Source organism: Quercus suber, unplaced genomic scaffold (genome assembly GCF_002906115.3).
Source record: "Quercus suber isolate HL8 unplaced genomic scaffold, Cork oak 2.0 scaffold_17, whole genome shotgun sequence".
NCBI lineage: Eukaryota > Viridiplantae > Streptophyta > Magnoliopsida > Fagales > Fagaceae > Quercus > Quercus suber.
In genome coordinates, this window is record NW_027069482.1 from 205,672 (window position 1) to 277,760 (window position 72,089).

Genomic DNA, 72,089 nt, shown 5'->3' on the forward strand with positions numbered 1-72,089 from the left:
CTACATCAGTATAAGATTGTCTCTTCCTTTGTAGAATGCCTTAGAACATTTATTTAATTGTTTTCTTTGTTGTAAATCCAATGGCAGAACTGGATTTAAATTTTAAACTACTAATGAAGCAGTTTTATGTCTCTTCATTCTTTTTGCTTGGTTCTGATTCTCATTTTATAATTGTCCGTCCGTGTTACTTCAACACAAATGCTTGAATATTATTATTATTTTTTTTGCTCAACTGAAAATTATGATTTTGAATGCTATTTTAACTGCTGGATTTTTTTAGCTTGTGGAGATTGTCCATGCCTCCTTAGTCTGTATTTAAATCACAATGCACTTGTACAATGAACTTAAAATCAGTTTAATCTATGAGTTCTAGTTAGTTTAGCTCAATTGTTAAAGACTTAAAGTCTAATCAGTTTAATCTATGAGTTCTAGTTAGTTTAGCTCAATTGTTAAAGGCTTAAAGTCTGTTGATGTTGAATAAGAAATTTAGGGTTTGATCTCCATTTACATTAAAAATCAAATAGTGGTTTCGGCTTGATGATAAAAAGCAAGTATTATGAAATGGATGCTATAGACTAAAATTCTAAAATATCTATTAAAAAATCATTTTAATCTAATTGTACGCATAAAATAGTAAAAGAGAAGGCCATGGTTAAAAAAAAAAAAAATTTCCTTACTAATAGACGGTTAAGAATTACAAGTCAATTTTGTCAAAAAAAGAAAAAGAAAAGAATTACAAGTCAACTCATTTTAGTAGTTGAAAAACAAGACGGAGTCGTGGGCCTTGCAGCTTTATTTCTGATTTTCACAGTAAACTAGCTAGGGAGTCCCAATTTACATGGGCTTTGTTGTGGCTAGAAATACATAGCATTTTAGGCTTGAGGATACTGTGGTAGTCTGCTAGCTGCATTGTCCTTTTCTAGGGTGAAACTGGGTTTAATAGACCATAGAATGAAGCACCTTACAATTAATGGGAGTCACCTCTAATTAATCAGGTGACAGGGCACCCTCCAAATTGATATGAGTAGTGATAGCGCATCCACCTGTCGTTGCCTTTTAAAGTCCAGTTGACCCAATGACTAGATCAAATATCATGTATGGAGCCAGGGGACTTTAATGTGCCATAAATAACCCAGGTGAGGGGAACCATATGAAAGCAATATGCTTAAAGGGTTAATCTTTCTTTTGAGAGTCTGCAAGAACATGGAAACCAATTATGATTCTAGTTATTATACTATTATGGATGGCAAAATGTCTCTATCTTGCCTTGATTTGACCAATACTACCACACCTTGTGTGGGTTCAATCTCTACTATCTTATTTAAAATTCAACTGTTGTCCCTCCTCCCTTTGTCTTATTTAGTTTACTTTTATCAACGCTAGTGTCACCTCATTAGGGATGTCAAAATAACTTTGCCTTATTTTACTTCAGCTTGTCTTGGTCCTACTTCGTACAGGTTTTCCCCATTTTAAATAAGGGTTGTAACAGGAATAAGGTATCCATGATCCGGATTTACTCTGGCATGTTTATCAGAGATTATAGGCTCTTAATGGCATAGATGTAAATGGGGTTGAGGACTCTAGCTTCGACATGGTGGAATTACAAGGCTTCATTACTTTGTAACTTAAGATTTCTAGATTAGGTTCAAGTTCAACAAGTTGTTATTGACTATTGAGTATACAATCTACAAGAGTGGACCACCCTATATTAATAATTGTCTTATATTGACAAATTCTTTATCTTAACAATTGTCTTATAATTACAAATTCTTCTACCTATTTTTTTGGCATTTATAAAAAAGATCATATTTGATTTGATTTAAAAAATATAGATCATAAACATATAGAAAGGGTAAATTTTAGGTATAGATATACAGTATATTAGGTGCCCCAATTAAATTCAAATACATATTTTATATCGATCAATGAAGCACAAACATTATTATTTTTTCAAAGGATAATTTAATTTAATACAACCATGTGTTTGACAGTTAAAGTTGGTAGGTTAATTTAGGAATGTTGTAAAACTAATCATTCCGTCATCTTATTGTATTCGATTATATTCGAAATCATACTCTTTGTTACCTCCTTAGTAACATGTCTTTTTTTAACTATTTCGATTAATGTTATTTTAGGTCTTTCTCTGTCTTTGTTTGTTTTCTTGACTTATATGAATTTACTCTCTCTCTCTCTCTCTCTCTCTCTCTCTCTCTCTCTCTCTCTCTCTCTTAGAGAGAGAGAGAGAGAGAGAGAGAGAGAGAGAGTACAATTAACCTTTTTAAATCGATGTTGTCCTATTTTGTCCTATTTAAAATAAAACCGTGCCTCAATTTGAACCTGAAAGGCCTAAGCTAACAAAACATTTTATTATAATGACAATTATAATTATTAAAATTTCATCTGTGTTTCTTCCTCCGATGAACTAGGTACAAATATATATATATATATATATATATTATAATAACAATTATAATTATTAAAATTTCATCTGTGTTTCTTCCCCCGATGAACTAGGCACATATATATATATATACACAAGTGATGACATCTCGCTAGCTTCTTGGCTCATGTCATATGTTTTAGGTACATAAGTTGAAATGAACAACAATCATATCCTTAAAATAATCCCAAAAATCCTCTCCATGCTGTTTGGTGAAGAAGTTCTGATCACAAAGTTAAATGCCAAAGTAATGACAAGGGGTCCTACAAATGTTGCACCCACCCAACTCAATTCAATTCATGAGTCATGACAAGAAGGAGGAGCTCAATGCTACCCACTAGTTTAATACTCAAATCGAACAAAAATAATTGTTGGACTTCGGATATAAAATATATGGTTCTGCAGATTCTGTACGAAAGAAGTTAAGATCTCTCTTGAAATATTTAATGGTTATAGACTTATAGTCCACTTCCTTATGCAACATTTTGAGCAAGAAAAAAAGTGCATTATTTAAGGTTGGAACTTGGAAGCCTTAATACCTAAGATTTCACAACTTTCATATCAAGAAATGCTTTCTGGGATTTTGTCTAATCAAACTTGGGTACAATTAGTGGCAAAAGTTTTTCCTTTCGTAAATTGTTATTAACGTTCTTATTAAAGTTTCACTACTAGGATTTTCATGGTTTCACTGAAACTTCTGTTGGGGTTTTGTGAAAGCCATAGTCCATAGACTCTTATATTGTATATTACTAGCCTAGGTTACCATTGCCACACAAAATAAAAAATTATCAAAGGTTCCCGAGGAATAGATTATGAGATTGAAAGATCTACAGGAGTCAAAAGTTTGCATGTTCTTAAATAATTACTGTTGTGTTCTCTTTCCGTTGAAGCAAAGATCATGTCTCTATTTCCTAGGTAGATATTGAAGCTCCCAATGCTTTCTGGATATGGTTGCCTCCAACTCTTGCTTTATGCTTGTTAACCCAATTTAAAAGAATTCTTGTAGCAAAGAGGGGAAAGTCTTGTAGTTATAAACAGGTGTTTCAAGATATGGAAAAGTACATTTTAGCATGTGGTTGGATTGATTTCACATGGAGCAAGGATGTGCTAGTTATTCTTTTCTTAATTACACGAGGTACTTTTATTTCAGAAGATAAAGTAAAAAAATGTAGGAGTATCAAAATAATAATACAATATACTAAAAAAAAAAGTAAAATTGGAAAAGATTAGAAGATGAGATATCATATTATTTTAATTTTAGGTACGGTTGCTTTATTCGAGATGAAATTCTTAAATTAAGGGTTGAAACTTCATTGATGTATGCGATATAATGAACATCTTGTAAAAATTTGACAACTTTTTTTTGTACTGGATGAGTTAGTAAGTTTTCACTAGTTATTATCTTGGCTCATTATTATCATCACTTTTTAACTTATCACTAACAATCTGTTGCATCAACAAATTTCAAAATTTTTTGTGTCTCTAAACTTTCTCTTCTTTTACATGTCACTGTGCATGAATATCGAGAAAATTAGCCATATAATCATTTTTATCAATATTTCTGAGGCTACCATTTATTTTCTCATTGTCCTCACTAGATGCAAATACCTGAAAAAGCTAATTTGAGAGATCAAAGCGCTATAAATAAAAAGAGGAAGGATTTATATGAGAAATTTATGTGTATTCTTTGTAATTCATTTATTTTCTAGCACCACATTCCATCTTAATTTTTTGTAATAAGACTGTGGTTTTACCCAGAAAAAAAGTTGGATCAAATTAATTTTCAGTCACCAAAATATCCATAGACCTTGCCAAAACACAGCTTTCAAAGACAAAAGGCCTGACAGGATGGTGGCTCCACCACTTGATCTGTATCAATTAATTTGTTCTCAGTTTGAACGACCCGGCATGGAACCTTATTATGGTCCCCACATTGAACACTGATATAGCTCAAGGCATGGAGCCATGGAGGAATCATTTTGGGGGGTGTATACTATTTCTTCCAAGGGGACAAAATTTCTATCTAAATCAGTTGAAGGAACCATGACTTGGCTGTTTAAATGATTGTTTTGGTTTACCTTTAATTTACATGATTTAGTTTGTAGTCAATTCAACTTGTTTGAATTACTTAATGAATATAAAATATATGTGGATAGTCATATAATTAACAGGTAATGATTTGAGGAACTTACTCTAAAATCTAAATTAATATGGAAGAAAACTTGTCTATTGACTGTGTATTCAAAGCATACTCTAAATAATAAAAGACTAAAAGTTTAGTAATTTAATGGTGTAGGGTCTGTTTTTGTTGCCCAAGCCTAAAAGATATGGGTCAAAGGCCCAACGAACTCAGAACAATGAATTTGTAGAGAGTGGATCGAAGGTTTAGGCGCTGGCCGGCGTTTACGAAGCATGAACTCCTTTCTCTTTTATTGAAAAAAAATACTTAGAACAGTTTACAACTGGGGGATGCTCCTCGGCCCATGGCCGAGGAGGCTTTTCTCCCTCTCACCTCCCAAAAACCCCCACTCTTACATTTTGCTCACATTTCTTATATATGCCCATCTTCTTCCTCCTGTTGATCATCTATTGGCCTTCCCCCTGACCGCTTATCCCATCAAAGGTCGTATCCGTGCTTGAGTGGTTCGCCCTGATCGATGTCGCCCTGGCAAGGGGTTACATCTCCATTAATGCGGCCAGAGGGGTTAGGTGAACGTATTCAATGTCGAGGTGACGGTTCTTCCAGAGCTTGCCCTTCTCCGTACCGAGGTCTCGGACGACCGAGGATAGGGTCACCCTCGGACCCATCGTGCGTCCTCGGCGTGGGCCATTTGGGCCTGGGTTGAAGTGGGCCTTGGCTACTCGATTTTCTGGCCCCACAAATGGTATTGTCTAATATGGAGAACCAAATTTTGAATTCCCCATCCCCCACTTATTGTAATGAAAAAAAAAAATCCCTCTAAATCGTAAGTCAGGAAATTTGTTTAGGAATAGCATGATCAACATGACCTCCAATAAGTCAAGAGCTTAAAAGTTTAATTGGTTGACATTTTGTGATGTTCTCCAACAAAAATATTTAGAGTTCAAATCCTCTCCCCATTTTGTGATGTTTTGCAAAATTAATTCTTAAAACGATGTTCTTTAGAAATTATTCTTGAGATTAAGATGGTTGTGCCGATTCATGTTAATTCTATTATCACCTACTCATGGCTCCTATATATTTTTTTAAGCAATAACCCCCAAAAATCTTCTTCCCCAATGAAATCACTGTCTTCAAATTTTTATTTTTATTTTTGTTACCTAGTGATAGAATAAATATGATTCAAATGATACCCCCAGTGATAATAACATCATTTGTGATATTCCATATTTGTGATTCGTACCCTATCTCTCCTTCTCCATGAAAAATATTAATAGAAATCCTATGGGGTAATTCGAAATGTCTTAAAACCTAGTATAAATTTCTCTACATAAAAACTTAAAAAATGAAAGGCAGGTATGTTTAGGGATGGGTGACCTGTTCTTGCCCAATCCTCTCTTTAGGACAAAGAAAACACGTGCATGGTGAAATGGGCCGGGGTAGGTCTAGGTTGAGGAAGGTTTGAGACATTTTTCCATCCTTAATGAGATGACTTTAATATTAATGAGATAGAGATAAGGAGATATGGAGGGCCAGTTGTGAGAGGCCTAAGAGAGAAAGAAAGTACTAAAAAAATATTACTCTTGGTTTATAATTCAATCGTTACAATAATGAAACTTAAAAGAACAGGGAGAAAAGGATTTGAATTCTAAATTTCTTCCTTAAAAACACACAAAAAAAAAAGTTGAGTAAAACAAATCTCTTGGTTAAATATTATGGTAAATTTGGAACAGAGGTTGAGTTCTCTCTTCCCCCTCCATCTCCGGGTTATATTTTATGTCAGGAGTGTCATAAGTTATGACTCAAGTCAGATTTTCATTTTCACCCCAAAAGAAAAAACTTGAGTTCGAATTTTTTGTAGTTTAAAAACAAAAGAACACAACAAGAATCTTTTATAATAGATGACTGGAAAAAACCACACACAAAAGTTTGACACATTTCTTTCAGAATAGAACCTCTGGATTTGTCATCAAGACAAACACATCAAATTACAAGAAGAGGAACCCACTTTGCAGCCTTGTTCCCAAATCCTTTTTTTCCTTCTAGCACTTTGGTGTTTGTTTGCTTTTACTTGGTCCAAGCAGAAGAAAGAACCTTAGCAAAATGGGGATCCCCCTTTTTTGTAGGGCTTTTTGGAATAGAATTTCGAGTGTAATGTCAAGAACACATAAAAATGCACAATTTTATGCTACAACTCATCACGAAGTAAGTTGTGAGTGGTTGAAGTGTATACCTACCTAGCCCACCATCACATCTACATCACTCACAACTCTTTACGTGTCGACTTATGACACAAAATTATCCATCATTATGTGTTCATTTTGGCTAGGCATGTTGTAACGGACAAAGATAACTAGGTACAAATATATATATATATATATATATATTATAATAACAATTATAATTATTAAAATTTCATCTGTGTTTCTTCCCCCGATGAACTAGGCACATATATATATATATACACAAGTGATGACATCTCGCTAGCTTCTTGGCTCATGTCATATGTTTTAGGTACATAAGTTGAAATGAACAACAATCATATCCTTAAAATAATCCCAAAAATCCTCTCCATGCTGTTTGGTGAAGAAGTTCTGATCACAAAGTTAAATGCCAAAGTAATGACAAGGGGTCCTACAAATGTTGCACCCACCCAACTCAATTCAATTCATGAGTCATGACAAGAAGGAGGAGCTCAATGCTACCCACTAGTTTAATACTCAAATCGAACAAAAATAATTGTTGGACTTCGGATATAAAATATATGGTTCTGCAGATTCTGTACGAAAGAAGTTAAGATCTCTCTTGAAATATTTAATGGTTATAGACTTATAGTCCACTTCCTTATGCAACATTTTGAGCAAGAAAAAAAGTGCATTATTTAAGGTTGGAACTTGGAAGCCTTAATACCTAAGATTTCACAACTTTCATATCAAGAAATGCTTTCTGGGATTTTGTCTAATCAAACTTGGGTACAATTAGTGGCAAAAGTTTTTCCTTTCGTAAATTGTTATTAACGTTCTTATTAAAGTTTCACTACTAGGATTTTCATGGTTTCACTGAAACTTCTGTTGGGGTTTTGTGAAAGCCATAGTCCATAGACTCTTATATTGTATATTACTAGCCTAGGTTACCATTGCCACACAAAATAAAAAATTATCAAAGGTTCCCGAGGAATAGATTATGAGATTGAAAGATCTACAGGAGTCAAAAGTTTGCATGTTCTTAAATAATTACTGTTGTGTTCTCTTTCCGTTGAAGCAAAGATCATGTCTCTATTTCCTAGGTAGATATTGAAGCTCCCAATGCTTTCTGGATATGGTTGCCTCCAACTCTTGCTTTATGCTTGTTAACCCAATTTAAAAGAATTCTTGTAGCAAAGAGGGGAAAGTCTTGTAGTTATAAACAGGTGTTTCAAGATATGGAAAAGTACATTTTAGCATGTGGTTGGATTGATTTCACATGGAGCAAGGATGTGCTAGTTATTCTTTTCTTAATTACACGAGGTACTTTTATTTCAGAAGATAAAGTAAAAAAATGTAGGAGTATCAAAATAATAATACAATATACTAAAAAAAAAAGTAAAATTGGAAAAGATTAGAAGATGAGATATCATATTATTTTAATTTTAGGTACGGTTGCTTTATTCGAGATGAAATTCTTAAATTAAGGGTTGAAACTTCATTGATGTATGCGATATAATGAACATCTTGTAAAAATTTGACAACTTTTTTTTGTACTGGATGAGTTAGTAAGTTTTCACTAGTTATTATCTTGGCTCATTATTATCATCACTTTTTAACTTATCACTAACAATCTGTTGCATCAACAAATTTCAAAATTTTTTGTGTCTCTAAACTTTCTCTTCTTTTACATGTCACTGTGCATGAATATCGAGAAAATTAGCCATATAATCATTTTTATCAATATTTCTGAGGCTACCATTTATTTTCTCATTGTCCTCACTAGATGCAAATACCTGAAAAAGCTAATTTGAGAGATCAAAGCGCTATAAATAAAAAGAGGAAGGATTTATATGAGAAATTTATGTGTATTCTTTGTAATTCATTTATTTTCTAGCACCACATTCCATCTTAATTTTTTGTAATAAGACTGTGGTTTTACCCAGAAAAAAAGTTGGATCAAATTAATTTTCAGTCACCAAAATATCCATAGACCTTGCCAAAACACAGCTTTCAAAGACAAAAGGCCTGACAGGATGGTGGCTCCACCACTTGATCTGTATCAATTAATTTGTTCTCAGTTTGAACGACCCGGCATGGAACCTTATTATGGTCCCCACATTGAACACTGATATAGCTCAAGGCATGGAGCCATGGAGGAATCATTTTGGGGGGTGTATACTATTTCTTCCAAGGGGACAAAATTTCTATCTAAATCAGTTGAAGGAACCATGACTTGGCTGTTTAAATGATTGTTTTGGTTTACCTTTAATTTACATGATTTAGTTTGTAGTCAATTCAACTTGTTTGAATTACTTAATGAATATAAAATATATGTGGATAGTCATATAATTAACAGGTAATGATTTGAGGAACTTACTCTAAAATCTAAATTAATATGGAAGAAAACTTGTCTATTGACTGTGTATTCAAAGCATACTCTAAATAATAAAAGACTAAAAGTTTAGTAATTTAATGGTGTAGGGTCTGTTTTTGTTGCCCAAGCCTAAAAGATATGGGTCAAAGGCCCAACGAACTCAGAACAATGAATTTGTAGAGAGTGGATCGAAGGTTTAGGCGCTGGCCGGCGTTTACGAAGCATGAACTCCTTTCTCTTTTATTGAAAAAAAATACTTAGAACAGTTTACAACTGGGGGATGCTCCTCGGCCCATGGCCGAGGAGGCTTTTCTCCCTCTCACCTCCCAAAAACCCCCACTCTTACATTTTGCTCACATTTCTTATATATGCCCATCTTCTTCCTCCTGTTGATCATCTATTGGCCTTCCCCCTGACCGCTTATCCCATCAAAGGTCGTATCCGTGCTTGAGTGGTTCGCCCTGATCGATGTCGCCCTGGCAAGGGGTTACATCTCCATTAATGCGGCCAGAGGGGTTAGGTGAACGTATTCAATGTCGAGGTGACGGTTCTTCCAGAGCTTGCCCTTCTCCGTACCGAGGTCTTGGACGACCGAGGATAGGGTCACCCTCGGACCCATCGTGCGTCCTCGGCGTGGGCCATTTGGGCCTGGGTTGAAGTGGGCCTTGGCTACTCGATTTTCTGGCCCCACAAATGGTATTGTCTAATATGGAGAACCAAATTTTGAATTCCCCATCCCCCACTTATTGTAATGAAAAAAAAAAATCCCTCTAAATCGTAAGTCAGGAAATTTGTTTAGGAATAGCATGATCAACATGACCTCCAATAAGTCAAGAGCTTAAAAGTTTAATTGGTTGACATTTTGTGATGTTCTCCAACAAAAATATTTAGAGTTCAAATCCTCTCCCCATTTTGTGATGTTTTGCAAAATTAATTCTTAAAACGATGTTCTTTAGAAATTATTCTTGAGATTAAGATGGTTGTGCCGATTCATGTTAATTCTATTATCACCTACTCATGGCTCCTATATATTTTTTTAAGCAATAACCCCCAAAAATCTTCTTCCCCAATGAAATCACTGTCTTCAAATTTTTATTTTTATTTTTGTTACCTAGTGATAGAATAAATATGATTCAAATGATACCCCCAGTGATAATAACATCATTTGTGATATTCCATATTTGTGATTCGTACCCTATCTCTCCTTCTCCATGAAAAATATTAATAGAAATCCTATGGGGTAATTCGAAATGTCTTAAAACCTAGTATAAATTTCTCTACATAAAAACTTAAAAAATGAAAGGCAGGTATGTTTAGGGATGGGTGACCTGTTCTTGCCCAATCCTCTCTTTAGGACAAAGAAAACACGTGCATGGTGAAATGGGCCGGGGTAGGTCTAGGTTGAGGAAGGTTTGAGACATTTTTCCATCCTTAATGAGATGACTTTAATATTAATGAGATAGAGATAAGGAGATATGGAGGGCCAGTTGTGAGAGGCCTAAGAGAGAAAGAAAGTACTAAAAAAATATTACTCTTGGTTTATAATTCAATCGTTACAATAATGAAACTTAAAAGAACAGGGAGAAAAGGATTTGAATTCTAAATTTCTTCCTTAAAAACACACAAAAAAAAAAGTTGAGTAAAACAAATCTCTTGGTTAAATATTATGGTAAATTTGGAACAGAGGTTGAGTTCTCTCTTCCCCCTCCATCTCCGGGTTATATTTTATGTCAGGAGTGTCATAAGTTATGACTCAAGTCAGATTTTCATTTTCACCCCAAAAGAAAAAACTTGAGTTCGAATTTTTTGTAGTTTAAAAACAAAAGAACACAACAAGAATCTTTTATAATAGATGACTGGAAAAAACCACACACAAAAGTTTGACACATTTCTTTCAGAATAGAACCTCTGGATTTGTCATCAAGACAAACACATCAAATTACAAGAAGAGGAACCCACTTTGCAGCCTTGTTCCCAAATCCTTTTTTTCCTTCTAGCACTTTGGTGTTTGTTTGCTTTTACTTGGTCCAAGCAGAAGAAAGAACCTTAGCAAAATGGGGATCCCCCTTTTTTGTAGGGCTTTTTGGAATAGAATTTCGAGTGTAATGTCAAGAACACATAAAAATGCACAATTTTATGCTACAACTCATCACGAAGTAAGTTGTGAGTGGTTGAAGTGTATACCTACCTAGCCCACCATCACATCTACATCACTCACAACTCTTTACGTGTCGACTTATGACACAAAATTATCCATCATTATGTGTTCATTTTGGCTAGGCATGTTGTAACGGACAAAGAAGAAAGCTGGAAGGAACTCATAAAGAAAGAGAAAAAAGAGTGTCACAAAACTCTCTCTCACACATCACGCGACACACACTCATTACGTGTCGAGTGAAAGTGTGTGAGAAATGAGAATAGTTTTGGGGCCCATAGTGAAAAAAGTCTATTTATTTTCACGTTTTGTTTCAGTGTCAGTGACAGGGAAGTCTCTCTCTCGGTTCTCACTACAGCACAAAATTTCACGCTTATGGTCCCGCTCTGTTTTGGTAAGCAACACAAAACGTATTTTTTTTTCCTCTCCCACTTGTCTTTGCTACAGTAAAAATACTGTACCACGCGCTCTCAAAAAACTGTAGTATGTAGTATAAGAATTAAAGATAGGTTTTCTATTCCTTCCCTCCATACACGTCTCTATCCTCTCTCTGTGGTCCTCTGTGTGACCTTTGAACTACAACACTATACGCCATAAATTTTGAGACCGACAAGTCTCCGGGTTAGTCGTAAAATGTTTTCACGATTCAAACCAAAAAAAAGAAAAAAAAAAATTGCAAATTTAAGGACTATATAATCTTGTTGATTAAAAATAAAATTAATAACTAATGTAGCATGTCTTTGGATTAATTTTATTTATTTATTTGAAGTTGGCAAAAGTATAGTTGTACATAAAGAAAAGTGGGGCGTTGAAAATTTGTACATAAATAAATAAGTTAATAAGTCAACCAAAAAAAGGTAATCAAAATGCTAGATTACATCTTTATAAGGTTCAATATAAAATGTACACTATATGACAAATTTTGAGACAAAAAGTCTCCGTTTTCGTCTTAAAATGTTTTTAGTTAAAAGTTTATGTCTTTATAAGGTTTAGATTAAACAAAAAACTTTGCAAGTTTAAGAATCTGATCTTGGAACTATATAGTTTTGGACAAGACTAGCTCTTTTATCCTTAAAATAGTAGCTAGAATTTGGGAAATATTATTGATTAAAATTAAAATTAATAACTAATGTAGTTTAGCGTGCGTTTGAATTAATTTTATTTATTTGTTTATTTGAAGTTGGCAAAAGTACAGTTGTACATAAAGAAAAGTGAGGTGTTGAAAATTTGAACATAAATAATTAAGTTAATAAGTCAACAAAAAAAGGCTAATCAAAATGATAGATTACATCTTTATAAGGTTTAAAGTAAAATGTACACTATATGCCATAAATTTTGTGACCAACAAGTTTCCAGTTTTGTCGTAAAATGTTTTTAGTTAGAAGTTTACATCTTTATAAATAAGGTTCAAAGTAAACAAAAAAAATTTGCAAATTTAAGAATCAGATCTTGGAACTAAATAGTCTATTGGACTAGACTAGGTCTTTTGAACTTAAAATTGTACCTAGAATTCATGAAATATGGTTGATTAAAATTAAAATTAATAACTAATGTAGCATGCATTTGGATTAATTTTATTTATTTGAAGTTGGCAAAAGTGCAACACAAACCAAGAATTAAACATGTTTGATTTGAGTTTCTTCTTCTAAACTTATAAAGAAAAAAAAAAAGAAAAATGATCATCTTGTCTTGAGAACTAATGACACAAAGTCTAATTCCAGATTATCATAATTTACCAACTTTGTTTTTTAAAATGAAAATTTAAAAGATTGTAAATGCCACACGACAAAGTAGCTGTAACAATTTTATATATTAGTCAAAATTATACCATATATAATTATGCCTTTTGATTGATGAACATACCTCTTTCTTTTCTATTTTATCCTTTTTTTTTTTTTTTTAAAGATGAATAAGTCATTTCATAATATCAGTATGATCAATGATGCAAATGAACAATGAAAACTATAAAATTATTCAGCAAAAAAAATAAAAACAATGAAAATTTCCAATTGGGGCGTGTGATTCACTTGGCAGATAAGGCAAGTAGTACTGGCATTTTAACGCCAGAACTACTTGTAACCGTTCAAGAACAGCTTTATACGCAATCTGGTGACGTGGCAGTCACGCAGCCTCTCTCTCTCTCTCTCTCTCTCTCTCTCTATGTAACAGTGTTACAAAATTAAAGTGGTGGACTTGACTTGGTATAGACCAAAAGAATGTAACGTACACGAGAAATTGTAACAATCACCTCAGTCCCTACTTGGTCTTTGTCTCTTGAGCCAACCAATCCCAGCTCGCCATGTCATAATGTGTCATAATTATGTCACTTTATATTAAGGTTAATTCTCCAAATTGTCCTTGATCATCATAATGTGGCTCACAATGATTAGTACAAAGCATTTTTGACCAAATTGGTTTTTTCATTTTGAAATAGACTTTCATTTTTTTATTTTTTTTTTTTTTTTTTTAAGATGAATAAGTCATTTCATAATATCAGTATGATCAACGATGGAAATGAACAATGAAAACTATAAAATTATTCAGCAAAAAAAAAAAAAAATGAAAATTTCCAATTGGGGCGTGTAATTCACTTGGCAGATAAGGCAAGTAGTACTGGCATTTTAACGCCAGAACTACTTGTAACCGTTCAAGAACAGCTTTATACGCAATCTGGTGACGTGGCAGTCACGCAGCCTCTCTCTCTCTCTCTCTCTATATGTAACAGTGTTACAAAATTAAAGTGGTGGACTTGACTTGGTATAGACCAAAAGAATGTAACGTACATGAGAAATTGTAACAATCACCTCAGTCCCTACTTGGTCTTTGTCTCTTGAGCCAACCAATCCCAGCTCGCCATGTCATAATGTGTCATAATTATGTCACTTTATATTAAGGTTAATTCTCCAAATTGTCCTTGATCATCATAATGTGTCTCACAATGATTAGTACAAAGCATTTTTGACCAAATTGGTTTTTTCATTTTGAAATAGACTTTCATTTTTTTATTTTTTGGCATTTCAAATTCTAACAAGCTACTAGTATTTAAGGATTGCATTAGAGTTAGGGAGTCATTTGGGAATTTACTAGCACTATAGCAAGGTGGCCTATAAAGAGGGTGGTGCATATTTCAGTTTTCTTGCTTCTTCTTCATTATCATCTTCTTAGTGTGAGAAAGAGAGATGGGAAATTGTCAAGCCATTGATGCAGCAACTCTAGTGGTTCAACACCCAAGTGGGAAAGTAGACACTTTTTATTGGCCTGTGAGTGCTAATGAGATCATGAAGATGAACCCTGGTCACTATGTTGCTCTTCTCATCTCCACCACTTTGTGTCAAACCAGTGACAAAGAAAACTGCCCAGTTAAGAATGAACACAACAATAACAACAACAACAACAACAACAACAGCAACAATCAGGTTCGTTTAACTAGGATAAAGCTGCTCCGTCCCACCGACACTCTTGTTCTTGGCCAAGTTTATAGACTCATCACTACTCAAGGTTTGTGATTTGTTTTAGTCTTTTTTCCTTTTACTTGTGACAAAAAGACTTTGTTTTGAGGTACTTTGTGCCTTAATCTGATATGGAAGTGCAATTTTCTTTGTGGGTTTTAGAGGTTATGAAAGGCTTGTGGGCAAAGAAGCAAGCAAAGATGAGGAAAAGCCACTCAGAATCAGCAGAGAAGCCAGGTTCTGATCAGCCAGAGACAGCAGCCAGAAGATCTGATGCAGAGAATGACAAACATGTAAAACTTCAAAAACAGTAATTTTTTTTGTTACAATATGTTGTCTTTACAATTTTGGTTGAGTTTAAGGTAGATTTTCCTTTCCTTAGCTAAGTTGAATAGAAGATAACTCAGATCCTCTAGTCAGCTTTGGTTCTAATTGAAGTTTTTCTAGTACATGCAACATAATTCAGACAAAATCACATTTAAAGGTAATAACTTTATTACTGGTTAATTTAGAACATTAGGGAATCTTAGAAGTTAGAACTAGATCAGTGAAAAATAGTAGGAAAGTCTTGAGCTTCCTTAACTCAAGCTAAATGATTCCATGAAGAATAATATGTGCTGTTGTATAAATCATGTGCTAATAATAATAATAATAATCCATTATTTCATTCTTGAATTATGTTGACTAATTATATCATTGGATTTCAGGTAACCAAACATGAGAGACACCGACCAAGGACAACCTCATCATCATCATCATCAACTAACTCTGCCACCACAGCCAGGTCAAGAACATGGCAACCATCGTTAAAAAGCATCTCAGAGGCTACGAGTTGACCATGTTTCCAACAATTTTAACAGGGTGTGTAAGAGACAGAGGAGCAGTGGATCAAAACTCATGTTCAATAGATCAAAACCTGTGAAGATCTTTTTGGATCATCTAGGAGGCCTATTGTAAGCTGAGTGATACAAAGTTTCTTTTTTTCAATTTCTGATCTGGGTAATGACTGCATAGTGGTGTATAGCAAAGGGGCACATATCCAACATCATTTGTAATTTAGTGTTGTTCTGAAAGAAATTAGACTTTCATGTTAGACAACTGCTCTAGTGTAATACTTGACTTGTTTCATTAACTTCACAATTTCCTAACTACTTAATTTTTTGAGACAATTCCTAATTTATTAGGTTCAAACCCTATTTCCACTTCACCTTCTACAAAAAAAGAAAAAGAAATTCCATCCGTTAAAAAAATAATGTATAAATCTTTGATAGAGTTATGTTCCTTTATTTATTTAATTAAATTCAATAGGTACAATAGTGGTGGAGGGACTAGTGGCAAATAAATTACAAGGTGCTTGGCAAAAAGAGTGTCAAATTAAATTTGTCAAATTTTTTTTCTTCTTCTATACAAAACAAAAATTCTACTCTAACCCAATTTAAGTATACATGTATGTGAAACTCCTATTTGGAGACTTGAGCCTCAGCTTTTGCTCCTCATACTTACAAATACTTAAGGTACGTTTGGTACACTGAATGAGGATTATGATGAGAATTGTAATCTTTATTACTATGAATAAAATATGTTGTAATGTAATAACTAAACCTATTCATTAGTTTGGTTGTGAGTTATAATATTAGAATGAAACTTAACATTTATTTTAGGAAATTTCTTACTCATACAATTATATCTCCTTAAAAATTGTTATTTTTAAATTTAAGAGAGATATGTGTTATTTTTTATGATTTTTTATTTTTATAATTGTTAGATGTATATGGAAAATTTATTTATTTGGAAATATATTAAGTTTTAAAATTATTACTCTTACTAAGGAATAACTAATACAACCTTTTAAAGATGAATAGTTATTTCTCATTTTGAAAAATAGTTATTCATAAGGAATGATTATTCATTGTAGTAAAAACATAACCAAACTAAAGAATAACTAAACCATAGGAATAACTATTACATTACAGCGTCTATTACAGTCTACCGAACATGCTTTGTGAAGTGACCATTACACTAAAGATATGCAATGGTAAATTCATCATTTTCTAACTGTTTTAAGCTTTTGAGATTATTAATAATTTAAAATTACTGTAACTACTTCCATAAGCTACCACTATAGTTACTATTAGTGGGTTTCAATCAACTACTGTTGCAAAATCCTCTGTAAAGGGAAAAAGCATCATGCATAAATGTACTTTTTGCTATGTTCATGTCTTGCTAAGTAATATTTCCAGCATTCGGTCAGCCTTGCATTAGGGGAAAAAAGAAGAAGAAAATACTTATGAATGAACCCAATAGCCAACAAACAATTTTAGAGTTGGGTCAGTTTGGTGCTGTGTTTTATTTCTGGTGTACGTACATTGAATCTACAATTTTTCAAGCCAAGAAAGTTCAAATTATTGCCTTCAAAGTCCAACTAATTAGAAATTAAAATTAGAGCTATTAAATACCATTAAATTGTCACCAACTCCCCATTTATGACAAAATAGATTCCATGAATGTGACTGAAAGAATTATGAAAAATGCAAATCTTGTTTTTAATTTATTCCCTCCATAGTAGTGAAAGCTCATCAGTAATAGTCTAAAAAGAAACAGCTCATGTAATCATGTCACTTAGTTTATGAGTATTTAGACTTTGGAAGAACAATAAATATGTCGTTTTTTTATGTTAATTGTCTTCTGTGAATCATTTAACAAGAACTTGTACAGTAATCAATATATTAAGTTTCAGATTGTCCCTTGAAGTTTCCAAAAGTAAAGTTTAGTACACATTCTGGTTTAAAAAATTAAGAGTGACAATGTCACATAAGCAATTTCATTTGATGGTATCTCTCATAAACCATAATGGAAGAAGATTCGGACAGTTCTTTATATATGTTGCCCGTGCAAGTCTATAAATATTGTTCTAGTGGCCATTTTGTGTTTGTCTATTAGAGAAACAAACAAATTTTTTTTGATACCAAGGTATGTACTATTTCATGATTCTATACATTTATATATATATATATATATAATATTTACTTCTTTTGTTTTAGCAGAACATATAATATTTACTTATTAAAACAACTTGAGTTAGTCCATCATTATATAAAGAAATAAATTCACACCTAACATTCATTGAAATAGGCTGAAACAACCTGAAATTTTTATTAAAAAACACTTCCTTGGATTAAATGTACTGACAGATATGGACAGAGACTGTATGGAATCTTTCACTTTGTGTTGAAGTCCAATAGGAAAGAAAAAGACTTGCATGGCTTAACTGATAAATTTCTGGCCGTCGAATAAGAAATCTGATTTAAAATCCGCTTATACTAAAAATCAATTAAAGTCTTCTACTAATACTAAAGAACACCCATGATGCAGCTATAGATTAAAATTCTATCGTAACTATTGAAAACTATTGAAAAAAAGGCTTTTTATCAGTAGATATATCAGCATTCCACTGCAGAAGGTTCTTCCTTAACCGAAATAGTTGAGCTTAAAAAGAGTTATAGAATACCTGCAATGATAATGTTTGTACGTTTTTTACTTTGAGATAGCCATCAGATTGACCTTTATTATTGCACGAGTAGAAGCGAATCTTCCTCACTACCCAATGCATGATTGGTTTTCTCTTTGGTGCCTAGAGCAAGACAGACCAAAGCTAGCAAAGCAAAAGATGGCTTTTTCTTTCTTTTTTGGATCTTTTAAAGATATTGCTCGATCCACTTTCGTAGATTGCTTTTATTGTGTAGTACAAATTGCATCCAGCTCACCATACCAAGCATTTTTTGTAAGAGCTATAATTTTTAGGTGCATTACGCATCTTCAGTTTCTGCTAAAGTACATAGAATACCTTCCATGCGGGCCATCAATTGTTTGCCCATTGTTCGGCAAATACAAAGTATCATATAAAATTTGTCTCTATTTTTGATTACTCATTAAAAATGACATCAATCAGATGCTTGAAGTTATGGAGAAGCATCTTCTTTTGAATGATATTGAAAAGCTTTGCTGTACCTAATTGAGCTGGCTGTATCAAACATTTAAATTTTAACCATAGTTTCATTTGGGGATAGCCTATTCACAGTTAAACTCTTTTAAAATAACATGACACTAGATACATGTTTAGTAATATATAATTTGAACCGTGAAATAGTTTCACATAGAGAAGATGCTAATACCATAGTTTGAGACCTTTAGTCTCTCAATACTTATCAAAGAGAACAACTTTTAACTTGAAGTGATGAATAGGAATAACTCCTTTTTCATTCTCGATAAGATCGTCCTTTTGCACCGTCCAAACACGACTGCAATCCTTTTTTTTTTTTGGTTGCGAAAGAATATCCGTATTATTATCTTTTATTTCGAAACTGCTTTGGCAAATAAAAGTGTTTCCTTCACAGCACTCCAGGATATGATCATCATCACTTGTTTGAAAGCTACTTCATATAGCCCGTGTTGCTTGCATTGGAAGAAAGATCAATACCACTGATCATAACAGGATCATGTTCCATGCTTCTTCAAAGGTGTGGAGAAGAGAACAATCTCTAACTATCATTCCTCTACAATAGACTTTGGAGACGGTCTTCAGAGCTGAATGACAATTATGGCATGTCCTTAGATACGTCACTATCAGAATCATAGCATAAACAATAATCACCAGCCCCTGATCATTTCTCTATATTCCTGAAATTCTTCGTCCTAACCCAAAATGAAGATCACTAAGGTGAATTTGTACTTTATATCCAGGATAGCCATTAGCACCCCATTTTTTAATGCTAGCATGCATTTGGTTGAAATGATGAGTGGATTCTTTGGAAATTGTGGAACTTTCAACAGGCTTTGATCATGAGGTTACATAAATTAAAGTAGATGGCAAATTTTTGATCAAATTAGATTCATGCAATAATGGGGTTGTAGGCAGTGAATGAGAGAGGTGGTGAAAGAGCATGAGATGAGAGTGATTGAGTGACAACTTGGGCATGACTTTGTTGAGCTGAGAGACTTCTAAAGCTGCTTTATTAGCATAGTTGAGAGCAAATATATATATCTTTGTAGAGTAGGGTGATCATTTGGGATTTGGTCTATTGTGTTGGAGATGGCCGGAGGTGTGGTTGATGAACAAGAAAGAGGGACAACTTTTGATTTTGAAGCGTGTAAAGAGAAAGTCGGTAGGCTGCGAACCTTTTGATCACAAGAATTTGGGGTTATTAAGCAATACGTAGAGGGGAGGGGACTGAGACAAATACTGATTTTGTGCTTAGGCTGGTCTGTGGTTTGATCATAAGAATGTTATTGCTGATACTACTAGCTCCTTGAACCCATTATATCTATTGGCTTGGATAGGGCTGTAAATAAATCTAGCTATTTATGAACAACTTGATGGGTTCAACTTATAAAAAATCTAGTTTAGTAAATAAGCTAAGCTCAAGCCCAGATATAGGCTTGATTAGTAAACAAGCCTTGTTCAAACATAACATTAATGTGTTCGTGAACATGAGATTCGATTTAAATATACGTAATATTATATTTTTATATGTATATTTGTCTAAAAATATATTTACATAAACTTGAAATTGGATTGTATAAGTTTGTAAATAGGTTCATATGATATCAAATTATTATTTGTATTTTATTGATAATAATATTAGTCCATTCCTATTAAAAATTCTTAGATTGGTGAAGGTGTAAAAAATTTTAGTCATAGCTTTTTTATAGATGGGAGAAGAATAAGTTAATCAAGTAACTCATGAACAAATTCGAGTTTATTTAATAATAAAATGAACCAATGTTGAACATGTAATCTTATCTGGTGTTGAACTTGAGCTCGACTCAGGTTCAAATTTCAAAATTAAATTAAATAAACAACTTTGAAGTTTTGATATTGGAATTGGTTCTGTTTGTTCACAACACCACTATTGGCTACCCATTAAACATATTATTGGTTATTCGCTAGAAATTAGGGGAGCGAAGTCATTCTAAAATGATATCCAGATAATTTATTTAGCAATATATATATATATATATATAAATGTAGGGACTCAATTTGGATTGGACCCAGAATATGAATGAGTTTTCAGCCCAACAAGCCCAAACAATAAATTTTTAGAGCATGGGTACAAGAACTAGTACCGTTTGACAGGAAATGTTATACTCATCTAGTAACAAGGGATATTTTAGGTTGATTCAATGAGAAAAACTCTCTTTGGCTCTGTTTCAGTCCATCTCTCCTTTATTTTTTTTTTTTATGGAATCCCCCCTTCTCTCTCATTCGTTTCTATGTTATATACTCCGTTCTCTCCTCCATTTCCATCGTACACGTGTAGTTCTTATCTTAGGAGCCCCTTTCTGTCCCATCCAGCACCTACCAGAACTTTTGCTCAGTGGCCATAAAACTGCTTAGTCACTGTTCAGGTATCACCTCCACATTAATGCGGTCAGAGGGTTAGCTGGAAAGCATTTAATGTGGAGGTGATGGCCTGGAAAGATATTTGTTACCTTCCCCGACTCCTCCTTAGGTTTATACCCACTTTCCAGTTCAGATACAACTTTGCGGAGTCTCCTGAATAAAATGAAAGTTACATTCACCTCGAACTTTGGTGTCTTCGGACGTGCGTTATGCCGCTATATACAATATCCACTCCTTTCTCCTATATTATCCATTTAATAATAATAAAATTTTTAAGCTATCCTCGGATAACTAAGCGTCCTTGGATTGGGCCGTTGGGCCCCAAGCCCACTTCTGAGGATTACTATATCTTTTTAACTAACAGGCCCCACAATAAATATTTGCCAATAAAGGCCAAGGAAAAAAAAAAGTTTTTGTTTAATTATTTAGTACACCTAAAATGAAATATTTTCACGGGAAAAAACTTTTGGTACATATGATTATATGACTAATATTAATATATGATCTTGAAATTATTTTAGAAAATAAATTATATATTATATTTCTTTAAAAAAATTATATATTATATCTCACTACAAAATAATTGTATATTGATTATCAAAAACAAAATAATTGTATATTATTCTCGTGCATCGGTCTGGGACTAGTTCCATTAATACGTCATCAATCATTTTGAAATTTCATTATTATCATGTACACATTATGAATACATGATATTTAAAAAAAAAAGAAAGAAAAAAGAAAAAAGAAAAAAGAAGAAGAATTGTTAAAAAGAGAGAGGGAGGATCATTTTCAAAAGTCACACATTCACTTTAGTGACTGGTTCCAACTTTCTCAATGGACAATGGCTCCTTCATCTGCTAAGAAAGAAGACTACACGATGTCCCGGTTCCCTGACTGGTGGCAGACAATGTATTGGGTGCGTCCAGCAATACCCATCAGGGACTAACCTTTAATTTGGAGGCCCCAACATCAAATTATCAACTCTTCAGAGCTTTATAGCATTTAGCATCCATTCAATTGACAAAAGCCTGAAAAATCTCTTTGGCCCAACAGAATAATCATCCCCTCCCATGTGAGCAGTTCCATTCTGTAAAATTCCAACAAGAACTAATTCCAAACAAACTATAGTTTTTGTTTAATTATTTAGTACACCTAAAATGAAATATTTTCACGGGAAAAAACTTTTGGTACATATGATTATATGACTAATATTAATATATGATCTTGAAATTATTTTAGAAAATAAATTATATATTATATTTCTTTAAAAAAATTATATATTATATCTCACTACAAAATAATTGTATATTGATTATCAAAAACAAAATAATTGTATATTATTCTCGTGCATCGGTCTGGGACTAGTTCCATTAATACGTCATCAATCATTTTGAAATTTCATTATTATCATGTACACATTATGAATACATGATATTTAAAAAAAAAAGAAAGAAAAAAGAAAAAAGAAAAAAGAAGAAGAATTGTTAAAAAGAGAGAGGGAGGATCATTTTCAAAAGTCACACATTCACTTTAGTGACTGGTTCCAACTTTCTCAATGGACAATGGCTCCTTCATCTGCTAAGAAAGAAGACTACACGATGTCCCGGTTCCCTGACTGGTGGCAGACAATGTATTGGGTGCGTCCAGCAATACCCATCAGGGACTAACCTTTAATTTGGAGGCCCCAACATCAAATTATCAACTCTTCAGAGCTTTATAGCATTTAGCATCCATTCAATTGACAAAAGCCTGAAAAATCTCTTTGGCCCAACAGAATAATCATCCCCTCCCATGTGAGCAGTTCCATTCTGTAAAATTCCAACAAGAACTAATTCCAAACAAACTACAAGCAAGTTTTGTTTACATATTGATATGTCAACATCCAACATTAACTTTTTGTATTCAGAAACCTAGTCCAAGCATCAAAATTTTGGAATTAAACAAAGTCATTTGAGGATAATGTACAATAAAAAGGCCATCTATTTATATAATAACTCAAAAAACTATGGTACGGATTCTTTACAAATGCAATAATTATCTCATGCATTAGATGTATGCATCCCCCTCTCATAGCATGTGGACACACTGTGAGAGAGAAGATCGGATATACACCATGGTGCGAAAATGGATCCATGTATTGTATAATTTGTGTTCGATGATCAGCCCATAGACTTCTGAGATGGTCTTCAGAGCTGAAAGACAATTATGGCATGTCATTAGATACGTCACTATCAGAATTCAGAATCATAGCATAAACAATAATCACTAGCCCCTGATCATTTCTCTATATTCCTGAAATTCTTGGTCCTAACACAAAGTGAAGATCACTAAGGTGAATTTGTACTTTATATCCAGTATAGCCATTAGCACCCCATTTTTTAATGCTAGCATGCATTTGATCGAAATGATGAGTGGATTCTTTCGAAATTGTGAAACTTTGAACAGGCTTTGATCATGAGGTTACATAAATTACACTAGATGGCAAAACTTTGATCAAATAAGATTCATGCAATAATGGGGTTGTAGGCAGAAAATGAGAGAGGTGGTGAAAGAGCATGAGATGAGAGTGATTTCAGATTTGAGTGACAATTTGGGCATGACTTGGTTGAGCTGAGAGAGTTCTAAAGCTGCTTTATTAGCATGTTATTGAAAGCAAATATATCTTTGTAGAGTTGGGTGATCATTTGGGATTTGGTTGATTGTGTTGGATATGGCGGGAGATGTTGTTGATGAACAAGAAAGAGGGACAACTTTTGAATTCGAAGCGTGTAAAAAGAGAAAGTGGGTAGGCTGCGAACCTTTTGATAAAAAGTAGTTTGGGTTATTAAGCAATACATGATGGGGAGGGGACTGTAACAAATACTGATTTTGTGCTTAGGCTAGTCTGTGCCCAGGTTCGATCATAAGAATGTTATTGCTGGCTTTGCTGCTACTACTAGCTCCTTGAACCCATGATATCTATTAGCTATTGGCTGGGGCCGTAAGTTGATTAAGAGCTCGAGTTCAACTCATGAAAGAGCTTGTTTAGCAAAAAAGCCAAAATTAAGCCCAAATTTAGGCTTAAATAAGTCAAACTCAAACATAATACCATGTTCGTGAACATGAAACTTGATTTAATTATACATAATATTATACCAGTATACTTTTATATATATATTTATCTAAAAATATATTTACATAGGCTTGAAATTGGATAGTATAAATTTGTAAATAGGTTTATATGATGTCAAATGATTATTTGTAGTTTATTGATAATATAATTAGTCCATTCATCCATAGATTTGTAAAGGTGTAAAAAATTTTAGTCATAATTTTTCTATTCATAAGAAAAGAATAAATTAATCAAGTAACTTGTGAACAAGCTTAAGCTTGTTTGATAATAAAATGAACCAAGCTTGAACATGTAATTTTGTTTGGTGATAAGTTTAAACTCAACTTGTGTCATATTCGAAATAAAATTAAATAAACAAATTTGAACTTTTAATACTGGACTCGGCTTGGCTTGTTCACAGTCCTACTATTTGATACCTATTAAACATGTGATTATTGATCATTCGCTAAAAATTAGAGGAGCCAAGTCATTCTGAAATGATAGCCAGATAATTTATTTAGCATATATAAATAAATTCTTGTCTAGAAAGGGCAAGATAAAAAAGAGTTTGTATTTTTGTTTTTTTTTTTAAATTAATAGTTTAATACACCTAAAATGAAATATTCCTATGAGAAAAATATATATATTTCTTTATAAATGACTAATATTAATATATGATCTCACTATAAAATAATTATATATTGGAGCCTAACGCATTTGATTTCATAATGAACACATGATTTTTTTTTCTCATCGTCAATATTTTTGAAATTTCATTATTATCATGTACACACTATTAATACATTATGAGAGTAAATCTGTTAGTCTTAAAATAATAATAGAATGTCTAATATCTTACAAACATGATATTTGTAAAAAAAATAATTGTTAAAAAGAGAGAGGGAGGATCATTTTCAAAAGTCACACATTCACTTCAGTGACTGGTTTGAACTTTCTCAATGTTTTCTTCATCTGCTAAAAAAGAAGACTACAAGGTGTCCCGGTTCCCTGACTGGTGGCAGACAATGTATTGGGTGCGTCCAGCAATACCCATCAGAGACCAGCCTTTAATTTGGAGGCCTCAACATCAAAATTATTACCCCTTCAGAGCTTTATAGCATTTAGCGTCCATTCAATTGACAAAAGCCTGAAAAATCTCTTTGGCCCAACAGAATAATCATCCCCTCCCATGTGAGTAGTTCCATTCTGTAAAATTCCAACAAGAACCAATTCCAAACAAACTACAAGCAAGTTTTGTTTACATATTGATATGTCAACATCCAACATTAACTTTTGGTATTCAGAAACCTAGTCCAAGCATCAAAATTTTGGAATTAAACAAAGTCATTTGAGGATAATGTACAATAAAAGGCCGTCTATGTGTATAATAATTCAAAAATTATGTTACGGATTCTTTACAAAATGCAATAATTATCTTATGCATAAGATGTATGCATCCTGCTCTCATAGCGCGTGGACACGCTATGAGAGAGAAGATCGGATATGGACCATGGTGCGAAAATGGATCCATGAATTGTATTAGATGATCAGCCCATTTTCTTATATATAAGAAAGGGTCACAGCTTTCGGTATGCGTCTGAAGATTCATAAATGTAAAGGCCCAGCAGCGTTTGAAGAGAAACACCAAAGATGACAAATACAAAAATTAAGTCCATACCAAGGAACAGAGACACTGTAGCCATAGAAAATGAAGCCACACCAAGCTTTAAATCAAAGACGAAAAACAGGAAAATTGGGCTTGCCAAATGGTTTGTAAAACGAACTAAACACAACTCTACATAGGAACTATTCAAAGCTCACACTCAAAATCAGCAACATACTGCAACTCTACCAAAGACTTAATACCTTATTAACACATTACACATATCGAAATTCTAAAATCTCTTCTTGTATGCTATAACAGTTGCATCTCAAGTCTTGCTTAGAACCCACCATCCGTGTGATATCATGTTATAATATGAAAACTTTCATAATACTATTCTGCTGCTGCATTCTCAGCTACAGCTACAGCTACCACCGTAACTTGTTCATTCTTGCCATTGCCAAGTTGGCTGAAGTTTCCCTTCTGCTTGAATAGTTGGGTGTGGTGGTGCTTACAATACAAACGATGTTCATGGGCTACATAGTTTGATGGGCTGATCACACAGCCTCCATGAGTGCACCTGAAACAAGACTTATGATATGATTCACCATCAACTGCCACCTGTAAAAAAAGGAAAAAGAAAAAAAGGCACTCAGGGTAATGTACCAAGAAACTACATTATTTTCAACATGCACATGAACATCGAAACTCTCTCTCTCTCATAGATATGCACACACACAAACACAAACACTCTTTTTGAATCTTTAAGGCTGATTTAACAATTTCACGAGGGTTTATCTTCAGTCAATAGTATCTTCTCACATTGGAAATTTTTGTTTAATCGCTTTGGGTTGTGGTTTACTAATAACTTCATAATTTTCCACCAAAAGAAATAATAAAAAAAAAAAGGCTAATTTTTTCGCTTACATTCTTCAATAGTGGGAGAAATTCAAACAGGAGTACCAACTTAAATCTTTGAGTGTGCCTAAATTTTGTCACTCATACTGTAGATATCAAGTAATCAGGGCATCTGATTGATGTACAAGTTGTACCAGTTGTCCACATCTCAGGGAAACTATTATGGATTCTCATATTTAAAATTTTTTAGGTACCTCCATCTATCTGATATCATTGTAATAACTGCTAATTGATCCAGAGAAGTGGCATGTAGTTAGAAATATTTTTTTCAGACCAGGTGATTGCATTTAAACTACAACTACAATAATTTCTACTCCATTATTACAAATGAGAGCTAATTGCAAGAGGATATTGCTTTCAAATTAAAGTTCCCTTTAAGTACAACAAAGAGTAGTGAAGCATAGATGTCAATTTGTGAAAATATTATGTAGCAAATGTCAAATAAGCAGCTTGTAAATAGCCATTTCACACATTGTTCAAATTTTAAAGCTTTTAATCTATCTTTTATCTCTCAAACACGCTTCTCTATGGCGTTCTATTCTTCACTATAATCTTACTTTCCGATTACACTTTTTTTTTTCTTACAGGACCAGAAAAAATGTAAAGTTTATTTGGACCTCTTCATAGCTGGGAAAACAGAATTACTTATTTGTTTTTCTGTTTGAGGACACCTGGTGGTTGACCATGACCTAGCAGTTTCTGGGGCTCCCATTAGACAGGTGCAGATGCCACAAAGTGACACTGCTTAAAGTAATTTGTGAGCAAATACTAAGATTAAAAAATAAATGTTATATTCTGACTACTTGAAAGGTACTTCAAAATGGATTGGTTTACACATTTGAAGCTCAGTGTAACAGTCAAATGAGAGCATGAAAGGTACTCAAATTGAGGACAATAACTTTCATGCTCCTTAAAACTAATAAAATTTAATAAATAAATAACTTATGAAGAGCTCAACAATTGTATACTATAGTTTATCTCAAACAAACAAAATTGATTCAAAATCACGATAAAAAGGCAGTCCCTTTATATTGAGTATTGTATAAGTAACTCCTGTCAACCTATTCCATAGGTAGAGAATGATGTGGTTCAAATTGAAGCTATAAAGGGCAATGCCATAAGAAAGACAATTACAACTAGTGAGAGAAGACAACCTAAGCCTAGCCAGATAACATGGCCATGCTTGATGCTAACAGGAAAAAAGACTTGAGTAGCCAAGTAAAATCAATTTTGTCCAATGATGAAGGTTGGTTGTTGATTTGTCATGACTGAATTCACAGACATAATAGGTCATTTTGTGCCATAACTAACACACAATAGGTTCTATAACCATTCAGCACAATAAAAGGCAGGGATGGTGTTGTGTGCATGCACATGCGAGTGTGTGGACACTAGGAACTGCACAAGAGAAGAGCAAATATTTAAAAAAACCACAGCAAAAAAATCCCAAGTTTTAGCAAAACCCCACTTGGACAGGTTCCAAACATAGTGCTGCTTTTCACTCATCCTTCAGGGGATTACACCTAAAATAGAGGGCCCTAGATGAAGCTCTATCAGTCTAGTCACCAAATGAAATTGTGAAAGAAGCAAATTCCCCAATCCAAAAGATGCTTAAATCTATCAGTCTAGTCACCAAATGAAATTTTGATAGAAGCAAATTCCCCAATGCAAAAGATGCTGACAGTTTCTTTTACCATTTTTTGTTTTTCTTTGAAATGATGCAAGTCAAAAGGGCCTTCTCACTTAAGATTGGCCACTTCACACAATAATTTGTAAGGTCATTCAGGCCCTTCTCGAGTAAAGGTCACTCAGACCATAACATAAAATTTTCTGCTGAAAATTTTACATGAAAGGAATAGAACATTTCCTATTGTCTTGAATTTAGATTCGAGCTGCTTGCTCAAACTCTACTGTTCAATAAGATAAATATAATCCAAAAAACTCTCAAGCTTCCCCACCCAAGATAATAAATCAAGTTTACAAAAGTTGATTCATATGGCTTTATTAGCAGTTTAATCCATTCTTCAGGAAGCATGCCAAAAAAGTTTGTCAAATCTAACGGTTCTAAACATCACACGCACACACATCATGGCAAAAATGCAAACAAGTAACAACCATGAAACCATCAACTCATTAGCAAAAGGTTTAAAGTCAAACAAATAAGAGTAATAATTTTTGTAAAGTACAAATGGCCGGCTGTAATTAAAGCAATATCATTTTCAATTGGGTATACCACCGGTACCACTTTTATTTTCCACCAATCACAATAGGCCATATCAACAGTTGTGAAAAAAGTTGTAGAAAGATGTCCCTAGACTTTCTGAACAAAAACAATTATCATAATACAATGTCTCAGATTTAGGTTTTATCAATTGCATACTAGATTTACTCTCGCTCCTTTTTTTTATTTTTATTTTTATTTTTTAACGGCTAATTGACACACACCAAATGGGTCTAGAACCCAAGACCTCCCCCTCCCCCTTGCTCTTATAAGAGCAGGAGATACCATTTGAGTTAAAGCACATTGGTAATTAACTCTTGTACTCCATACTGGATTAAATTTGGAATTGGCCAAAATATCACAAACTTTTAGCTTAGGTGCAGGAATCTAGCATGCTAGATGGTGCTACCAATAGAGAATGCTATTTTCTGTTTCTTGCTATGGAGCTTATATAACTTGTAATGCGCGACTGCCTATGTAATTATACAAATGTAGTAAGCTCTTACAGAAAAAGAATAGGATTGCAAATGCAAAAATAAGTTCAAACTTGGATCTTACCAGATTACTTGGGCATATTGGCAATCAATATAAGGGAAAATACAGAGGAGGAGAAAGGGGATGTTCAGTTCCTTCTCATACCATGGACAGAACAATTATTAAATAGAAACAATCATAATATAGAGAAGCTAGAACCAGCTGGTACACTTCCTACGTCCTTCAAATGTTTGGAGTTCTTAGGAGAAAAACCACTCTCTCTTTCTCTCTCTCTCTTTCTCTCTGTGTGTATATATATATATATATATATCAGTGTGTGTTGTGACCAGTCAATGGAAAAGCAGTTCCTAAGATGACGAACATCCAAATGCTGAGGTGAACAGAATTATAAATAAATTTACAATTAAATATGAGATATGCTATTAGTGTTCCAAACTTCCTATTGCTGAAGACAGAGAAATAACAACCATTAACCTTTAACAGGTAAGAAGGCAAAAGAGCCGAATAAGACAAAAATAGCATTCGTGTAATCCTTATATAATTCTAGAAGTTAGTAAGAGCAAATGATGAAAATGGTAAAGTTAGTTATCTAATGACCTAAGGCATCATCTGTTGGCTAGTTAAAAGATATGTCACTCTTGATCTAAAAAATGAGATACTGCAGAAATATGAAATTTGAAGTTCTATTAATCATTGTAATAAGCTACAAAAGTTTTACATGATTCCTCTTTATTGCTGAACAAGCCAAGAATTGATCCCAAGATTCAAGCACTTCAAGAATGAGCAATTAATTAATGTCATGAAATTGGAGTAATACTTGAACAATGTATCTATATGGCAGATAAATCTACTGGCAGATTGACAGTGAGTTTAATCTTTATTCCATTCATTTTGTCTTTAATTTCAGCTATTTGGAAGTGCTAAGAGATTGTGGTTGAGTCACAACCAGGAGATAACTTCTAGATACTTATACGGCAGAGAAGAATATAAATAATGATTATTGCACTGAAGAACAAGTGATTCGAAGAGTTATTTTTTATGTTAGGCAGATTATCTTGGTGTAGAATGTGGAAAAAACCATCCAAAACAGGACCTTTTGTAGCACTTGGAGAATCCCTATTTTGTGCTTGATCCATGATCTGGTCTGGTGTTGCTTAGTTAATCTCTGGTTGTTGTCTTATCCAAGTTGTGGTCCTGTTCATGTTGTATTTTTCTGGTTATGGCTTGTGTTGTATTCTAGTTTGATGCATAAGCAGTGTGCTTTACGGGTTTTGTTTCTGAGTAATTAATTATCATTCATCAAAAAAAAAAAAAAAAACTGCAGTCATTCATTGAGGCAGTCATCTTAGGCTCATAAATTTAATACCTCGTTCATGTCTGATTCTCTATAGATGAAAATAGAGCTAAATAATTTAAATTGACACTTCCATTTAAAGCATGGTTTCCTGGGGGCTTCTACTTATTAACATTCTGAATAAACTCTCTAAATTTTTATTTATTTCTGAATTACATTCAAATTTTCAAAGAACAAATTCAAACCTACTTTACCGCTTATAATTCCTTGACCATTCAAAATATAGTAAATCTTATTTGATCCAAATTTTATATCAAAATATAGTCCAATTGAACCCATTTATGCAACACAGAACTAGCCAATTTCTTAACAAGTGAAATCATGAATAAAGTTAGGATTGTAAATAGAGAACTAAATATAGCAATCATCATTAATATTCACAATCAGAACAACAATCATCAAGATGCATGAACCCATCATGAAGCAAACACAGCCAACCCATTTAACATAATAAAATATTTCCAAGTACTCCATATAAGTTCATGTCTTCATGATCATAATCCTTAAACAAAACCCAGATATAAGAAGATCCAGAACCAAGTACAGAAGTGACAAAACAAAGACTTGCATTTGTACATACATATAAAATCAAATAGAAAAAGCCAAAGAGCACTATAAAAACCATGAAACTTCAATGCCAAAGAAGTGTACTCTGTACCCCATGTGTCCCAATGTTCAAAAGACTCATCTTTATGGTTATTACCTTAAGGGTACCCTTACAGTGGTGACATCTGAAGCAAGCCTTGTGGTAGACCTTGCTATCAGCAGTAAGCTGATCAACCAAGTACATAGTTTTCTCACATGCCTTGCACTTTTGGGTAGTCCCTGCAGTTGAATATTAGCTCTAATACCATGTTGAATATTAGCTTTGACGCCATGTTAAATGGAGAATATTATCAAACGCAATGTGTTATACCATGTTGTGTATGCTAGAGTGGATGCGGAAGAGGAAGCATAGAATAGGAACATCAAGAACACGAGGGTTACGTGGTTCAGCCTTGACGGCCTACATCCTCGGAGGAATCCCTTAAGGGCTACATCTATATTGTATAGGAGTGTAGTACAATAACCTGTGTTATAATGAACCCTAACATGAGTATATATAGGACTAAACCCTAGACTACTAGTACAAGTAGGACTGGGCTTGGACCTATTACATTGGGCTAATATCTGTCTAATATATATCTCTAACACCCTCCCTCAAACTCAAGGCGGAAGCTCGATGAAGGCTTGAGGTTGGATAAGCATAAGAAGATCACTTGGAGATGCCTTGAAGAATGCCTTTGAAGAAACCACAATGAAGAATGTACCAATTGACCAATTTCGGAGCTTCAAATGAAGAAACGGAGTCCAAAATTGGAATGTACGCGAAAAACTGAGCAAGATAGGCCCTTTTGGAAATTTTGACTTTTGGTCAAAGGTCAACGCAAAAAGTCAAAGTCAACTGGTCCAGGGTCAAAGTCAACAGATACCAATTGACCAATTTCGGAGCTTCAAATGAAGAAACGGAGTCCAAAATTGGAATGTACGCGAAAAACTGAGCAAGATAGGCCCTTTTGGAAATTTTGACTTTTGGTCAAAGGTCAACGCAAAAAGTCAAAGTCAACTGGTCCAGGGTCAAAGTCAACAGATACTGGTCTGGGTTGGTTCCGGGTTTCCGGGTCGGGTCACGGATCAGGCAGCAGAGCCGCTGACGTCATCCTATGACGTGTCGCTGACGTGGAGTAGGGCTGATGTGGCAACGACTTGCGTGGCGCTGACGTGTCAAGATGACGTCAGCATCAAACTTCAGGCGCGTGTGGCGCGTGACGTTATTCCACCGGCGCGTGGAGAACTCCGGTAGGCGCGTGAGAGCGCGTGCGACGGAGATTGGTGCTCGGACTTCGGGGTTTGGCAGATCGGCGAGCTACGAGGCCGTCATGGTGGCGCGTGTTGCCGCAGAAGGATCTGCTCCTGAGGAATCCGAGGCAGCGCGTGAGCTACAACGGAAGCGCGTGGTGGCGCGTGAGACTGCCGTTGGTGGCCTTGTTTCTGGGTTTTTGTCGTGGGAGGTCGTGTAGCACGTCTGTGGTATTGGTTTCATCAGGCGAGGCATGGATTTGCACAGATCTGAAAAGTTAAGCCACGGCTTGCTTGGTTGTTGGATTTTGACACAGCACAGAGCCATGGTGGCTGCAAGATGCCGTGGAGTCTAGATCCGGCAGACAAGCATGTGTGACTTTTGATGGTGGTGTGCACGTGAGAATCTTCTTTGCTTACTAGAGATGTTTGTTTGATGCCAAGAACGAAGTTTGGCTTTGATAATATTCTCCATTTAACATGGCGTCAAAGCTAATATTCAACATGGTATCAGAGCTAATATTCAACTCTAACACCTGCAAATGTTGCCATTCCCAAAAATCTTCCAAACCCAGAAATCTAATAAAATTCCAAAACAACAACAACAAAAATATGAACAATATTGGAAACTGTCCTAATTTGATGACTTTGTCTCCTTCAAACTCTTTATTGTCTCTTTCAAACTCTCTAGTCTGAGATTTACAGCTAAGAACATGTCAGAGGAAACCAAACCAACTCACTAGTAGTGGGTCTTTGTTTAGACTTTAGGCATATACAAACTGCCAGCTGTGCATACCATTTGGACCAAACTATTTTAAATTACGATTGTGCCCTCAGGAAGGTCAGGTGTCTTCGTACAGTTTTTCACTAGAGAACAGTGAATTAATGCCTTCTATGACCAGAAGAGTAAGTATATAAAGTTGGTGTATTTAGTACATTTTGCGATTTTCTACGTGGTGGGATTTTTTGTCCTCTTCTCTTGAATGAGCATGTCCTTAAGCATCTCCACATAGGCATATGAAAGGTACATTTTTTTTTTTCCTTTTATAGTAATAATGCATTAATGCTACCAATAGACTATAAAGTAACCTCTTTTTTTCCCTTTTCTTTTTTTGCAATAGGTGAGATGGGAGATCAGTGGTGGTTCTAGAAATTTTTTTGAGAATAGTCGTTAAGAAACTTAAATTATACATGATAAGTAAAATTATAGCATACAAGGCACTCTAAATCTAACTCGTCGGCTTTGCTTGTAATATGGAGCCTACAACTTAAGTTGACGGGATAAGTTAGGTTGGAAAGATGAAGACCCTAAAGCTAACAGACATATTTGATAAGGGTGTGAAAGGAAGTCTGCGAATCACACCAAAGGGGCTGACACCATCAAAAAGCTGATGCCGATAGGGCTGAAGGGGATAAGATAAGCTGACGGTTCTAGTGTAACCTTGGCTTGGCCACCACGCATGAGTATATAAGGAAATGACTTGTATCCCAAGCTCAATGTTAGTCTCCTACAAGGAAAGGATTCCGCAATATACGCTCATAAGGATTCTTATAAGGAAATGACTTCTAGCCCAAGGAAGAGATGGTCAACCCTTTACCACTATAAAAGCCCCAATACCCTCACAAATCAAAGTACGCATAATTAACCTCTCTCTAGCACTCTAGAGTTGTAAGAAGTTCTAATTTGACTTTCGGAGGGTATTTGGCCGGCACCATACCGGTGCTGTTTGTTAGGTTTTCTCTTTTTGTTGTGCAGGTGATACTTCGAGTGTGTGGCTCACTGGTGATATTTTCAGCATCATCAATACAAAATTTAATAAAAAGAGAACTTCATAGATTAACAAAAAAAAAAAAATAAATAAAAATACACATGCAAATACATAAAGTCTTACAATTTCCTTCTATGAATTTTTTTATTTTGAAATCGTTACATAAAAGTCTCATTATCAATATTGCAAACTACATCTTTTTTGTCTTTTTTTAAATTTTAGTTAAATAAAAATTTTCTTGCACTTTTTTTTATTTTATTTTTTTATATATAAGGACTTAAATATATTGTTAAGAGGACTAAAGTTTAAGGACAAAATTTGGCTACAAACTAAGTTGTTGCACAAGGTTACAACTCTCGCTAAACAAATTAACATTGCTATATATTCTGCAAATCTTGAATTATATGTTCTCTATATTCTTTAAACACATGTCAAGTTTCATGTCAATTGAATGTTATTTACTATTCGATTCATAAACTTATTTTTATGTATAATTTTAGACTATAAAAACTCGAAATTTAAACATTTGATTGATGACATAGTTATTGATATTTGATCTTCTTAAAATTTTGCAAATATGGAGGATATAAGAAGAAAACGTAATTAAATAGTGGATTTGTTAAAATTTATAATTAATAAAAAAAATTGAATGGAGTTGTAATCTAAGCTTACAACTAAGTTTGTTGCCAAATTCGTCCAAAGTTTAGTTATGTTGGGCCTAAAAAAATTTTGGGGTTGTCACAAAAAATTTTTAAGGATAAAAAAATCATAAATTTTTAAAATTTATACATAATAATAATAATTTTTTCCTGGCTAGGGTGGTCTTGTGACCACCCTAGACTTTATGTAGAGCTGCCAATGTGGGAGACTGTGATTAATGCACATGTAAATGTCACTTACATCATCATCTTTATTGTATATCAATCGAAATCTATCACCTCCATATTTGTGAAATTTGTTATGTAAGATTAAAGAAAAAAGAATAATATATCCAGGTTAAAAAGTATGGTATTACCATATTTGATGTTGGTAGAGTCTTGGAGGTTTTGAAAAAGCTCAACCCAACACCCAATTCAATATGTTGCTTTAATAGTTGAATCGCTCAATCTATTTGAAAATCAATATCATATTTGTGTGCTTTGGTGAGGCTCTGCAAGGCAAAGTGAGCTAGACAATAATTTAATTGGGAAAACAAACTCTAATATATTATTTCTGGAGCTTTGGACGGTAAAACCCAAACACCCTTAGACTTTAAGTTTGCAATTTAGCTTTTTTTTAGAACTTAAAAAATTGTAATTAACTTTTTTTTAATATTTTTTTTTTATGCAAGATAGAAATTCTAATATAACTTAATTTAAGTATATATGTACGTCTAGCCTAATATAAATCTATATGTGTCCCTCATAGGTAGAGACTTGAACTCTAATTTTTGTCCCTTCACACTCTATAAGCACTTATACTTGTAGAGTAACCATCACGTAAAAGGTGGGACTGTAATTAAGTTTTGTTAATAAAATGAAAAAGTAAAAAAATTATATTTTATTAATTAACCAAAGCTATTAGTAAAATTTTTCAAAAGCCAACAATTGGGCTTTGCACAAGTTGATGCAGTGTCTTGAACGCGCCTCAGATGGAGTGGATAAGCAAAGAAATAGTATATACACACCTCAAGGCTAGTCCAGGTACGTAAAATAAAGTAAAAAAATAAATTTTGTAAAATTCTGTAGAGGCATTCTGTTTTTGGGTTATTGAAGTTTGAACCCCAAAAATTCCGTGTTTGGTCATGAACTCATGGTGAGTTGATGAATCATTTTCAATTTTTAATTTTGTCATTATTATTAAATTCTTCGACAATTCTCTCCAGAGTCAGTGTACGCACCATTTACAGCTCATCTCCAATCATGGTCCTTATATTTAGGATCCGTTTAAATATAGTTTATTTTGCTGAAAACTGAAAACTAAAATCACTATAACAAAATAATTTTTAAATAGGTAAATAGTATCGTGGGAGTGAGACCAATTTTTAATATTTTTTCTGAATAAAGTGATTGTGGATCTCGTGAACAGTAACTTTGTCCCTTGAAACACATGCAGTAGAAGAAGGAAAAAAGAAGAAGAAGAGAAAAACGCAAATGCAAAACACAAAAACGCCAGATCCAAACGCTACCTTTTTTTTTTTTTTTTTTTTTACGAGGTGGGTGAAGAAGTTTTAATTTTTAGCTCCCGCTGCTTTTTTAAGAACAATTTATTTAATTGAAATTAAATTTTTTTTTTATTAAAAATTCTGTAAATAAAGTTAATAATTAGCTGAAATAGTATAATGTGACTCATAGTACCAAAAAATGCAATAGAATCCATAAATATTAATAAAAATAAACTAAATAGTAGTAAAAATAAAATAAATAGTAAACAAACAAAAAAAACCTATTTTCAGCCAATACCAAACACAACTTAAGATTTTTCCATCCTCCTCCTTCTTTTCTCTATCTCTCTCTCTCTAACATTTTGTTTGAGGATACCAATTTTTTACACAATTTTTTAAAATGATAGGCTATGACCTGTGGAGATAGTATATCTTGTACCCGGCATATATGCCGGGTACAAGATATAAAAATCGGTGACCTGTGAGTAATAAAAAATAGCTTTCGTATGAAATTATCCAATTTCTTCACAACTTTTTAAACAATAGCTTTTGTATGAAATTAGCCAATTTCTTTACAACTTTTTAAAGTAAGGGTATTTATATGAGTCCGTGAAATTTTTTTTTGACTATTTTAGCAAAAAAACTTATTTATTTATTTACATACTTACTTTTCAAAACACCCCACATTAGATGATTTATTTTACACTATATTACATTAAAATGTCAATTTTTCTTAATTGTTAATTTTTCTTCACACATAATAACCATCACCCACTCTCTTCCTTCAGGCTCAGAGTATGTAAAGAAAGAGTAAAAAAGTATATACAAAGTAAACAGTGTCAGTATAAATTTACACAATTACTATAGCAATTTTGTAAATTTACATATTTTTAACTTGATTGATTTGGGTGATTTTGGAGATTGAGTATGTAGAATTGATACATTTTTATATTTTGCATTATTTGATGCAAATGCTCAAATAAGGTATGAATAGTGAATAATTGCTTTATATGAACCTATCTCTTTTATTTTCACCACTTATGACTTGCTATTTTAACAATCTGTGAACAAAGTTTTCATTTAATTTTTTTTGAAGTTAACGTTTAAGATGATGATCAGTTGTTAATTAGTTATGTACTATTATATTGTAATTTTTTTTTTGAGAAACCTATTATATTGTAATTTGGTTTGTACGTGTAATGTAAGAGTAATTGACAGTACATTCATTTCTTATATTATCTTTATGACTGTACATAGAATACAGAACCAACCTTTCATAAAACCATCACTAAATTTAGTGTCACCCAATTGTTCTTTTTAAATTGGTGCTTGGTTGACTGCTAAGATAATTAATAAATAAAAATAGTCATGTTAATAGATGTCTTTAAGAAAATTTTTAATAAACCATATTAAGAAAGTTTTAACATCATTTTCATAAAAAATATAAAAAACTGTTAGAAAAATTAATTACTTTATCATTTTCTCACAGAATATTTTTAAAAATAGTTCCTAAAATAATATCTTTGAGGCATTTGTTATCGTTTCCCATAAAAACGATGGCAAAATTTGCCAAATATTAGATTTTTAGAAATTTTTTTGCAAAAACGTATGCAGAAGAAACTTTTTAGTAAGTTAGACTGTTTAAAAAAAAAAGTGAAAATCCAGTTTAAGAAACTCGAGTTCTGTTCAAATGGAACTCAAGTTTCCTAGACTCGAGTTCCACTTTTTTTTTTTTTTTTGGTCCATGTCAGATTTCACGCAATTTGAATGGGTTGGAAATCGAGTTTGTTAAACTCGATTTCCAAAAATAGTCCAATTTACTAAAATGTTTCACCCGCATGTGTTTTTGCAAAATTTTTTCTAAAAATCTAATATTTGGCAAATTTTGCCTAAAAACGATAGAGCATCAATGATGAACGAATTTTGTTCCAATCACAACTTCGCCAAAAACTTTGTGTCTCCAGTCTCTACCCCACAACTTCAATGTGGAGATCCCATATTAATATTTGAAATCCTTGGCCTTGCTTGCTATCAATGAAAATTTTATTAGAGATCCTTGCTTTCAATGAAAACTTTTCTAGTCAACGCAGCAGACTTTTGAGCCGAAAGTTATACTCAATCTACCACACTGAGTCACCACCCCACATCACGTAGTATTAATCTGACAAGCCATCGTCCCTGTTGGTGGGCAGTGGGCTCCTCTTTGTATAATCTGGTACCATGCCAAAAAGAAACAATTTTTAGTCACCCTCGATAACATTTGTGATTGTCCTTTTTCTTTTCTTTCATTGGGGCACACCAAAAATTGGAAAAAAGTCATTTTTAGTGAGGACACAAGAAACATAGTTTCCAACACTTTGTAATGAGACAATCAGGTAGCAGCTAGCAGAAGCAAAATATTTACATGAAAATGTAATTTGAAGTGATTAGGATGTTCTAACCAAACAATTAGAAATCAAACCCTTGGTGCGATGGTCACTCCACAAGTATAAGTTGTGGGGCCCGAAAATCAGGTAGCCTCGGCCCACCTCAAGCCAGGCCCAGAGGCCCGCGCCGAGGATGCATGTGGGGTCCGAGAATGAAAGCACGGTGTCCAGCCCCCAAGGAACATATCCGAGGATGGCCCCGCCCTTGGACATCCGAGACCTCGGAAGTACACGAGCACCACTCCACTAAATGACTATGGCGACGGGAGGAGAGGGGCAAGTGCCACGCGTCGGCGACGGGAGCACGGTGAAGGAGCAAGTCTTAGGCGAGCTGTCACCTCCACATTGAATGCTCTCAACTAACGTCCTGCTCGCATTAATGAGGATAGGACTCCTGAACAGTACTGTCTTGGGTGCTGCAACCCACAGGGGGAATGGGGATGCGGCTGATGGGACAGACTCTCAAGTGGTGGCCTGGCTGATCAACGAATGTAGGGTTAGGATCAGTTTAGAGAGAGGTATATAATGTATGGAGTCTCTCTTGAAAGAGGGGGGGAGGGGGGCGGTATTAAGGAAGAGGGTAGCAACTTGTATTCTGGGAACCTTTGTAATCAATCTTAAAAGAAATAATAAGAACGTCAAGCTCCGGAAGACAAGTCCGAGGAGCATCATTGGTCACCCCAATTCATGTTTAGGTTATTAAACCCACATGCAACCATGCAAGGTAGTTGCATCCCATACTGGGGCCTAGTTCTTGAGCCCACTCTCTATAAATTCATTGGAGGGCAAGCTGGGCTTGGGTCCACTCTCTCAACCTGAAGAAGTGCCCCAATCTGGTCCCTACAATTGGCACCATCTGTGGGGAGAACTCGTGTGTCAGTAAGGACAACAGCCAAGCATGGTAGGGTCAGACCCTCACCAAGGGAGTTCCCATCGGCACGAACCAGCTAGACCCCAACGTCCGAATGACTATGGCGATACGGGGCACGGCCAGAACGAGGAGAACGGGTGATTTCGAGAAGGAAGCGTGCACACCTCGCAAACTAGCGAAAGCCACACGCATAAAAGCGGCCGCGTGCCCCAGGGAGGCGATAACGACCCAGCCACGCGACCGCGAGAGGATAAGAGTCACGCCTCCCAGAGGCAGGACAATAAGGCGGCCATGCAGCGAGAGATAGATGACCTGAAGAGAAAGTTGCACCATGCACAGCGAAAGCGATCTGAGCCTAGCCTTGACTTACCCTCTGACGACGAAAGTGATGACGACTACAGGCAAAGGTCAATGACACCCCCGAGTGAAGCTTTCTCCCGCGAGGATGAGCGCTATCAGAGGCATAGGCGTGGCAGCCCCGCCCCTAAGGGCTTGGGAAGTGACGCCATGAGCAGGGCGCTGGACCGGCTCTCCAGGTCGCCCTTTACGCGTCGCATAGACGAGGCGGAGCTCCCTCGGAGGTTCCAGCATCCAACCTTCACCGTTTATAATGGCAAAATGGACCCCGTGGAGCACGTGAGCCAGTTCAATCAGAGGATGGCCGTTCACTCTAAGAATGAGGCGCTGATGTGCAAAGTCTTTCCGTCCAACTTGGGGCCTGTGGCAATGAGGTGGTTCAACGGCTTGAGGACGAATTCCGTAGACTCGTACAGACAGCTGACCCAGGCCTTTGGTTCCCGTTTTGTCACAAACAGCAGACTTCCTCGGCCCATGAGCGCGTTGCTGTCCCTGACCATGCGCGATGACGAGACCCTCAAGGCTTACTCGGACAAGTATTGGGAGATTTACAACGAGCTGGACGGCAAGTACGATGATGTCGCCATCAACACGTTCAAGAACGGGCTCTCGATGGGGCACGACCTGAGGAAGTCCTTAACTAGTAAGCCTACCACCAGCGTGCGGCAGCTAATGGACCGGATCGACAAATACAAACGGGTGGAGGAAGACTGGCTACAAGGCAAGGGGAAGGAGAAAGCTATCCCTCAAGAGAGGAGGGATTCCAGGTCGGATCGATATAACAACACCCGTTCGAGAAGAGATTTCATAGGGCAATCTGGGGTGACAAATGCCCAGGCTGTCGGCGCTGTGTTCCAAGAACCGGTGCACAGGGTGCTGGAAAAGATCAAGAACGAACCATATTTCAAGTGGCCGAATAAGATGTCGGGGGATCCTGAGAAGTGTAATCAAGACCGCTACTGCCAATATCACCAGGACCACAGGCACACTACGGAGGACTGCAGGAATCTCTGGAACTACCTGGACCAGTTAGTCCGGGAGGGGAGGTTGAAGCATCTCCTGCACCATTTCAGTAGCCAGCAGGGCCAGACCTACCAGGAGTCGCGGAGGGACACCGGTATGGGGCAGCCCGTTGGAACGATTAATGTGATCTTGGTTGCGCTAGGAAGAACAGGCATGCGCCCCTCGCGAGTACTGTCTGTGGCCCAGGTGGCCACCGGGGAGTCCTAGTCAGAGCCAAAGAGGGCCAGAAGAGGCTGTCACCCGACCCTGACTTTTTCCGAGGAGGACAAGGACGGGACCACCCAACCCCACGACGACGCTTTGGCGATCACCCTCAGGATTGGGGGCTATGACGTCAAAAGGGTGATGGTGGACAGTGGCAGCGTGGCGGATGTCATGTACCCTGACCTCTATAAGGGGCTGGGGCTAAAGCCCGAGGACTTGTTGCCCTATAACTCCCCCTTGATGAGCTTCGATGGGAAGCTAGTCGTCCCAGAGGGCATGATCAGACTGCCCATCCAGACCGGCCCGGAAGTAGTGGAGGTGGACTTTATAGTGGTCAACACGTACTCCCCCTACACTGCCATTGTGGGAAGGCCTTGGCTCCACACCTTGGGAGGCGTCGCCTCTTCCTTGCACCAGAAAGTGAAATTCCCGTCTGGAGGCCGAATCCTCGAGATCCAAGGGTGCCAGTCAATGGCAAGGCAGTGTATGGTCGTAGCCACCTTACGTCCGCAAGATACGGAGCCCTTGGCCACCATGGTCGAAAACTTATAGCAGTTAACCACCTCGGTGGCACCAGCTGATGCGGCCGCCGAGGAAGCAAGGCTCGAAGGCCTAGAAAAAGTGGTCATCGACGACGACCAGGAAATGTTCTTTCAGGTCGGAACCCAACTGCCTCCCCGAGAGAAGGAGGAGTTGCTCGAGTTTCTCAAGAGTAACCTTGACGTGTTCGCATGGGACCCCTGCGATGCCCTAGGGATTGACCCATTCTTCATCTGTCACCGCCTTAATGTCAACCCTTCGGTGACCCCCAAGAAGCAGCCACCCCGACGCCCGTCAAAGGAGCACGCCGAGGCAGTCAAGGAAGAGGTCAATAAACTTAAGCACGCGGGGGCTATTAAAGAGGTATTCTACCCTGAGTGGTTGGCCAACATTGTGGTGGTCAAGAAGAAAAGTGGGAAATGGAGGGTTTGCGTGGACTTCACGGACCTGAATAAAGCATGCCCAAAGGACCCCTTCCCAATGCCACGGATAGACCAGTTGGTGGACGCAACCGTAGTCCATCCTCGAATGAGCTTCCTAGACGCCTTTCAGGGCTATCACCAGATCCCATTAGCCTTGGAGGATTAGGAGAAGACGGCCTTCGTGACGCCCATCGGGAACTACCACTATAAGGTGATGCCATTCGGCTTGAAGAATGCTGAATCTACTTATCAGAGGATGATGACGAGAATGTTCGAGCCGTTGTTGGGCAAAAACATTGAGATCTATGTTGACGATATGGTGGTGAAGAGCAAATTGGTGTCTGAGCACCTGTGGGACCTCGGCTGTATATTCGACGTCCTCAAAAAGCACAGGCTGCGACTAAATGCATCTAAGTGCTCGTTTGGCGTGGGATCTGGCAAGTTCCTAGGCTACATCATTACCCACCGGGAGATCGAGGTTGACCCCGACCAAATCAGAGCTATCCAAAACCTAAGGCCTCCGCAAAACCCCAAAGAGATCCAGAGGCTTGCTGGAATGATCGCGGCCCTGAATCGATTCATTTCCAGGTCGGCCGATCGATGCAGACCGTTCTATCTCCTACTCAACAAGTGGAAGGGATTTGAGTGGTCCGAAGAATGTGCCACGGCCTTCCAACAACTCAAAGATTACCTGGCCCGGCCACCCATCATGTCTAAACTGGAGGCCGACGAGGTCCTATACGCATATATTGCTGTGGCGCACCACGCTGTGAGCCTGGTGCTGATACAAGATGACGGTGGCGTCCAAAAACCGGTCTACTACGTTAGCAAGTCATTATACGAAGCCGAGGTCAAGTACTTACCCTTGGAGAAAGCCATACTTGCCGTGGTCCATGCTACGCGAAAGCTGCCTCATTACTTCCAGGCTCACACGGTGGTCGTCTTAACCCAACTACCCTTGAAGTCCGTACTTCGGGCCGCCAACTACATGGGAAGAATTGCAAAGTGGAATACTGTCCTGGGGGCCTTCGACGTTAAATACATGCCTCGGATTGCCATAAAGGGCCAGGTTCTGGCAGACTTGACGGCGGAGTTCGCTGAGCCAACTATGGAAGTGGGAACTGAGGGAAGGATCGCTGACGAGAGGCCAGTTGGAGCGGTCTCTGTCCCGAGGCCACCATGCTGGAAAGTATATGTCGATGGCGCGGCAAACCAAAGAGGGTCAGGAGTAAGACTAGTCTTAGTGTCCCTTGAAGATCATGTCATAGAGAAATCCCTGGGGCTCGGATTCCCGGCCACAAACAACGAGGCCGAGTACGAGGCATTATTGCAAGGTATGGCAATGGTACAGAAGATGAGAGGAAAGTCGGTGGAGATGTACTCAGACTCGAGATTGGTAGTAGGACAGGTAAAGGGAGAGATGGAAGCCCGAGATCCGAGAATGCAAGAATACCTGAGCCAAGTCAAGCGCTTGCAATCGGACTTCGACCCTTTCAGTCTGTCTCATATCCCTAGGGGTGGGAACAGCCATGCCGATTCATTAGCCACACTCGCAACTTCCTCGGCAGACGGTCTACCTCAGATCATACTTGTGGAGCATCTGGAGAGGGTGAGTGAGGTGGCGAAGGAAGCGATCCCCATCCTTAGGGTCGGAGTGGGTCCCAGCTAGATGGACCCCATTGTGAGATTCCTCAAAGATGATATCCAGCCCCAAGATAAGTCAGAGGTTGAGAAAGTACGAAGAAAGGCTCCTCGGTTCTGGTTGTCCGAAGATCGCAAACTATACAGGCGCTCTTACTCAGGGCCATACCTGTTGTGCGTCCACCCCGAAGCAGCAAAATTACTGCTCGAAGAGCTGAACGAGGGAATCTACGGGAGCCACACAGGGGGGAGATCCTTGTCTCACCGAGTCGTCACACAGGGATACTGGTGGCCGGGGATGCAGCAAGAGGCCCAGGAGTATGTCAAGAAGTGTGACCAGTGCCAAAGGTTCGCCCCAAATATCCATCAGCCAGGAGGGGTCCTTAATCCCTTGTCCAGTCCATGGCCGTTCGCCCAATGGGGCTTGGACATTGTAGGACCGTTCCCTTGAGTGCTAGGGAATAAGAAGTATCTGTTGGTGGCCACAGACTGCTTTACCAAGTGGGTTGAGGCCGAGCCACTGGCCAACATCAGGGACGTAGACGCAAAGAAATTCCTTTAGAGGAACATTGTGACACGATTCGGGGTCCCCCACACCCTCATCTCGGATAATGGGCTCCAATTCGAAAGCAAGGCCTTCAGGAGGTACTGTTATGAACTTGGGATCACAAACAGATACTCAACACCCGCCTACCCTCAGGGAAACGGACAAGCCGAGGCCGTCAACAAGGTCATCATCAGTGGGCTTAAGAAGAGACTGGACGACGCCAAAGGGAGATGGGTAGAGGAGCTGCCCCACGTTCTCTAGACATACCGGACCACGCTCCGGTGGTTAACGGGGGAAACACCTTTCGCCTTAACTTATGGTGCCGAGGCGGTGATCCCCCTGGAAACAAGCTTCCTGACGCTAAGGACAAGCTCTTTCACCCCAGGCAGCAATGATGAATTGCTGGGGAGGAGCCTGGACCTGGTAGACGAACGAAGGGAACGAGCGATGATCCAGCTGGCCTATTACCAACAAAAGCTCAAGCAGGGGTATGATACCAATGTGAGACTCAGACCACTAACGCTGGGGGACCTGGTGCTGAGAAAAGTCGTAGGGGCTGCTAAGAACCCTTCTTGGGGAAAGCTGGGACCCAACTGGGAGGGGCCCTACCGAATTACGTCAGTAGCGGGGATAGGTGCATACTACTTAGAAGATCTAGACAAAAAACCTGTACCTCGTCCGTGGAATGTAAATAACCTGAAAAGGTATTATTATTAATGAAGAAGCCTTTTTGGATTCAAATGCTTACCCTATCATGACTATGTACCTCACGTTTTGACGGCAAAGACCAAGTGTTAAACAGAACCAAGGCATTGCATGGTCCTCGGACTCAAGCCTATGTGGAAACTAACTACTTCAAAATATCCTAAATGTTAGACAGAACTAAGGCATTGCATGGTCCTCGGACTCAAGCCTATGGGGAAACTAACCACTTCAAAATATCCTAAGTGTTAGACAGAACCAAGGCATTGCATGGTTCTCGGACTCAAGCCTATGGGGAAACTAACCACTTCAAAATATCCTAAGTGTTAGACAGAACCAAGGCATTGCATGGTTCTCGGACTCAAGCCTATGGGGAAACTAACCACTTCAAAATATCCTAAGTGTTAGACAGAACCAAGGCATTGCATGGTCTTCGGACTCAAGCCTATGGAGAAACTAACCAGTTCAAAATATCCTAAGTGTTAGACAGAACCAAGGCATTGCATGGTCCTCGGACTTAAGCCTATGGGGAAACTAACTACTTCAAAATATCCTAAGTGTTAGATAGAACCAAGACATTGCATGGTCCTCGAACTCAAGCCTATGGGGAAACTAACTACTTCAAAATATCCTAAGTTAGGAAGGATCAAAACCCTACCTAGCCCTTGAGACATAAGGGGATTGCCCACGCATACATTCCTTCCCATTATCATTGTTACTGACATGATTGGCCAAGATACAATTCAAGTTAAAATCATGCAAATAAAAAGAAAAGAAAGGAAGCAGATAGCATGCAAGCAAATAAGCAACCAAAATAGATAAAAAGGGAAATTAAACTCCCATTACAATGATAAGTCCATAGAAGTTGCGTGGCAAGAGCCACATTACATAAAAAAAAAGAGGAAAAGAAGAACAACCAAATAAAAAAAAAGAAGGATAGGAAAAGATCAAGCGAACGGCAAAGGCAGGTTGGACCGAGACGCCAAGGGATCTACTCCTTCTGCTCAGTCTCACCCCCCGTAGATGGCTAGATAGGGGCAGCCTCTGGGTCCTCTGAGTTCTGGCCTAAGGGGACAGACTACAGAGGTACGGCGAGAATGGCTGCTTCCTCGGTGGTGGGGATCTGAGCATCAGAAGGGACCTCTGCTACCTCTTGGGGCGCCTCCTCGCTCGGGTCTTCCCTTGGTTCAGCAGCCCCTACCTCCTCAACAACCTCTCCAGCCTCGGCGCCATCAAGGGCGGCCTCGCAGATGGCAGGGGGGTAGTATACGCTCTCTGCCTTCCACAGGTCGGACGAGGCCTCCACCCCAGCTTGTTTGAGGGCCTCATCCCAAACCTGGGAGCAGTAGTGCCTACATACCCCCGGAACTTGAGCTTTATAAAGAGCCTCTATCTCAGCCACCCCCTCAGCATAGGCTGCAGTCTCAGCTTCCTCCTTGGCAGCCAGGGCCTCCTCCCTGCCAAAATCCACCTCAGCCTTAGCCGGTTGAGCCTCGTCTTTGGCCCACTCTGCCTCCCTCTAGGCCCCCTCTACCGCAGCCACCTTAGCTTGAAGATCTGCGATCAGCTCCCTCGCGATCCTCAGCTGCTCCTCCGCCTCGCCCAGGCTCCTCGTCTACTCCCTGGCCTGGTTCTGGGCACCAACAAGACTCGACTCCGCGTTGTCCCGAGCCCTGGTCATCGCCTTCAACTCCTCCCTGGCCTTGGCGAGGTCAGCCTCGGAGGTCTTGAGGGTCCGGGTAGCCTGAAAGCGCCTCTCACGCTCCAGGTCGAGGGCCTTCCCCTGGTCGTTGGCCGCCGCCTCCAACCTATAGGTGGCCTGGACAGCCTGCTAGAGTAACCAATGCACTATAAGCCCAACTCTAAAAAAAAAAAAAGAAGAAAAAAAAAGGGGGGGGGGGTTTTTAAGGATAAAAAAAATCATAAATTTTTAAAATTTATTCATTCAAATTATTAATTTTTTTCCTGGCTAGGGTGGTCACTGGACTCTATGTAGAGCTGCCAATATGGAGAGAAATTATAAGGTGCTCCTTGTGGACAAGTGATGTGGTCCACCATTCTAGTAAAAGACTCCTACTTGTTTAAAATTGTGGAGTTTTAAATAAAAACTAAATACTGACTCAGCAATTTTAAATAAGTGGGAGTCTTTTACTGAAATGGTGGACAAATGACATGATCCACCATGAGGATTGTATAATTTCTCCAATATGGGAGACTGTGATTAATGCACATGTAAATGTCACTTACATCATCATCATCTTTATTGTATATCAGTCGAAATCTATCACCTCCATATTTGTGAAATTTGTTTTGTAAGATTAAAGAAAAATGAATAATATATCCAAGTTAAAAAGTATGGTATTATCATATTTGATGTTGTTGGAGTCTTGGAGGTTTTGGAAAAGCTCAACCTAACACTCAATTCAATATGTCGCTTTAATAGTTGAATCGCTCAATCTATTTGAAAATCAATATCATATTTGTGTGCTTTGGTGCAGCTATGCAAGGCAAGGTGAGCTGGACGATAATTTAATTGGGAAAACAAACTCTAATATAGAAATTCTAATCTAAATTAATTTAAGTGTACATGTATGTCTAGCCTAATCTAAATGTATATGTGTGTAAAATTCTCTTTTAGATATTTGAACTCCAACCCTTACCCTTCACACGTCACAAGTATTTATACTTATAAAGTGACTATCACATCAAATGTACGCATTGCAATTAAGTTTTGTTAATAAAATGGAAAGGTAAAAACTTAAATTTTACTAATTAACCAAAGCTATTAAAAATTTTCAAAAGCCAACAAAATTGGGCTTTGCACAAGTTGATGCAGTGTCTTGAACGCGCCTCAGATGGAGTGGATAAGCAAAGTAATAGTATATAGTACCTCAAGGCTAGTCCAGGTACGTAAAATAAAGTAAAAAAATAAATTTTATAAATTTCTTCAGAGGCATTCTGTTTTTGGGTTATTGAAGTTTGAACCCCAAAAATTCCGTGTTTGGTCATGAACTCATGATGAGTTGATGAATCATTTTCAATTTTTAATTTTGTCATTATTATTAAATTCTTCGACAATTCTCTCCAGAGTCAGTGTACGCACCATTTACAGCTCAACTCCAATCATGCTCCTTGCATTAATATACATATTAAAAAAAAAAAAACCACGCCCCACCCACTTCTTCAAAATTAAAACAGCTCCCGCCGCTTTTTAAGAGTGCGTTGAAGAACCATTTATTTAGTTAAAATTAAATTTTTTTTAATAAAAGTATTGTAAATAAAATTAAAAATTAGTTAAAATAATATAATGGGACTTATAAATAATATTAAAAAGTATAATGAAATTTATGAATATTAGTAAAAATAAGTTAAACAGTAAAAAAAAATATATTTTTTAGCCAATACCAAACGTAACCTCTCTCTCTCTCTCTCTCTCTCTCAGACTTTGTCTGAGGATACCAATTTTTTACACAATTTTAAAAATGATAGGTTGTAACTTGTGAGTAATAAACAATAGCTTTTGTATGAAATTATCCAATTTCTTTACTACTTTTGAAAGTAAGGGCATTTATATTAGTTCGTGAAATTTTTTTTTATAACTATTTTAGCATAAAAACTTACTTTATTTATTTATTTATTTACATACTTACTTTTCAAAACACCCCACATCAGATTATTTAGTTTACTCTATATTACATTAAAATGTCAATCTTTCTTAATTTTTTTAATTGTTTATCTTTCTTCACACATAATAACCATTACCCACTTTCTTCCTTCATGCTTAAATTACATAAAGAAAGAATAAAAAATTATATGCAAAGTAAACAGTGTTAGTATAAATTTACACAATTACTATAATAATTTTGTAAATTTACATAATTTTAGTTTGATTGATGTGGTTGATTTTGGAGATTGAGCATGTAGAATTGATACATTTTTATATTTTGCATTATTTGATGTAAATGCTCAAATAAGGTATGAATAGTGAATAATTGCTTTATATGAACCTATTACTTTTATTTTCACCACTTATGACTTGCTATTTTATCAATATGTGAACAAAATTTTCATTTAATTTATTTTTTTAAGTTAACGTTTGAGATGATGATCTGTTGTTAATTAGTTATGTACCATTATATTGTAAATTGGTTTGTACGTGTAATGTAAGAGTAATTGACAGCTCATTCATTTCTTATATTATCTTTATGACTGTGCATAGAATACAGAACCAACCTTTCATAAAAACATCATTAAATTTAGTGTCACCCAATTGCACCTTTTAAAGTGGTGTTTGGTTTTTTATTTTTTTATTTATTTTTTGGGAAAAGAAATTGGTGCTTGGTTGACTGCTAAGGTAGATGTTAAATAAAAAAGTTTCAAGTTAATAATGCATTTAAGGAAATTGTTAATAAATTATATTAAAAGTTTTAACATCATTTTCATAAAAAATAAAAAAAAATTTAAAATAATTAATTACTTTATCATTTTTTTTATAAAATATTTTTTAAAATAGTTCATAAACTAATATTTTTAGGCCATTTGTTACCGTTTCCCATAAAAATGATAGAGCATCAGTTGACGAACAAATTTTGTTCCAATCACAACTTCGCCGAAAACTTTATGTCTCTAGTCTCTACCCCACAACTTCAATGTGGAGATCCCATATTAATGTTTGAAATCCTTGGCCTTGCTTGCTATCAATGAAAATTTTATTAGAGATCCTTGCTTTCAATGAAAACTTTTCTAGTCAACACAGCAGACTTTTGAGCCGAAAGTTGTACTCAATCTACCACACAGAGTCACCACCCCACATCACGTAGTATTAATCTCACAAGCAATCGTCTCTGTTGGTGGGCAGTGGGCTCGGTATAATCTGGTACCATGCCAAAAAGAAACAATTTTTAGTCACCCTCAATAAAATTTGTGATTCTCCTTTTTCTTTTCTTTCATTGGGGGCACACCAAAAATTGGAAAAAAGTCATTTTTAGTGAGGACAAAAGAAACATAGTTTCCAACACTTTGTAATGAGACAATCAGGTAGCAGCCAGTCGAAGCAAAATATTTACATGAAAATGTAATTTGAAGTGATTAGGATGTTCTAACCAAACAATTAGAAATCAAACCCAAAGAAAGAGACTCGTGGATGTAACATGTGATACGCTTGAGCAATTCTAACTACTAACAATCTTTCAAAGTTCAAATTAGTCTAAACCAATGTTATTAATTCCGTTCCGTTTTGGCCGGAACAACTGGAAATTCTCGTGCCGGTGTGCAATCCGAAATGGTACTACCACCCATTCCACCTCAGGTCAAATTCTGGCCTGTTTCAGGGTGTTTCGGCCATTCTGGCCAATTCCGTCCAATTTTAGGTGGAATGAGAATTTCGGCCGGTATTGATTTTGCCTTAAAAAAAAAAAAATTCTATCTTGGAACTAAGTTGTTTTACATCTCAAATTAGATGTTCACAGATCCATTCACACATGTAAAGCTTCTATTTTGACAAGATCTAAAGCTTTAAATTCATAAGAAAATAATTACAACCCAAAAAGAAATTAAGAAGAGAGAAGGAAATTAACAACAATGACAATGTCCAACCTTCATCTGCATGCTCTATCTTTTCTTTTCCCTTTTCATATTTGGTTTTATTTTCTTTCTCACTACATTTTTTCACTTGCTTGTCTTCACATTTTGTCAAACCTTCAGAGTGCTAAGAGCTTGAGAGTTGAGACTTTTTTCTTTGTTAAGCTGAATGCTAGGGTCTGTTTGGTAAAGTGGTTCAAACTCTATTTTCAGTTTTTAAACAACCTTACACATATTTTCACACTTTTTCATTTACACATATTTCAAAAAATTACAAATAACATTACCCAAACAGTCTCAAACTGCTCTGTCAAACGAGCCTAAAAAACTGTGACCTGTTATTTCTGGGCAATGTGGTTTGGTAAAGTTTTGAATGGCTCCTACTTCCAAGATATAATTGTCTTTTAGTGAATCTGAAAATTATTATTTTATTTTATTTTTCAATGGTGTGATGGACTGATGGGTTATTACTTTTTAGTATCTACTTGCCCATTGGAGTAAATTGGATATAGAATGTAGGCGTGGAGTTTTCTTTACCACACAATGTGAGGGAATTAATTTATTATAATTATAAGTATGAAAAAAAATTATACTATATATATATATTTTAATTTTTTTAAAACTCAAAACATTTTGAAATGGTACATTAAAATTGGTTGGTATCAAAATATTCTGTTTCACTAAATAAACCGAAATGAGGTCTAAAATGAAATTAATAACATTGGTCTAAACTTTCGAGGATTAACCTCTCGTGTCATTACAATACTCATTATGGCAGGCTTTCCTAGTCTAAATTAATAATGATTAGATTCCATTTGGTCTTCATTAGCATATATCCAGAGTGACTTTAATTTCCCGCTCACGTACAAGCAGCCTGTTACAATGGTAGTAAACTTATTGCAGCTTAAGAAGAAAATAGCCATAGATCAAGTTTGGAATTTTTTTTTTTTTTTTTTTTTGGGGTTACATTTAATTTCTCTTTGTTGTGATGGTGTTGTTGAAAGCGTGGAAGAGCATGTAGAAGAATAGATAGTGGGGGATATTATAGTGTTGCGAGTGTTCCAACTGCAAGTCTCAAACCTTTTTTTTTTTTTTAATAAATAAAGATTGGATTCGGGTAATATCTGTACCCACCCCAAAAATTTTGGATTTTTATCCAAAACCGGCCCGGTCCAATTCTCCTTAATTACCCATGACATATCAGGCAAACCTCAAAGTTTTGGATCAGGTCGGGCCGGGTACCTCTTACCAATTGGATTTGGCCATCCCTACTTGAGTCTCTTCCAAACAGGGTACTTAGGTTTTTTCCAAACAAGGAAGTTGACTCTCAAAAGCCCTCAGCTGCATTAATAACAGATTTAATAAAATAAAATTCAAAAGAGCAGAAGGTTGGGTTCAAACATTTGATAGAATGTTTTCACTGCTTATTTAACCTAGACCAAAAAAAAAAAAGAAAAGAAAAAACATAGGCAAATGACAATAGGTCTAACATCATGGCCAAACAATCTTACATTCCCTCCCAAACTCACAACAGCAACACCCCCCCCCTTCCCCAACTCACAACACACAACCCACCCACCCCCAACGGTTCTTCTCTTTTCTTTTCTTTTTTTACTTTTTTCTTGGTAAAGAAGTCCTGGAGTTATCACACTTCATTATGCACTTCCACCTGCTGCCCGTGCTTTTTTACGAGCTTCTTCTCGCATTACTGCTTTAACATATATTTCAAAGCAGCAACCTGAAACATACATCACAAATAAGAATGAAAGCTTTAGAAACAGGTAACAAGAATACAATTACTTATAACAATTAGTATATGCAGATATCCTCTTATCATTCCCAATAGAAACAACCATATTGATAGTTTATCTCAAACAAACAAAATTGATTCAAAATCACAATAAAAAGGCAGTCCCTTTATATTGAGCATTGTATAAGTAACTCCTGTCAACCTATTCCATAGGTAGAGAATGATGTGGTTCAAATTGAAGAAGCTATAAAGGGCAATGCCATAAGAAAGACAATTACAACTAGTGAGAGAAGACAGCCTAAGCCTAGCCAGTTAACATGGCCATGCTTGATGCTAACAGGAAAAAAAAGACTATTTTGTGCCATAACTGACACACAACAGGTTCTATAACCATTGAGCACAATAAAAGGCAGGGATGGTATTGCGTGCATGCACATTCAAGTGGACACTAGGAACTGCACAAGAGAAGAGCAAATATTTAAGAAAACCACAGCAAAAAAATCCCAAGTTTTAGCAAAACCCCACTTGGACAGGTTCCCAACATAGTGCTGCCTTTCACCCATCCTTCAGGGGATTACACTTTCCAAAATAGAGGGCCCTAGAAGAAGCTCTATTAGTCTAGTCACCAAATGAAATTGTGATAGAAGCAAATTCCCCAAATGAAATTGTGATAGAAGCAAATTCCCCAATGCAAAAGATGCTAAAAGTTTCTTTACCGTTTTTTGTTTTTCTTTAAAATGATGCAAGTCCACAGGGCCTTCTCACTTAAGATTGGCCACTTCACACAATAATTTGTAAGGTCATTCAGGCCCTTTCTTTTTCTTGAGTAAAGGTCACTCAGACCATAACATAAATTTTCTGATTTGACATGAAAGGAATAGAACATTTCCTATTGTCTTGAATTTAAAATGTTGAAATTAGTATAATTAACCTTCCACAGGGAAAATTGCGTAAGTGAAAATTTTGCTTACTTTCTTGGTAGTTTAACAATTTCAGGCCACTTAACCCTGGTTAGTTTCTGCCTGCTGCATCTCATTGTCTCCTTCCCTTGAAGAGTGGCCCTGGTTAGTTTCTGCCTCCTGCATCTCAATGTCTTCTTCACTTGAAGATATTGCATTAGAAGCTCCTGAATGGAATATTTGTATGAGCCACCCATACATCAACAAAGTAATCCATAAATCTTGTTATAAAAGATATGTACTGCCTTGAGAGCCATACCTGCTAGATCCTCATAAATTTTTTGGTAGCAATGATACAGTACCCCAATTATCCCAATTATCAGGATTGGACATAAGTTAACCATTAATATCCCAAGGGGAGAAATTATTAATGTGAGAAGCAGCTCAGCAGAAAAAATTCCAGATACCAGACAAACGAGGCCGAAGATGAAACGGTAGGCAGCATTTTGCGGTTTTACTTTTATCACCAAATATGCAGTGACATAGACAAGTGCAGCCGCTATTAAACCCAAAATGATACCAAGATGCGTTTCAAGTGGTGAGACACCCAAGAAATGAAAGTGTACACCAATTATGACACCCAGAATCGCATTGAAGAAGAGAAGACCCGCATGAAATGCCTCAAAGAAATTGAGTGCTTCCTCACTAGAATATATACAAACAAAACATCCACTAGCTTCAAAATCCACTAAACTTCTCCCCAAAAAAATAAGAGGGAAATTCTTTTAGCTTCATAGATTTCTAAGATAATCTTGTTATATGCATTAATTTGAAAATATTATGATTTAAGTTGAAGGTGTAAAACAGGTTAAGGAAATAAAACGATTTGGGGTGAAGAGTATTGAACAGATATAATAAATAGAAAATTAATATTGAATTGACTTAAAATAATATGTAAAAGAAGGATTTGTGTAACAAATTCCAGTTAGGTTAAAAATAACAGGGAGATGAGTTTGTGAGATGCTATTAACACATATAAGCCTACTCTTCACTATTTTACAATTTAAAGAAAAATATGATGTGTAAAGATTCTAATGGAGGGTTTAAATATTGAATAGAATTTAAACTCAATTAAAATATATATATATATATATATCTCCCCCTTGCTCTTATAAGAGCAGGAGATACCATTTGAGTTAAAGCACATTGGTAATTAACTCTTGTACTCCATACTGGATTAAATTTGGAATTGGCCAAAATATCACAAATTTTTAGCTTAGGTGCAGGAATCTAGCATGCTAGATGGTGCTACCAATAGAGAATGTTATTTTCTGTTTCTTGCTACGGAGCTTATATAACTTGTAATGCGCGACTGCCTATGTAATTATACAAATGTATTAAGCTCTTACAGAAAAAGAATAGGATTGCAAATGCAAAAATAAGTTCAAACTTGGATCTTACCAGATTACTTGGGCATAATGGCAATCAATATAAGGGAAAATACAGAGGAGGAGAAAGGGGATGTTCAGTTCCTTCTCATACCATGGACAGAACAATTATTAAATAGAAACAATCATAATATAGAGAAGCTAGAACCAGCTGGTACACTTCCTACGTCCTTCAAATGTTTGGAGTTCTTAGGAGAAAATGTTACCTTCCCCCATTACCACTTCATGCTTCTAGTGTTTGACAAATTAGAAAATTCTGGGCAACTAAAATAGACTAAGACTAGGATGCACAGACACAAGCAATTTTTTAAAAATTATAATATGATGCAGCATATGGGACACCATTACAGCATCCCAAATAACATGTCCGTGCTTCCTAGGACTAAGATAATTTTTATTTTTATTGGTGAGTTTCACATGCATACGGTTGATCTAGATCACTTCACCCTCTACCCTATTATGTTAGGAGCACGCCATTGGCATTTGAACATTTAAAATATATATATATTTTAATGGCGTACTCTATAAACTTAAAAAAGATCAAATGACATATACAGTGGAAACAAATCACTATACTATACTTTAATTCAGTGCACCAATTATGAATAACTTGCAAATAACAGATAATGATTTGTCAAAATATAAAATGGGTATCGATAATTTCAAACACCCTTGTAATTCATTTCACGACTGACGAAAATTCTTAATTATGAAATATTTTTAGATACTTGAACAAATTACTTTTGTTCCAATATGTCCATTTTGCATTACTCCTCATGCCTACTATATACTCTTCAAAAATACTTAAAATTTTGAATCGCTTACCTGCGACGACAACAAGAGTAAGAACATCTCCCATTCTTTTAACTGCATTCACACTCTTCTTATGGGATTTGAATCGCTTCAGAGCCGGGTCCTCTGCCAAGAGCTGCAAAGTTTAAGCAGCTTAGTACCAACACCACACACAAAAAATAGGAAAACCCATTTCTTTACTGGGTTCCATATAAATCACCCAATTCATTCACAAAGACAAGCATACTTAAATTTAAAATTCAGAAATGCATCAAATTTAGGATTCTTTAGGTGTTTGATTCAGTGTTTGAGCTATTAACGTGACCAAATCTAGATGAATTTGATATGCATGAATATAAACCCTAACAGGTATCAAACAATAAAGATACAGTGATAGAGCAATAGAGAGAGAGTGACTTACGGCTTTCTCGCGAGCCCCGAGTTCGATGTGGTAAGCGCGGCGCGTGTGAGAGAGCGCGTCCACTGTGTTCTAGAGAGAGAGAGAGAGAAAGAGAGAGAGAGAAATTAGAGGATCGAAACGACGAAGGAAAGGGATCGAGGAGAGAGGAAGTGCGTAGTACCTGGGAGTGAGATCGGAAATGCGAAGCGATGGAGGTTTTGTTAAGCAAGAACGCCATTTTGGTTACGCTTAAGCTTCAAAGCTGAGAGAGAGAGAGAGAGAGAGATTGAAAATGAAAATGCTGAAGAATTTTTGTTTTACTTTGGTGCCCTGTACTTTCTTGGTCTTTCACCTCTAAGTTACCAACTGCTAGGTGGCATTCTCCTAATTAGACATGTGTCCGGGTTATGGTATCTCACGTCACTTTCTTTAATCCATTTAGCCAAAAAATGTGTAAATTTTCCTAGAATAAATAAGGGTTACGTGCGGAGCATTTTCCTCACAAATCATAAGAAATAATTTGTTATTGGTTTTAATTTGAATTTATTACTGAAATTACTCTTTTTTTTACCAAAAATAACTTATAACAACTTAGTATTTAAGATTTGTTATAAAAATATTTAGAATATAATATTTTTTCACATACATGCTATATACTGGCGCTCTAAAAACGTCGCTATATTCTAGCACTTTATAAAATGTCACAATACCTAGGTCTACGAGAGCTTGGGCTCACTTGGATTTTTTGGTGGTGGCAAGTTGGTTGTTGAGTAAGGATTAGAGCAAGTTTGTTTCAGGTCGGGTCAAAGATGGTTTTCTTTTGATGGGTTTTGGAGGCTTGGTTGAGATCCATTGATGGTTGGATTTTGCGATGGGGGCTAATTGATTTTTTGGTTGGGGTTGATAGGTGGTAGGATGGCTAATTTTGTGTTGTCACTTCATAGCGGTGGGGATGGGTTTGACAATGTGGATTTCTCTTTGCTTGGTGTGTTGCATGTTTATGGGTTGCTATGATTTTTTGGATTTATGGGTATGAAATTTTAATTGTTGTGACAATAAATTTTTTTTATTTATAAAACTTTAAATTTTCCATTAACAGAAAACCTTATCATTTGGATTTAGTTGCACCATGAACAATTCTCTCTCTCTTTTTTTTTTTTTTAAACTACTCTTTATGCACATTTTCATAATCAAACTTCTAGCCCACAAAATTTTTTAACAGGAAGCTCATGAGACTTGCTTTCAAAACTAACCGCATTAATGACTAATATACTACTGCTGCTCTATATAATTATTAGTTATAAATATGTGATGGAAACTCATAATTTGTTTTTGTCCAAGCCAACCGCCTTTAGAAGAGATTTTGGAATCATGAAAGAAGAACAAAATTTGGTAGTGTTATTTTGTAGGGATTACCATAATTGAGGTATATGGTGTTGAAATATGTTAGGGATTATGTTTTGATCACAAGATGTTTATTTGGCTGGAGCTTATAAGTTCAACTTTTTTTTTTCTCATTTTTTCGAAGTAGAAATATACTTTTAGTACACTTTTAGCAAAATGTTTTCAATAAAAGCTAAATAAGCTATTTCCAAATGGATAAGTATGTAATGATATAAATGCTTAAGATATGAACTTGTGCTCCATAATTGCAAGAGATTAGAGCTTCCCAGGCTTGTTCTTCATTTGATTCCATATGTGATGTTCAATAAAAAAAACTAAATAAGTTGTTCCCAAATGAATAAGTATGTAATGATATAAATTATAAATGCTTAAGATGTGAACTTGTGCTTCATAATTGCAAGAGGTCAGAGCTTCCCAGGCTTGTTCTTCATTTGATTTCATATGTGATGTTCAAAAATGAGCTTGATCTGAGCTCATAGCCAGAACTTGTAACAAGAGAAAGACGTGTGGCAGTTCACTTTAAATAATTAGCCTCTTTACCTCAAGAAAGAATATAATTTTGTAACCCTTTTTCAATCTTGCTGCTATATCATTTGTACAGCAACACGTGTAAATTTTAACTTGAATTATATTCTTCAATTAATTTTAGTCATAAAAATTCTATTCAGTTGACGCTCTTATAATATGCACAAGGAAGTGGTAATTTTCTTTTGTTGGACAAGGAAAAGGAGGAAGAAACCTCACTTTGGAATTTCTAAATTAGAGCCATTTGGTTGTTATACTCATTCGAAGCCACCATCCAGTGTGAACTTCCAATACTTGATCTGGATTATTAAGAAAAGTTGAGTTTAGAGAGTTCTAGATGTTCATGGCATTTAGTTTCTGTTTGTAATATGACCTCCCATTCGTGAAGTGTTCATATTTTCCTTGGATTTTGGATTTGTTCATGGCAATTAGTCAGTACAACTTAGTTTGCTTCCATCTTTTGTTCCTCACAACTCTCGTTATAAATGAGCATGAATTTAATTATTATTTTAACACTTACACAAACTCAAAAAAAAAAAAAAAAAAAAAACTCTTATTTTGTGTGGACAAACTTCCCATCAATGAGTGAGATCCAACACATATAATTTCTTAAAATTTTAAACTGAAAATAAAGTGGAATATAGTTTGAACGTTGAATTATTTACTTTGACATTATTATAAATTAGTCGCTAACTCGTGTGATACATGGGATAGTTAAATAAAAAGTTAATTAACCAACCTCACGTTAAAAAGAAAGCTAAAAGAATTAGTGAGACACTGATTTGCCCACCAAGAATTTAAAAGAAAAAAAGATTGAGAAAGAAAAAGAGAGTGTAATGTTACGTTAAAAGTGTAATGTTGAAAAACTAAAGCAACATTAAAAACAATGGGAAAACTATTTGCAAAGAGGATTATAGCCTTTGTATGTTTACTTGGCTCAAGGCTAAAATTCAAATTCAATTTTGCAACCAAAAAAAAAAAAAAAATACAATAGCCTCACTACACAAATCCACTTTTTGCTTTAATTTATTTTGCAAATCATACACTATCAATAATTTCAACAAACTTTATTGCTAAATCTGCTTTTTATTGAAACAAACTTGATGTAAAGCTTGATGTAAAGCCTAACATTAGGCTTTCTAGGGGTTTAACAAATATATTTTTAGCATTTTGAAAAGATGATTGAGCAATAGATTTTGAAACTTGAACATTTTTTTTATAAAGAATATGCACAAATTGTGAATGGTTTTCATGTATATACCTAATTTAAAAAAACAAAAAAAAAGTGTGAACAATCAAATTATAATTAAGTAATTGTTTGTATTTATCTCAAAAGTCATACCCTTGTATAAATACATTAACTATTTTATATATACATATATATTATAGCCTATTACATACTATATTAGATTATATATAACATTCTTTCTCTTAACAACAATGTAAAACTTTTCCAAAAAAAAAAAAAAAAAACACGGTAAAACTTTAAACTTGATAGCTACAAGTTTTATTTTTAATGAAATCAATAGACAGCCACACGTTTAGAAGTCAAGGAACTTAAATTGTTGAAGTAGAGCAGTAAGTTTATACAGCACGGTTTCTCAAAAGTCAAAAGAAAGACAACAAAAGCAGTAAACCACTTGATAGTAACTAAACAAAGCGCGGGAGAGATATATACCAATGGTGTTGGCTTGGACTGGAGCTGGAGTTAAGAGGACAACCACAGACATGCGGTGAGCAACTGGCAGTGCGAGTGCACAGCACAGACACAGTAATGTAGTTTTTTTTTTTTTTTTAAATAATGATCTAGGATGATTTAGAATGTATTATTTGGGGGGTTTTTTGTGTGTTAGTATTTAGAGGGCCACAGATTGAAGGATTTACCAAATATATTGGGGTTTTTCTAAAACTATCGGGTTGAAGTTAAATATAGAGAGTGGCAAAGATACAAACTTGATGGCTATGGTGGCTGACAGTGACAACAACAGAAAACGGTGGCTATGTCATGGGTGGGAAAGAGAGAAGAAAATTGGGGAGGGTGTTTGGGGTTTTCAATATTTTTACAGAAGAGATATGTTTTCGTGTTTGACAGAAAACTCATAGGCTATAGTCGGGTTTGTCAAAGGTTTCGTGTAGTATCTACTATTTAGTTTAAAAAATTAAATTTTTTTATAAATAAAATGATGATGTGGAAAATTGTAAGAGTTTCAGAAGTTTCGGTTTTATATATATAGATTACTACTTATCTTAATAAAATGAAAAGTGATACGTCCACAATATTTTTACAACACTTTTACAATAAATCATAAGTGGTAAGTTGTTATTATTTCTAATTTGAATTTACAACTTAAATTATTTTTTGTTTGCCCATAACATTTAATAACAACCAACTACTTATATCTTATCAAAAAAAAAAAAAAAACAACCAACTACTTATAATTAATTTTAAAAATATTGTTGACATAACATTCCTCTAATAAAATTATAGATTTGATCAAAATAATAAATACTACTAGCATTTTGGATTAACCAAGAGAATTCAGTATGGACACGAAGTTTGGGGAAAATTCTGCAAACAGGGACAGTTGTTGATTAAATAAGAAGACGCTTAAGCTTGGGGTCATGTGTGTTGTAAGTGAAGAGCTGTTAACCTTAATGCTAACAGCCACAGTCTTTCTCCTCTAACACACCTCTCACCCGCAGCAGCAGCCTCATGTCTCTCTCTCATCTCCTCCACCTCTGTTTTCTCAGCAAACTCAGACCGACAAGAGCTTGTGAGGTGGAATCGACGGCAGCCACATGCAGCAGTCGCCGATCTCAGCAAATTGGAGAATGAATGTTTTTACACATCTTGAACAAGATTACTTTGAGTTTGTTGAAGTTGATCTGACTGGCAGATATGGTAGAGTAAAACCTCTCTCTCTCTCTCTATTGCTATCTACTTTTGAGTCTGAATTTTAGATTCCTTTGTTTGTTGCAGTACAATGAAATCCTTGGCAAAGGAGCTTCAAAGACATTGTAAGAATTCTTATTCTTTAACAACCTAAACAACCCATTTCAGAATTATTATTTTTAATTTTGTTGTCAAAGTTTGAAGCTTTTGTGGTATTTCATTCAATTTGGTGCATATCCATCTCAGATTTGTTCAAAATGTGAGCTTTAATGGGTGCTTTTGTAAGTTTCTACAAATGGGCATATGATAGGTTTGTCAGTTATTGGGTTTGAGGAGTTTGAGGGGAGAGAGAGAGAGAGAGAGGGGCTGTCCAGTTGGCCCGATGAGATCGGCGGTTGCTGCATGTGGCCGTTGTCGATTTCGCCTCACAAGCTCTTGCCGGTTTGAGTTTTCTGAGAAAACAAAGGTGGAGGAGATGAGAGAGAGGCCTGAGGCTGCTGCTGCTGTGGGTGAGAGGCGCGTTTGAGGAGAAAGACTGTGGCTAACAGCTCTTCACTTAAAATGGGTCATGTGCAATGCATATGACCCCAAGCTTAAGTGTCTTCTTATTTAATTGACAGCGGTCCCTATTTGCACATGACCTTAATTAGCAGTCGTCCCTGATTGTTACATTCAAATCCATATCCATTTAGTATTCAGATGTTTTATCCTAATAAGAGCATCCAAATCAGTTTGTGGAAATTTTTTTCCATTTTACAAGTCTAAAACCTACTTTTTTCTATTTTACACACTTATTTTTATAAAATACCTATATCAGTTTGTCTATTATACAAGATATTTCAATAAAATATTCACACTTCTCAATATTTTTATTATTTCTCTCAACCATATATGCGCGCGCTCCCTCTTAACATATCACCTCTCTCCTCAGTTTTTTAACAGTCTCTCTCTTTTCTCATTTTTTCTTCTCAGATCACCTCTCTCTCTCTCTCTCTCTCTCTTGCTCAAAAACTACCAACTCAGATCAGTTCTTCGCCAGGTCCAGAACCTTCCTTCACCGGTCGGTCCACGAACCAAGCCCCGGCAACCCAGATCGTGTCTTCACCGGCCGATCCACGAACCAAGCTCCGGCGACTCAGAACCAAGCTCCGGCGACCCACGAACCAAGCATCGATTTATCTCTCTTTAGGTTTGTCTGTGTGGGTTTGTTTGTGTGTGAGTGTGTTTTTGTGTTGATATGTGTTTGTGTGTGGGTGTGTTTGTGTGCATCTGAGGAAAAGAAAATGAGGAGCTGAGGTCGTTGTGCACGGAGAAGAGAGAGAAAAATTGGTGCGAACGGAAATTAGTAAAATAATATATACATGATCTACAGTACCCGTGTAAATATACATGGGTACTGTAGCTCATGGAAATTTATACATGATTTTACACATTTTTACACCCACTGATGTGGGTGGTTTTTTCTCAAAATGTGTAAAATTTGTACTGTAGATGTATTTTAGAAGATTTTAGATGATCTGAAGTGAATGCTCTAATAGGGGGTAAAGCAAATGTTGTAATTCAAAAATCAAAATTTTATCATATATCTAAAATTTTTAATTTAAAAAAAAAAAAAAAAACATTTGATTCTACTTTCCGAATGTATTGAGTGGACGATTGGAGGCCAAATAGGCAAGTATTCTTTGAGTGAAGCCTACACTGCCACGTGTATGAAAAAGCAGTTATGAACATCACCAATGTTGGATTTAAGGAAACAAAACAAACGCCGAATCCTTCAAAATTCAAGAGCTGATTTTTAAGAAAAGAAGCAATGGCATTGAGAGAAGCTGTTGCCACAGCTTGTAACATTGGAGGAAGACAAAGAAACCCATCTCTCCTATCAGTTCCTCACTATCTTAAACTCAAATTCCATTACCCTCCTTCATATGCTCTCCATAGATTCACAGCTTTTCCTATATACCAACCTGGTGGTGAGTCTCTCTATCTCTGTTCTCTATTTTCATCTTTCAAACTTTACTTGGTTCTTTCGGTTTCTATAGAAACAATAAAAAGCAATTCTCATTGAAAACCAAGTTTTGGGTTGTTAATGTATATTATGGGCTTTAGGCCCAGCTGGTTTACTTGTATAGCACACTTGTACTACACTTTACTTGTACCACACACATATGCTTACTTGTACCGCACACATATGCCTCCTATATAAAGGCATCACATGTATATTCCTTGATTATGAAATACAATACATCAATTCAGTATTTCTAAAATGGTATTAGAGCCACTGCTCTGACCTTTCTTTTAGCAGTCTTGTCTCTCTCTTGGTGTTACTCCACCCTTATTGCTTCCGCCGTCACAACAGCCACTGCAGCCACTCACCGTTGAACCTACGACGTCTCTCAGCCATTGTCCTCAGGTTCCGGAATTGCAGCCGCTGTTGTTGAGGAGTCCCGCACCACACAGACCACTGCAACCACCGTCTCCGCCGTGTATCTTCCTCCGATAAAGTTTTTTGCAAATACCACCGTGATCGTCTCGCCTTGATCTACGCATTCGTGGAAGTCTTGCAAGCATCGGAGCCTGCACGCGCTCTCACGCGCCACCTGAAGAAGTTGCTCCTCAGTCACGTGCCTTCACAGCCTTGGTCACGCGCCTCACGCGCCGCCACGCACCCTCACAGCCTTAGTCACGCGTCTCACGTGCCGTCACGCGCCCTCACTCAGGTCTGTTGACATCATCCGTGACGTCATCTTGCCACGTCACCTAGGGCTGACGTCATCATCCACTCATCTGCTGACGTCATCCACCACAGCTGAAGTCATCATTGACTGACCGTTGACCGGTCCGTTGACTTTGACCGTTGACCAGCGTTGACTTTGACCGAGATTTGACTTTGACTGTTGACTTTTCTACGGTTGACTTTTTACTGTCCAGGTTCTCTTTACCTAGTTTTTCGCATAGATTTCATTTTTGCAGTCTGTTTTTGCATATTGTGTTTCTAAATGGATAAAAAGGATATTTTTCTTCCTCGCCCCATTAATACTGTATTGGAGGGGAACAAGAATTACTTATCTTGGTCTCAAGCTATGCGCAGTTTTCTTAAGGGTCGCATGCTCTGGCATTACTGTACTGGTGCAATTACCATTCCTGTCAAGGGAGCAAGTGAAGAAGATGCTGTCTTTCTTGGTCGCATGATTGAATGGGATAGTCACAACCACATGATCCTAACATGGATTCGGAACACTTCCATCCCCTCCATCTCCAATCTGTTGGGCAGCTTTGATGATGCAAAATCTGCATGGGATATGTTGGCCAAAAGGTACTCCACTACTCACGGATCCATGAAATATTAGTTGGTAGTTGAATTGCATCAACTTCGACAAGAACCAGGGCAATCCATCAATGACTACTATGATCAGCTTCGCTTCATTTGGGACCAAATTGACCTTTCTGATCCGATTTGGGCATGCTCAAAAGATGCTCAGCAATATGCTACAGTTAGAGATGAATTTTGTTTCTATGAGTTCCTGATGTCACTTCACAAGGACTTTGAGCCCATCCGAGGTCAGCTTCTTAATCGCAGTCCTCCTCCCTCTCTTGATACTGCTGTAAATGAGTTGGTTAGAGAAGAAGCTCGGCTTGTAACCCTTCAAGCCCAAAATAAGTTCAATGTTTTGGCTATTACTCCTTCTGCTCCTTTCATTAAGCAACTTCAGCAATCAGGTGATTCCTCTGGCTCTAGCAATCTTCGCAAGCAGACCAACAAGAAGTTCTGCAATTATTGCAAGCGTCCTGGCCACACCATTGAGACTTGTTACCGTCGCAACAAATCTACTGTTGCTGTTGCTAATACTAAGCCTACTCCGCCGATGTCTTCCATTTCAGCTGAGTCCCAGTCTTCTGGATCCACTATCAACCTCTCCCCCACTGAACTACAGGAGATCATAGCTCAGGCTGTTCGTATGGCTGGTAATGCATCTCTTTCCACTGCTCTCTCAGTTCTGCCCGGTAAGTCTCAAACTTGGCTTTTTGATTCTGCCTGCTGTAATCACATGACACCTCACTCATCCTTATACTCCAAACTTGACCCTGCACCACATCCTCTTAATATTCATATAGCTGATGGTTCCACCATGCATAGGAATAGTCTAGGTTTTGTTTCAACCTCTAACCTCTCTGTTCCTGGGGTCTTCCATGTACCTGACCTATCCTATAATTTGTGCTCTGTGGGACAATTCGCTGAACTAGGATATCGCCTTAATTTTGACTATTCTGGGTGTATTGTGCAGGATCCGAGGACGGGGCAAGAGCTTGGGACCGGTCCTAGGGTTGGGCATATGTTTCCTGTGGACAATCTTCATCTTCCACCTGTTGCTCCTGTCTCTGTTGTTGCTGCAGTTTCTTCCTTACCTTCTCTCGCACTTTGGTATTCTCGTCTTGGTCATGCCTCATCTACTCGGGTACAACAGTTAACTTCTAAGGGTCTGTTAGGTTCTGTGTCCAAAGACAATTTTGATTGTACTTTATGCCAGTTAGGAAAACAGCCAGCTTTACCTTTCAATAATAGTGAATCTATCTCTAATAGTACTTTTGAGTTAATTCATTCTGATGTTTGGGGACCTTTTCCTGTTACTAGTATTGGTGGATCTCGTTATTTTGTTATTTTTATTGATGATTATTCTCGTTATAGTTGGATCTTTCCTATGAATCTCGTTTTGAAATCTTACCAATATATAGTAACTTTGCAAAAATGGTTGAAACATAATTCTCCAAACATATCAAAACTTTTCGTTCTGATAATGCTCTTGAATATACTCAATATGCTTTTCAAGCTCTGTTACATTCCTATGGCACTGTACATCATCTAACCTGTCCAGGCACCTCTCAACAAAATGGTCGAGCAGAAAGAAAACTTCGTCATATTCTTGACACTGTCCGTGCTCTTCTTCTTTCTGCCAAAGTTCCTGCCCCATTTTGGGGTGAAGCCGCTCTTCATGCTGTTCATGCCATTAATCGCATTCCAAGCACTGTCATCCATAATTAGACTCCGTATGAGCGCCTTTTTGGGTCACCCCCTGACTATCATTACCTTCGCTCTTTTGGATCTGCTTGTTTCGTTCTTCTTCAGCCTCATGAGCACAACAAACTCGAGCCTCGATCTAGACTTTGTTGTTTCCTTGGTTATGGTGAAACTCAAAAAGGGTATCGGTGCTATGATCCTGTCTCTCATCGTCTTCGTGTTTCTCGTAATGTTGTCTTTTGGGAACACCGCTTGTTTGTTGAACTCTCTCATTTTCGTTCTTCCCTAACTAACTCTTCTGTTTTAGAAATCTTTCCAGATGAGTCTCCTGTTCCTTCTACAGATACTCTTGATCCTCCTTTGGACTTCTCTATTCCATCTCCAGATATTTTTGATGATTCTCCTAGACAGGTTGTAGATGAACAGGTTGATGACGAGCTACCCCACCTTGAGCCCAGGTCCCCTGCTCCTGCTCCGCCTGAAGATCCTCCACAAGACATTCCACCTCGCCACTCAACCCGGGTAAGATCCATTCCTGCACATTTACTTGACTATCATTGTTACACTGCCCTTGCTACACTCCATGAGCCTCAAACCTATCGTGAGGCCTCTACTGACCCTTTATGGCAGATTGCAATGAAAGAGGAAATTGATGCATTAACCAAAAACCATACTTGGGATCTGGTTACTCTCCCTCCTAGTCAGTCTGTGGTTGGTTGTAAGTGGATCTATAAGATCAAGACTCGCTCTGATGGGTCCATCGAGCGCTACAAGGCTCGTCTTGTTGCAAAAGGTTTTACACAGGAGTATGGGATTGATTATGAAGAGACTTTTGCTCCAGTTGCCCGTATCTCCTCTGTTCGTGCCCTCTTAGCTGTTGCTGCTGCTAGTAAATGGGACCTTTTTCAGATGGATGTTAAAAATGCCTTCCTTAATGGGGATCTGCATGAAGAAGTCTATATGCAACCTCCTCCTGGTCTTTCTGTTGAAACAAACAAGGTTTGCCACCTTCGACGTGCACTTTATGGCCTTAAACAAGCTCCACGAGCTTGGTTTGCCAAGTTCAGCTCCACCATCTTTCGCTTGGGTTACACTGCCAGTCCTTATGATTCTGCCTTATTTCTTCGTCGCAATGATAAAGGCACCATTTTACTTCTCTTATATGTGGATGATATGATCATAACTGGTGATGACCTCAGTGGCATTCAAGAACTCAAGGATTTTCTTAGTCAGCAATTTGAGATGAAAGACCTTGGACATCTCAGCTATTTCTTGGGTCTTGAGATCACTCGTTCCACAGATGGTCTTTATATTACTCAAGCCAAGTATGCATCTGACCTTTTATCTCGAGCTGGACTCACTGACAGCAAGACTGCTGACACTCCAGTTGAACTTAATGCGCATCTGACACCCTCGGGGGGGAAACCATTGTCTAATCCCTCTCTTTACAGACGATTGGTTGGCAGCCTAGTTTATCTCACAGTTACTCGTCCAGACATTTCTTATGCTGTTCATCAGGTGAGCCAGTACCTGTCTGCTCCACGATCGACTCACTATGCTGCTGTTCTGCGCATTCTACGATACTTGAAGGGCACTCTCTTCCATGGCCTTTTCTACTCAGCTCAGTCTCCTCTTGTACTCCGTGCATTCTCTGATGCTGATTGGGCAGGAGATCCCACTGATCGCAGGTCCACTACAGGTTATTGCTTTCTCCTTGGTTCTTCTTTGATTTCTTGGCGAAGTAAGAAACAAACTTTCGTGGCCCGCTCCAGTACTGAAGCAGAATATCGTGCTCTTGCTGACACCACATCTGAGCTCCTTTGGTTACGATGGCTTCTTAAGGATTTGGGTGTGTCCACATCCTCTGCTACTCCCCTTTATTGTGACAACCAGAGTGCCATTCATATTGCTCACAATGACGTCTTCCATGAACGGACTAAACACATCGAGATTGATTGTCATTTTATCCGTTCTCATCTTGTCCATGGTGCTCTCAAGCTTTTCTCCGTCTCCTCCAAAGATCAACTTGCAGATATCTTCACCAAGGCACTTCCTAAGGGACGCACTCGTGATTTGGTTGACAACCTCAAGCTGGTCTCACATCCACCTTGAGCTTGAGGGGGGTTGTTAATGTATATTATGGGCTTTAGGCCCAGCTGGTTTACTTGTATAGCACACTTGTACTACACTTTACTTGTACCACACACATATGCTTACTTGTACCGCACACATATGCCTCCTATATAAAGGCATCACATGTATATTCCTTGATTATGAAATACAATACTTCAATTCAGTATTTCTAACATGGGTTTCATTTTTTATGGTGTTTTAATGTTTTTCTTAAAGAGAATATGACTTTGGACATGATAGAATGGCAAAAAAGAACTTATGTGACCGACCCTTATTAGTTTGTTGAGGGTTTGTAGAATAGCCAGTTCCCACTTTGTTGTTACTGTTGTTGTAAATGTTTTTCCTGCACTATTTGATAGAATAGAACCAATTTTAGGTGGAAACTAATTTAACAATTTTGATCAGTGACACTAAGAATTGAAGCAAGTTTTGTTGGTTGTTGTGCTATTTAAATTTATGCAGGACTTAAATATCCAATCCGCGTAATAAGCGAGGCTACTGTGGATCCCTTAACACCCAAGAAAGAAGATGAAGAACAATCACCTCAGAATTGGATAATTAAAATGTTATATGATGGGGATTGCCCGCTTTGCATGCGTGAGGTCTGTCTTCAAGGACCTGTTTTTTGCATTTCTTCAAGAACACACCTGATTTGTGTGTAAAATGTGTTAATTTGTGAATTTGGTCATTTTAAATATTTGATGTGTTTAAGTTCATTATATGTCAGGTCAACATGCTCAGGGAGAGGAATAAGGACCATGGTACGATCAAATTTGTTGATATAAGTTCTGATGAATACTCTCCAGAGGAGAATCAAGGCCTAGACTACAAAACTGTATGCTCCAAACAATGCTGAAATTTGTAGTATACACAGCTTGTTGGTCGAAGAGGGCTTGCTAGGATCTATAAGATAAGAAGTAGAAAATGAAGTATATAAGTGACTGTAACACTACCTGTTAATCATATCCAATATGACTTCACAGGCTAATTTACTCTTTTTTTTTTTGTGGCTCTTATGGATCATTAGGAATTTCCTGAAAAATCCGTGTGAAATCATGTGGCTCTGTGCTTTGGCCATAGGAAAGTAAATGATAACTTTGTAAAATACTTAATGGTATGCTACAATACAAATTTTAGAGCATCTCTGTGTCAGATTTATTGCAATACAGTGATGAAGTTCTATTTTTTTGTTTAGGTAATGGGAAGGATTCATGCCATCCTCTCTGATGGAACTGTAGTCACTGATGTTGAAGTACGCCGCATTTCCTACCCCTTTCATTTTTCCTATAATTGTATTTTTTTAGTGTCTGCTCTTCTCATTTCACGTTTTACTTTCATTTCCAAATTTCCACCAAATATAAATTCACTATCTTGTATTTAACTATGTGTAAGTGAGTAAGCATGCATGTGTGCATGTCATCTATGTGAATATGTATATATATATATATATATTCTTTTTTTTTTGGTAAACATGTGAATATGTATATACTTGTGTTACAGTGGTCCAACCTGTGGAATATATAAGAATAAGGGGGGATAGAAAACACCATTGATCAATAGGTTTGGAAACTTCAACTAAGGCTATTCCATGACTAGAATCAATTAGTACAAGTTCAAGATTGTAAAACTTTGAATCTAATAACTAATAAGTGTTCTAGACAATCACTAACTGTTCAAATATCTAAACTGTAAAAGGAGGCCAAAGTGCAACGTAGGATGTGCAACTGTGATCACCACCATGATTCTATCATTTTACCAATGCTTGCATGGAAAGTTTATTGGGTCCTATTGTAGGCACATGGACAATGTTTTTCTCTAAGCCAATTTCCTTCTCTCTCTCCTTTGCAATTCAATAGTAAATGTCAATGGTCTGGGACACATTTGGAATTCTTTAGGTACACAATCTGTTTGAAGAAGATGGCTAAAGAACTCTGTTAAGATGTTACTTTAAGCTGCCACTGCTTTCTTTATCTGACATTCTCATTCCTGCATATGACAACTTTACAGGCATTTAGAAGACTATATGAACAAGTTGGTCTTGGTTGGGTTTATGCCATTACCAAATATGAACTTGTAAGTTTCTTTGTTCCTAATTTTACTTGTAGTTCAATCGAAATGCTACCATTCTCTAGATGCATAAGGTTGTGGATAATGCTCCTGATGCGGGAGACACAAGAAGATTATTATTTAGTATTATTTATGTTTGCAAGCCCATTGTATTTTTATGTTTTAGGTCTATTAGTTTATTGGGCTTTTAGTTATTGAGCTTTTAGTATTTTAATTTAAAAGTAAGGTTATTTTTGTAATAAGGCAATTAGGGTTTCCTAGCCAATTAGCAAGGTTATTTTTGTAATAAAGCAATTAGGGTTTCCTAGCCAATTAGAATTAGGGTTTCGCAATCCTATATAAACAACCTATTGTACTCCTTGAGGAGATAGTTGATATTTTTGATGAATGAAAACAATGGCCGTTTGGTCTTTCTTTGGTCTGGTGCTGACTCCAGGTCTACCCTAGATGCTGACTCCTAGTGATTTCTCCACTTGGTGTTGACTTTAAGCAAGGCCTAGGTGCTGACTCCAAGGTCATATCCCTTTATTTTTCTATTGTTTAGTTTTCGTTCTGGTTGTCCTGCGTCATATTTGGTATCAGAGCAAACACCGATCCGTTGAAGAATTACCGCAGGAAAGAATCAGAAAAAAAAAATCACATACCCAAAAAAAAAAAAAAAAAAAATTCCCATCAGTGCCGTGTTTTCACCACTAGAAAGTTGTCTTTGTCATTTTCCTGCTTAGTACCAAAAAAAAAAAAAAAGCTGCTGTCCTATAGTTGTGCTACCCATCAGAAGACTAGATATTCAAGCCAACCAAAGACTCCAATCCAACACCCACCACTGCGGAACCCAACAACCACCACCACTGAGATTGACCCATCATCCGCCGAAACCCACAGATCAGCACTTGGCCGCCGCCGACCCACTAGCCACCAGACTAGAAACAGAGGAGTTTGAAGCCCACAAGAGCCGCCAATGTCAATACTGGATTTGCGTTGTCAAGAACCACCTGCGCCAACTCGCCGTTAACACCGCTCTCACCATGTCGCTTCATGCTTCCCCGATCCCATCACCGCGATCTGACGTGCGAGCTCCGATCTGCACCTCGAGCACCGCTGACCGTGAATGCTGGTGAGCCCATACCGCCGCTCCGCTGTTGACTCCAATGCCGCCTCGTGCTTGCTCCGCTGCTTGTTTTTTCTTTTAGTTTCTTTTGCTTCTAGTAGTTTCTTTAGCTTCGGTGTTTTACATGTTTGGAGTTGGGCTTAGCAGTCTTTCATTTTAAACTGTAGTTCTTTTTATTGTATTTCAAAAAAAAAAAAAAAAAAGAAAGAAAAGAAAAGAAAAGAAAAGAAAAAAAAAATATATTGTTACAGTGCCAGCCCATTGAATGTATAGGCAAGTGTTTTTATTTTTATTTTTTCATAGATCTAGACTTCCAGCTTTGTCCAATTAGACCCACTCAATTGAGGAGCCAAGCCCGTGACTATCAAGTGCAGTAAGTTAACCACTCACAAGGTGAGCTATGGTAATATCTGACGCACCTTATTTTGATGGTGATGATACTTATCCACGAGATTTTGTCAACTGGATAAATGGGATGGAGCAATTCTTTGCGCAAGCAAATTGGGCAGATAATAAAAAGGTTAGGTATGCCAAGTTGAAGTTAAGAGGTCACGCACAAAGGTTTTGGGAGAAGCTTGAATATTTCCGCTATATGGATTATGAACCTGCCATCAATGTGTGGGAAGATATGAAAGAAAAACTTTGTGATGAGTATTTGTCACCATACTATCGAGCTAAGTATCTACCCCAATCTCAATCTCAGTGTGGTACTTTTCAAGTTGAAGCAAATACGATGAATTCTCATCATCATCATCCTATTTCA

The 72,089-nt window shown here is 36.7% G+C and overlaps 6 protein-coding genes across 6 annotated transcripts in view; 4 read left to right on the top strand and 2 right to left on the bottom strand.

Annotated features, from left to right (window-relative positions):
- The window catches only part of LOC112031633 (nucleobase-ascorbate transporter 6), a 7,967-nt gene extending 7,830 nt beyond the window's left edge, over positions 1-137 (top strand). The window contains 1 exon segment of the mRNA XM_024064334.2: positions 1-137. This exon segment is cut by the window's left edge and continues 322 nt beyond it. The gene's annotated coding sequence lies outside the window, so the exon portion shown is untranslated.
- Positions 138-14,339: 14,202 nt separating this feature from the next.
- On the top strand, positions 14,340-15,905 carry LOC112031652 (uncharacterized). Its single transcript, XM_024064359.2, has 3 exons — positions 14,340-14,793; positions 14,907-15,037; positions 15,452-15,905. Exons 1-3 carry the CDS (start codon positions 14,475-14,477, stop codon positions 15,578-15,580), a joined length of 579 nt encoding a protein of 192 aa, XP_023920127.2. The 5' UTR covers positions 14,340-14,474; the 3' UTR covers positions 15,581-15,905.
- Positions 15,906-25,940: 10,035 nt separating this feature from the next.
- Positions 25,941-33,390, bottom strand: LOC112031644 (pollen-specific protein SF3). Its single transcript, XM_065760254.1, has 3 exons — positions 33,205-33,390; positions 31,488-31,654; positions 25,941-26,516 (listed from the first exon to the last, which is right to left on the bottom strand). Exons 1-3 carry the CDS (start codon positions 33,218-33,220, stop codon positions 26,235-26,237), a joined length of 465 nt encoding a protein of 154 aa, XP_065616326.1. The 5' UTR covers positions 33,221-33,390; the 3' UTR covers positions 25,941-26,234.
- Positions 33,391-40,168: 6,778 nt separating this feature from the next.
- On the top strand, positions 40,169-41,464 carry LOC136061880 (uncharacterized). The gene has a single exon (XM_065760260.1). It carries the CDS (start codon positions 40,169-40,171, stop codon positions 41,462-41,464), a length of 1,296 nt encoding a protein of 431 aa, XP_065616332.1.
- An 11,000-nt stretch (positions 41,465-52,464) lies between these two features.
- On the bottom strand, positions 52,465-56,523 carry LOC112009381 (succinate dehydrogenase subunit 7B, mitochondrial). The gene is made up of 4 exons (XM_065759686.1): positions 56,364-56,523; positions 56,204-56,272; positions 55,816-55,918; positions 52,465-52,631 (listed from the first exon to the last, which is right to left on the bottom strand). Exons 1-4 carry the CDS (start codon positions 56,418-56,420, stop codon positions 52,549-52,551), a joined length of 312 nt encoding a protein of 103 aa, XP_065615758.1. The 5' UTR covers positions 56,421-56,523; the 3' UTR covers positions 52,465-52,548.
- An 11,997-nt stretch (positions 56,524-68,520) lies between these two features.
- Positions 68,521-72,089, top strand: part of LOC112009382 (uncharacterized protein At5g50100, chloroplastic) — a 5,755-nt gene continuing 2,186 nt past the window's right edge. The window contains exons 1-4 of the mRNA XM_065759689.1: positions 68,521-68,753; positions 68,879-68,986; positions 69,347-69,403; positions 70,159-70,224. Coding sequence (XP_065615761.1) covers positions 68,715-68,753; positions 68,879-68,986; positions 69,347-69,403; positions 70,159-70,224 — 270 coding nt within the window. The 5' untranslated portion in view covers positions 68,521-68,714. The remainder of the gene's footprint in view (positions 68,754-68,878; positions 68,987-69,346; positions 69,404-70,158; positions 70,225-72,089) is intronic.

Excerpts from the sequence above, each read along its gene's own strand:
- LOC112031652 (XM_024064359.2), top strand. The coding sequence starts at position 14,475 with ATGGGAAATTGTCAAGCCATTGATGCAGCAACTCTAGTGGTTCAACAC. Across the intron at positions 14,794-14,906 it reads TAGACTCATCACTACTCAAG|AGGTTATGAAAGGCTTGTGG; the intron begins GTTTGTGATTTG and ends TGTGGGTTTTAG. Across the intron at positions 15,038-15,451 it reads ATGCAGAGAATGACAAACAT|GTAACCAAACATGAGAGACA; the intron begins GTAAAACTTCAA and ends ATTGGATTTCAG.
- LOC112031644 (XM_065760254.1), bottom strand. Across the intron at positions 26,517-31,487 it reads TGAACATTGGGACACATGGG|AGTTTCTTGGTACATTACCC; the intron begins GTACAGAGTACA and ends TGAAAATAATGT.
- LOC136061880 (XM_065760260.1), top strand. The coding sequence starts at position 40,169 with ATGCAGCGAGAGATAGATGACCTGAAGAGAAAGTTGCACCATGCACAG.
- LOC112009381 (XM_065759686.1), bottom strand. The coding sequence starts at position 56,420 with ATGGCGTTCTTGCTTAACAAAACCTCCATCGCTTCGCATTTCCGATCT. Across the intron at positions 56,273-56,363 it reads ATTTCCGATCTCACTCCCAG|AACACAGTGGACGCGCTCTC; the intron begins GTACTACGCACT and ends CTCTCTCTCTAG. Across the intron at positions 52,632-55,815 it reads TACTCTTGTTGTCGTCGCAG|GTTGCTGCTTTGAAATATAT; the intron begins GTAAGCGATTCA and ends TGTATGTTTCAG.